The sequence below is a fragment of the Agelaius tricolor genome, unplaced genomic scaffold (genome assembly GCF_023055355.1).
Source record: "Agelaius tricolor isolate 1412-34295 unplaced genomic scaffold, bAgeTri1.0.p SCAF_86, whole genome shotgun sequence".
In the NCBI taxonomy this organism is placed as follows: domain Eukaryota; kingdom Metazoa; phylum Chordata; class Aves; order Passeriformes; family Icteridae; genus Agelaius; species Agelaius tricolor.
The window spans coordinates 169,448-229,534 of NW_027269346.1; the positions used below are offsets into that span (position 1 = coordinate 169,448).

Consider the following 60,087-nt stretch of genomic DNA (forward strand, 5'->3'; position numbering starts at 1 on the left):
CCCCGGGACCCCTCCCCAGAGCCACCCCCGCCGTGGAACCCCCCCAGGCCCCCCTGGCCATGCCTCAGTTTCCCCATGGCAGTGGCCCATGCCTGGGGAGGGGGCTCGCTCATATTTGGGGTGTGCCCTGAACCCCGCTGCCCCCCCAATCTCTCTCGTGTCTCCCTCCCTTTCCAGACACCCGAGGCCTCCTCGACACCCTCGGGAGGGGGGGAACACTTGTGTGACCCACATCTGGTCCTTTGGGGGGACACTTGTGTGACCCACATCTGGTCCTTTGGGGGGACACTTGTGTGACCCACATCTGGTCCTTTGGGGGGGCGATTTGGGGAGTATCGTGTTCCCCCTGTTCCGGTGCCTGCCCTGGAAGCTTCCAAGGGAAGGGGGGGAGGGGGGGCGGGGCGGGTGCACCCCGAGGTGACAACGGGTGACAAGGGGTGACGTGGGGGGGTGACGTGGGGGGGGTGACGCGGTGGCGCCTGCGCCAACACCTAAAAATAACCTGCCGAGTCAGAGCCACGCACCGGCACCCAAAATACCCGGGGGGGCACGCGGGGAGGGCACCCCCAACACCTCATCACCCAAAATACCCGGGCAGGGGGCACACAACGGGGCGGGGGGGGCAAAACGCGACAGGGCCCCCAGCAGGACCCCCAAACCCACGGCAGGGGTGGGAAGGGGAGGGAGTGGATTGTGGGGGGGGAGTCAGGGTGGGCTGGAGGTGGGGTCAGGATGTTTGGGGGGGTCCAGGGGGGTCTGAGCAGTCAGGGCACAGTGGGGGGGTCAGTGCAGTCCAGGATGGGGGTTCAGGATGCTGCTGGGGCAGGCTGGGGGATCCAGGGGGGTCCCAGAGCCCCCCAGGATCTCAGCTCTGCCACTGCCGGGGCAGAGGAAGATGATGGTGAAGGCCACGATGAGGGGACAAAGGACCTGACCCCGCCAGTGTGTCCTGGGGAGGGGACATAGGGCAGAGCCACTGCTGCCTGTGGTGACACCCTGAGTCCGGTGTTCCCCAGGCTGTACCTGGCCCTGGCACTGGGGCTGGGAGCACTCAGAGTGCGGTGACACGGGGAGGGGACCACTCTGGGGCACAGAGAGGGGAACAGGGGACACTGGGGACATGGGGCCAGGGCTGAGGGCCATAAGAGACAGGAGAAGGAGGGGTGAGTGGGCAGTGGGACACAGGGAACGTGGCCATGGGGACAGCAGGGACACGTGTGGGGCCACATCCAGGAGGGCACAGGGGCAGCGACTGGGAGGCCCTGGGGGTCCTGTGAGGGCCACGGGGCTGGAGACAGAGCCGGGGGGCCAGGGGGGCCACGGGACCCGTGTGGAGGTGGTGCCGCCAGTACCAGTGGGTGCTCCCAGTACCAGTGGGTGCTCCCGGTACCGGTGGGCCCTGGTGGGTGCCAGGGGTCCCGGCAGGGCTGGCAATGCCAGCGCTGCAGCCCCCGGAGCTCCACGCCCAGGCACCTCCTGCTGCTCGGCAGCACCCCCCGAGTCCCTTCCCCACTCTGGGGCCGCCATCCCAGAACCACAGAACCACAGAATCCCAGAATCCCTGGGGCTGGAAAAGCCCTCCCAGCCCATCCAGTCCCAGCTGTGCCCGATGCCCACCTTGTCCCCAGCCCAGAGCCCTGAGTGCCACATCCAGGAATTCCTGGGACACCTCCAGGGAGGGATGGGTACTCCAAAGCTCCCTGGGCAGCCCCTGCCAAGCCTGGCTGCTGCCATTGTGCCCCCCTCTGCTGTGGCCCCCCAGGCCCTGCGCTGTGTCCCCCCCTCCACAGCCCCCCAGCCTCAGTGACCGCAGCTCCACAGGGGAGCACATGGGGAGGGACAGGGGGAGGGACAGGGGTCCCTCTGTGGGGTGTCTGTCCCCTGGGCCACCACCCTGTGGCACCCATTTGGGGGTGCCCCTCCGTGGGGATGCCCAGTACAGCACCAGCAGAGCTGGCCTGACCCAGTACAGCCCAGTACGGCCCAGTATGGCACTGTTGAGCCCAGTATGGCACTGTTGAGCCCAGTACAGCCTGGTACAGTATGACCAGACTCAGTACAACCCAATAGGACACAGTACAATCCCGTGGCACAATACAGTGCACTACAGCCCAGTGTGGTCCAGTACAGCCCAGTGCAAAGCCATAGAGCCCAGGACAAACCAGTACAGGCCAGTACAAACCAGTACAGTACAGGCCTATATTATCCAGTACAGCCCAGTAAAACATGGGCTGGGGGTTCAGCCCACCCCATCCCCCTGCTCCTCCCCTGGCCCGTCCCTGAGCCCCCCTGGCCCCATCTCTGCCCCAGAGCTGGACAGACCCCCAGGGTGCCCCAGGGCACCCCCAGGGTGGGCACCCCACACACGCACCCCCCCCAGGGGCACAGCCTGGACGTGCCCCCCTCCCCCTGACTGAGCTCCCCCTTCCCTGAGGGTCCCCAGTGCCACAGTGAGGTCCCTGCTCCGGCCTTTATAGGCGCCCCCAGCCCGGGGGGGCCCTGTAATCCCCCCCTAAGCAGCTTCTGCTCATCCTTCCTGTTCCCCGGGGGTGCCACAGGCTGGGGGAGGGAAAGAGGGGGGAGGGAGGGCAGGAAATGCTGGGAGTGTTTGGGACCCCAAACTGACCCCCCATCAATGACCCCTGGCACTGCACCCCCAAAATGAACAGCCCCTCTCAGACACCCCACCTCAAACAGTGCCCCCCAAGCTTCTCCCCCACCCTTTGATACCCCCAGACTCCCCCCCTCACCTGGGGTCTCCCCAGCACAGGGATCCCCCAAGCCCAGAACTGGGGACAATCGCTTGAGGGGGGAGACACCTGGGGGGCACCCGGGGGTGTGGGGTGGGGGGCAGCGGGTGGGGGGGCTCATGAGGGAAACCCCGAGCTCTTCCCAAGGCATCCAGGGCTGGGCCATCCTGGGGGACTGGGATCAAGGCTGGAGACACCTGGGGACACCTGGCCATGCTGGGGGTGACCAGGACAGAGCTTGGGGACCCCTGGGGCACACTGAGGACCCTGATGGGATCAGGACTAAGGTTGGGGACCTCTGGCCATTGTGTTGGGATCGAGACTTGGGCTTGGGAACACCTGGGGACACCTGAACACCTCAGGAGGAACAGGACCAAGCTTGGACCCCTGGGGACCCTCCCCATACCCAGATGTTGGGGGGAGCCCTCCTGCCCCCCCCCAAATCCTCCAGAGCACCGGCAATCGGCTCGAGCCGGCTCAGGGGGCCGATTAGGGGCTGAGCCCGGTTTAGCCCACCCTAATCCCCAAGTTTGGCCGGGCTGAGCCCTGATCCCCCCTAAGCAGCTTTGGGGGCGCAGGGTATATCAGGGGGGTGGGCGCCCCCCCCGGCACCGCCGCCATGGACGAGGAAGAGTTCTACCTGTTCAAGAACCAGTCGTCGGTGGGGCCCTGGGATGGGCCCCAGTACCACATCGCGCCCATGTGGGCCTTCTACCTGCAGACCATCTTCATGGGGCTGGTGTTCGTGGCGGGCACCCCCCTGAACGCCATCGTCCTCATCGTCACCATCAAGTACAAGAAGCTGCGGCAGCCGCTCAACTACATCCTGGTGAACATCTCCGTCAGCGGCCTCATGTGCTGCGTCTTCTGCATCTTCACCGTCTTCGTGGCCAGCTCCCAGGGATACTTTGTCTTCGGGAAGCACATGTGTGCCTTTGAGGGCTTTGCAGGGGCCACCGGAGGTACGAGGGGAGCGTGGGGGCGCTCAGGCTGCTGCGGCCAGAGATGATGGAGTGACCACTGGGGGCTACTGCGGCCAGAGGTGGCCACAGTGATCTCCAACAGGGGCTGAGGGAGTTGGGGTGACCACCATGGTCTGGTGGGGCTCAAGGTATCGTTGACCACCACATTCTGCTAAGGCTTTAGGAGTTGGGGTGACCACCACGGGCTGCTGGGGTGCAGGCATTGGGGTGACCTTCTGGACCTTTAGGAGTTGACCACTGTAGTCTGGTGGGACCATAGGAGTCAGGGTGACCACTGGGTCTGGTGGAGCTGGAGGTGGGGGTGCCCATCATGTTCTTCTGGGGCTGGGGAAGTTGGGGTGATCACTGTGGTCTGGTGGGGCTGAAGGTGGCAAAATGGGTAAGGGCCATGGGTAGGGTTGAGCCCTGTGATCTCCTGTGGCTGGAGGAGCTGGGGTGACCACTGAGGCCTGAAGGGAGGGGTGATCACTACATTCTGCTGGGGTCACAGGACGTGGGGTGACCCAGGGGCCTGGGGGGCTTTGGGAATTGGGGTGACCCCTAGCCCTGGTGGCCACGGGTGGTTGTGTGAGGCCAGTGGTGGCCCTGTTTCCCCAGGGCTGGTGACAGGGTGGTCCTTGGCCTTCCTGGCCTTCGAGCGCTACATCGTCATCTGCAAACCCTTCGGCAACTTCCGCTTCAACTCGCGCCACGCGCTGCTGGTGGTGGCGGCCACCTGGATCATCGGCGTCGGCGTCGCCATCCCGCCCTTCTTCGGCTGGAGCAGGTGGGACACGGGGCCTGGGGGCGGAACAGGGAGGCAAGGGGGGCTCGTGGGGGAGCCGTGGGGGTGCCAGGTGAGTGCCTGAGGCACCTGAAGTGCCACGGGGCGCTGTGGGGGCACCGGGGGGATGCCCCACGGTGCAGAGCGGGGGCTGAGCACAGGTCTGCAGGTACATCCCCGAGGGGCTGCAGTGCTCCTGCGGCCCCGACTGGTACACGGTGGGCACCAAGTACAAGAGCGAGTACTACACCTGGTTCCTCTTCATCTTCTGCTTCATCGTCCCCCTCTCCCTCATCATCTTCTCCTACTCCCAGCTGCTCAGCGCCCTGCGGGCCGTGAGTCCCGGGGGCACGGGGGGCACTGGGGTCAGGCACAGCTGTGGCTGAGAGCAAGGGATGGAGGGTGGAGAGGGGTTGGGGGGCAGGAGGGAGGGAGGGAACAGGGATGGAGAGGTGGAGAATTGACTGTGAGCAGGGAGGGCAGGATGGGGAGCAGGAGGGAGGGAGAGGTGACTGGAGGGATGAAGGGATGCAGGAAGGGAGGGGAGGTTACTTGGACAGAAGGTTGGGCAAGAGCACAGGCAGGAGGGTGGGCAGGGGGGCAGACAGGCACACAGGCAGGGGTTGGGGGCTGCACAGGGGATGGGCAGGGGTCAGGAGCCCGGGCAGGGGCCCGGCAGCCTGGGCAGGCCCAAGGTGTCCCTGTCGCTGGGCAGGTGGCGGCGCAGCAGCAGGAGTCGGCCACGACACAGAAGGCGGAGCGGGAGGTGTCGCGCATGGTCGTGGTCATGGTGGGCTCCTTCTGCATGTGCTACGTGCCCTACGCGGCGCTGGCCATGTACATGGTGAACAACCGCGAGCACGGCATCGACCTGCGCCTCGTCACCATCCCTGCCTTCTTCTCCAAGAGCTCCTGCGTCTACAACCCCATCATCTACTGCTTCATGAACAAACAGGTGACACCAGCAACCCCGGCACAGAGACACGGGGAGGGGGACACCCAGGGACACCTGGTGATGGGGGCACCCAGGGCTGCCCAAGGATATCTGAGGACCTGGGACACTCAGGGAGACCCAAGCACGGGGAACACTCAGGGATACCTGTGTGAGGGAACACCTCAGGACACTCAGATAAGGGGATGACATTGGCAAGGGGGACACAGAAAAGATGGGGACACCCCAGGACATTGGGGCAGCGGGGACACGCAAGGGTGCCCAAGGACCAGGGGCAGGGGGGCCAGAGACACCTGGGCATGGTACATCCAGGAGCACTTGCATGGCTGGGGGTACAGTGACCCCAGGGACAGGAGATGGGGCCAGTGTGGCATCTGAGGGTGTGAGGACAGTGCCAGGGCCGGACACAGGATCGGTGGGACCCCCAGGCTGAGCTGTCCCCTCTCCTGTGACCCCGTGTCGCCCATGTCCCCGCAGTTCCGCGCCTGCATCATGGAGACGGTGTGCGGGCGGCCCATGTCCGACGACTCCGAGGTGTCCAGCTCAGCCCAGCGCACCGAGGTCTCCTCCGTGTCCTCCAGCCAGGTCGGCCCCAGCTGAGGGGCTCCGGCACCGCCCCAGCCCCCGGGACCCCCGGCTGCCTCCCAGCTCTCCCCCAGCTGCCCCCCATGGGGCTGGCTCTGCTCTGGGGGCCGGGGGCCCCGGCCAGCCTAGGATGTAGCGCGGGTGGGACAATAAACCATGGCCGCGGTCTGAGCGCAACGGGGACCCCTGAGCACCTGGGACCTGAGGGACAGGGCACCCATGGCACGGGCAGCCAGGGACCCGTGAGACAGGGCACCCACAGCATGGGTGTCCAGGGACCCACTGAGCACCTGGCACCTGAGGGACAGGGAACCCATGGCATGGGCACCCACGGCACGGGCACCCAGGGACCTGCTGAGCACCTGGGACCTGTGGGATGGGGCACCCAGGGGCACCGTGCCCCACTGCAGGGTGGCAATGGGAGAGCTGGGGCTGGCTGTGCTGCACAGTGGGATGGGATGGAGGCCTTGGTGGAGCTGTGCCCCATGGCTGGGTGGGATGGGGGTCCCAGGGGTGGCTGTGCCCCACTGCAGGGCGGGACAAGTCTTGGGAGTGGCTGTGCCCCACGGCAGGGACAGAGGGTGGGTCCCAGGGGAAACTGTGCCCCACGGTGGGGCAGGATGGGTCCCGGAGGTGGCTGTGCTCCATGGTGGTGCCATGGTGGGACCCTGCTCCCTTGTCCCCCTTCAGGCCTCACACACGGGAAGGGCAGGGAGGTGGGATGGTGCTACCCTCTCCATCTGTGGGGCTGGAGTGGGACCTAAGGGCCCCCATCTGCAGGGCTGAGCTCCCCATCCATGGGGCTGGGGCTGGGCCCCCCCTCTGTGGGGTGGGGGTGGGAATGAGCCCCCCCATCCATGGGGCTGGGTTCCCTCTGTGGGGCTGAGCCCCCCAAGCCCCAGGGGCAGAACTCCCACAGGCCTCGTGTGTCCCCACATCCCCAGCCAGTTCCCCCCCTCCCCAAACCCATCTGGCTCAGTCCAAGGGGGCTCTCCCAGATCCTGGTTTAGGGGGAAACAGGGAACTGGGGTCCGTCCCCCTCGGCCCATCGGGGGGTGAACAGTTTTATTGAGTTCCAACCGATCCGGATCCCTTCAATCAGCCCGAGGAGAAAACCGAGGAATAAACCCGGAGGAGGTGAAAAATCCATGTTTGGAGTTGTCACAGGGGCCCAAATCCTCGCGGATGGGAGCTGGGAGATGTTAGGAGAGGGGCTGCTGCAGGGCTGGGTGGCTGCACCAGAGGCTTTCCCAGGGTTCCAAACATCACTTCTGCTGTCCCAAATCATCCCTGGTGTCCCAAACCAACCCCGACATTCCTTGATTGCCCCAGCATTCCCAGATTCCCAAGCCCTGCATGGGGCCATATTCCCGACCCACTTACCACTGGATTTAGGGAGGGGAGGAAAAGGAGAGGTAGAAAGAGGAGGAGGAGATGGAAGGATCCGGTCAGCCCTTGGAAACCTTTGGGAAAGGATTTAAGGGAAAACCTGGGAATTTGGAGATGGCCCGGCCCAATTCCACGCAGCTCTGGTGGCTGCAGGGGGACAAACAACACAGAAGAGAGAAAACCTTGGGAATTGTCCCAGAGCGGGGTGGGATGAGGCCCTCCCCCAGGGTTTGGGGGATTCAAGGCACTTGGAGCGGGGCTGGGGGGAGGGGTCTCGCCCAGATCCCAGGGGGCAGCGACAGGGGAGGAGGGTCCAACCTCCCTGGGGTCACCTCCAGGTCACCCCCTGGGCCCTGCTGCTGCTCTGATGGTTTTTGGGGCTTCAATGTTCACTTTTCATTCCAATTTCACATCACTGTTTCCACTTAATCCAATTTCACTTATTTGGTTCCAATTCCATTTCAAGTTCAATTTTCAACTTTGATTTCAATGTTTAATTCCAATTCCATTTTTAATTAAAATTTCAGCCCAATTCAAATTCCAATTTTAATTCCAATTTCAACTTTAATTCCAATTCCAATTCTAATTTTTATTCCAACTGCAATTCCAACCCCAATCCCTCTGTGAATTTCCCACTCCCCCCCAGGCCCCCGGGCCCCGCAGCCCCGGGCAGCCCCGTCGCTGCCCCCGCGCCAGGGAAGCTGTCCCCACACGTGGTAAAACCAAAACATACAAAAATAACCCAAAAGTCGTTAAAATCCGGGGAAAACCCACAACAAGACGAGCCCCAGGTGCCGGGGGAGTGTGGCTTTCCCGAGCCCCGTCCCCGGGAGCCGGGATGGGGTTTCCTCCGCAGAGGAGCGGCCTCGGCCAGGGACGGAGCCCACGAGCGCTGCCGGCTCGAGCCTAGAACTCGTCGTGCCGCACCAGCGCCTCCCCGAAGTCCGTGGCCTGGCTGCCCACGAACAGGTCTGACTTGTCCACGATCTCCTCCCGCGTCAGCTTCCCATCCTGCAGGGAACGCCACATCCCGCTGTCTCCCCATCCCGCAGGGAACGCCACATCCCGCTATCTCCCCATCCCGCAGGGAACGCCACATCCCGCTGTCTCCCCATCCCGCAGGGAATGCCACATCCCGCTATCTCCCCATCCCGCAGGGAATGCCACATCCCGCTATCTCCCCATCTCACAGGGAACGCCACATCCCGCTATCTCCCCATCTCACAGGGAACGCCACATCCCGCTATCTCCCCATCCCGCCGTCTCTCAATCCCACAGGGAACGCCACATCCCGCTGTCTCCCCATCCAGCTATCTCACTATCCCGCTATCTCCCCATCCCGCAGGGAATGCCACATCCCGCTATCTCCCCATCCCGCAGGGAACGCCACATCCCGCTATCTCCCCATCCCACAGGGAACACCACATCCCACTATCTCCCCATCCCACTGTCTCCCCATCCCGCCGTCTCCCCATCCCGCCGTCTCCCCATCCCGCCGTCTCCCCATCCCGCCGTCTCCCCACTCCTCCTCCCGCTCCCCAAATCCCCCCCGGAGCTGCTGGCCCACCTTGTCCTGGTCGGACTCATAGACGAGGTGCCGGGCCTCAGCCTCGGCGTGGTCGTAGTCTGAGGGCAGGATCCAATCCTTGGTCTCCTCCTTGTCCATCTTCCCATCCCGGTTCTTGTCCCGGAACTCCACAAACTGTTCCCGCTCCGTCTTCACCCACTCAGGCTCATCAGCATCACCGTCCTGGCTGTACATGTCACCTGGGGGGACAGCAGCATTAGCATCAGCCCCACGGTCCTGTCGCCACCCCAAGGATTGACCCAAAGCCTTGAGTTCCCTAAAGCTATCCCCAAAACCCAAAAGCACCATCTGGGTCATGATTTCACCCAAAAATCCTCGGTGGAGGCCTAGGGGCAGGTGGAAGTTGAGAGAGAGAAGAACATTCTGTGAGGGGGAGGACTGGGAAGGACACGGCAGCAGTGGCTCCCACGGGACGGGGACACTGAGGGGACATGGACAGGACATGGAGCAGCAGCACCAGCGTCTCACCAATGTACTCCTCCAGGTCAATGAAACCATCGCCATTCTTGTCAATGTCCTCCATGGTTTCCTGCAAGAAGATGCCAGCGTGAGCCGGGCCCAAGGTGCCCCTCAGTGACCACCCGCCACCAGAGCTTCCCAAAGGGCCTCTGCGCCGGCCCCACCTGCACAACGATGTCCTTCATGTAGTCGTACTCCTCGGGGTGCAGGAAGGCCGTGAACTCCTCCTTGGTGGCAGCCAGGTCCCCATCCTTGTCGGCCATCTTGAAGCGCCGCTCGTCCCGCACCATCATCTGTTTGTAGTTGAAGCCATCGTCAGGATCTGGATCGTCTGGGGAGCACAGGGAGCACCCGGGTCAGCTCGGGCATGGCGAGCACCCGTAACCACCAACACAGCCTCAACCAACTCAACAGTCTCAGCTCAACCTCCTCTACTGAACCTCAGCTTCCTCTCAACTTCAACCTCAGACAACTTTGATCTCCCCAACCCAACCTCAACCTTCACCCCAACCCAACCTCAACCTCCCTCACTCAACCTTCTCATCCTCAACTTCCTCAATGCAACCTCAACATCCTCCACCCAACCTCAAACTCAACTCAACTTCCTCCCTCTCAGCACAACCTCACGATGCTTTGCCAGCAAAAGCTCAATTGCAGCCACCCCTTCTCTGCCACGCCCACTCCCAGGAGGAGCTACGGAAGCCCTGGGACCATGACATTCCCAGGGAGGGGCCCCAAAAGACAAGCCTTGGGGGCTTTGGCCGGCACGGCCAGAGGCTCAACGGGAACTATTTTGGGAGGGGAATGTGTAAGGGGATCTGACTCACTGCTGGCAGTGGCAGGGCCAGCAGGCACCGGCCGGGTGGGACTGCGGGGCACGCGTGGCCGCCTGGCACAGCCCTGCCAGCAGCAGGACAGGGGTTACAGACACAGCAGTGTCCAGCAGCCCTGGAGAACGTGGATCCTGGGGGACACTGCCACGCTCTGCTTGAGTTAAACCTGAGCCAGGCCCCATCTAACAAGAAGGTCCCAAAGCTCCTGTGTCCCTGCTCTATTACCTGAGGCAAAAGGCAGGCATTGGGGAGCCCGGGATTAAGGGGCTCTGGAGCATCCATAAAATACACAAAGATTCTGACTTTAAGGCAGCTCTAGGGCTGAATGAACCCCAAATTGCCCATTCTGTTCCCAAGGTTTTGCCTTGAGAAGCAGCATAGCCTCGAACAAGGAAACCTTCAGGACCAGCGCCATTAACAGATGATTCCTTAATTGCTGTTGGGCTAATTAAGGGGTTTGATGGGGGATTGGGGGGGGGGGGGGGGGGGAGATGGGTTAAAAAGGGTTAAACCCTCCCAAAGCCCCCAAAGTTACTTCCTGCCTTGGTCCCTGGGCTGGGAGAGGTCTGGGGGAGCAGGGGGTTTTGCTCAGAGTATGGCAGCAAAGCCACAAACTCAACCCTCCATCTTGTGTCCTGGTCTTGGATCCCACCATGGGATTGAGGAATTAACAAAAATAGGAGTGGTGATGATGATGATGATAATATTCTGATTTTGAAGGGAGTTTCAAAGGAATTTCCAGTCTCAGATGAAGCTCTTGGACGTTTATCAGTTGATATTCCCTGCTTCCCAGGACTCCCCCCAGCAGAACCCCACACTGCTCCGTGACACTTCTGGGGGCCACCCAGTGACTCATCCTGGTGTGTAATTAATTAATTAATTAATAAAACCACTCCCGGCACCTCATTTTGCTGACAAAACACATTCTGGACCCTCCAAGGCAGCCAAGGGCAATGCCTGGCCCCATGCATCCCTTGGCCACGGGTCAACACTCAGGAGGCACTTCCAGAGGCATTCCAGCCCCACTCTGGCCAGGGAGGGGAGCGAGGAGAAGACAGAGGAACATTTGAGCAGCAAGGAGCTGTGGAAAAGTAATTCCTGCCGAGAGGAGCCGGAGCCAGAGCGTGAGGCAGGATCCTCCCGGCGCTCTGTAAGGACACAAGTATGTGGGAGCAGCAGGAGCGGAGGCTGCACCAGGGCCTGCCAGGGGCACGCAGCCTCCAGGGCTGCTCCAGCTCTGGAACCGGCCGTGCCGGGGGCTGGGCACTCCCCACACCCTGCCAGACTGCGGGGGAACTGCTCCTCCAGCTCATCAAGGGGGCTCTGTTCATGCAGGGCTCTCTCACTAAGGCTTTTCCTCGTGAATGCTCACACTTTTCCCTATCCAACACCTGCAGGTCCAAAATGCCACCCCAGACCCCTCAAACTGGGCTCAACCCTTCCCAGGAGCTCTCTGCCCCTTCCAGGCTGGATTCACACAGGCAGATCAGCCCAGAAACCCGTGGCAAAGGGAGCTTTGGGAGGTGCTGCCCCAGCCCAGGGGTGTCACAGGGCCCTCCCTGGCCACCAGCGCAGCAAATCCAGATCCTCCCTGATCCCAAGGGAGATGGATGAGCCTCCTGTGCAGCAGCTCCCCCTCTGCACATCCCGCGGAGCAGTTTGACTATTTTTGGCAATATTTAGGAAATTAGAGTGGATTCGACACTCCAGAGCTGCAGCTCCTCCGCTGGGCCAGTCTACAGTGCTGGAGGCCAGAGCTGGCACAGGGCTTGACGGTTTATGGTTTTAACCCCAAAAGAGCTGCTGCTTCCCTCAGTCCCAGGGATGTCTGAGGCCATGCCTCACTACTGGCCCAGCACCTGTCCCAAAATCCCTGAGCTCTGGGGTCTAAAACTGCTCCCAGGACAAGGGAAAGCAACTGAAATCTCTGCTAGTGGTTTGTTGGGTTTAGGGATGCAGTGGACACACCAAGGTGGCTCCACAGCTGCGGACCAGTGCATTCCACCTGCTGGTCCCAAATTCCCCCACAAAGCAGGAATTCCAAAGGGCTGGAAACCGCCATTCCCACATGCCATTCATCCCAAAATCACCTGGATTCAACCCAGAGATGCATTTGTCACCAGGAACATTAATAATGCCCAAGTGTGGCTGCAGAGGGGAAACTGAGGGTGTGGGGTGTGTAAACTTTCCGTTGGGGAGATTTCTATGTATTTTGGGTTCTTTTCCTTGGATTTCTCTTTGCTAATGCCACCAGGAGGTCAATTTGTAGAGTTTTAGAGGTTTCAAAGTGTAACATATTGGGGACATCTGCTCCAGCTGGCCCCATGTACACCAAGGCCACATCCTACATCATATTCCTGTGCTTACCCCAGGGGAAAAATCCATCTCAGGTCAGCCAAACGCCAGCCCAGCACCACCCCACACTTTCAACCACAACTTCCTCTGGGCCTCCCCAATCCAGGTCCCAAACTCCCCCTCCACAACCCCATCTGGATCCACGTCCATCCTGTCAACCATCACTCCATGAGCCCATCCCAGTCCCTGACCACCACTGACCACTGTGCCCTGAGCCCACCCTGATCCCTGACCACCCCACTGACCCTCAGTGACCCAAAGCAGAGCAGGACGTCCCAGCTGCTGGCTCCAGGAAAGGCCCAAGCCAAGAGCCAGGACCTACCCAGGATATATCCATAGGTGGCATTTTTATACTCCTCCCAGGAAACAAGCCCGTCCTCATTGAGGTCATGGCCCTTCCACTGGCGCTCCACATCCTCGTAAATCCAGCGCTTTTGGGCAAACTTGATCCAGGCCTTCAGCTCCTCCACTGTCACAAACCCATCTCCATCCTCATCTATTTTCCCTACAATCTTCCTGTGGGAAACACAGAGAAATGCATCAAAAGTTAAAAAACTGAGAGGTTAGCAGGGAGGGAATAGGAAGGGGCAGAGGGGGCAAGTTGAGGTCATTACAGAACTTGGGAATTCAACCATTTGGAGAGTTTATCCTTAAAAAGCAACATATGGTTCAGCTGCCAAAACTTTGGCTCAGACATGAAAATCCCTGGCTTGGCCACTTTTGGACTACTCAGGTTCTGGTTTCTTCAGAAATTCTGAGTTTTAGGGGAAAAGCTTCATTTTAAGCCCCTGGGAAAGACCCATCCATGAGTCCTTTGACCAAGATGGTGCAGGTGATGAGTACAGACCCATATTTGTATTAAAAATGGGAATATCGGCTCTGCCTCTCCTGGTGATGCCAGGAGAAAGTTTGAGGTGGTTATGAAATTTGCAAATTCAACCATTTGAAAAGTTTATCTTTACAACCAACATTTTGGGTTAGCTGCCGAAAAGCAAGGTCAGCTGCCAAAACTCTGTTTTGGACACAGAAAACACTGGCTCAGACATGGAAATCACCAGCTTGGCCACTCTCGAACCACTCAGGTTGTGGTTCCTTCAGGAATTATGAGTTTTAGGGGAAAACCTTCCCTGTTAAACCTTAGGAAAGCTCCATCTGCACGTCCTCCCGACTCGCCGGCGCCGGGCGAGGAGCAGGGACGCACATTTCTGCTACAGCCAGGAGGTTTGGGGAAGTTTGGGGAGGTTTGGGGAAGTTTGGCTCTGCGGGAGGAGCGGGAGCCGCCCAAGCCCAGCGGAGCAGAGCAGCCCCGGTGCCGGGCCGGGCAGACACCGGAGCCGCAGCCCCGGAGCCGCGTGCCTCCGTTATTTTTAGCAGCAGCTGTAGGAAAGGCCGGCAGGAATGCGGGACCCAGGGGCAGATGGAGCCGGGGGGTGGGGGCTGCTTGATCCGCAGCAGCGCTCGCTCCCCGGAGCACTCCCAGCTCTGTGCTGGGGAGGTTTTGGGCTCCTCGGATGAAAATCACGGATAACAGTCCCAAAATCCTTTGTCTGGTGAAGCAGGATCCTGTTTTTTTTTCCTCTAACATGAAGGTTTAACGGAAAACAGGTCAGGAATCCTGAGCTCCAGCCCAGGTATTTAAGGAATTTTAGACAGGTGGAAAACATGGAATTTTAAATTTTAGATTGCCGCTAGGACTATTAATTCCAAATATATTGACGCAAAGGGAAAACCGGGCACCGGAGCCACCCATGCTCACACCCAGGTTTCCGTGTTTCAGAATTGCCTCGGTCTAGGAAAACCAGGAATTCCTCTGTGGCACAAAGGATGTTCCTGGCAATGAGAAGCTGGAGAGAGACTGGAAGAACAAAGGGAAAATGTGGAATTTAGTTCTGACAGCGAGAGGCCAGAGTGGGGGCAGTGGGCAGGGCTTGGAGACCTGAGTGATTTTAAAGAGAAATACATAAAATAAATATAAAACAATAGCTCATCAATAGCATCCAAATTTATGCACACGTATGTAAAATATTATAGAAATATTTCAGAATTTTATATATCAATGTGCAAAGTGTCCCTTCTGATATTTCTGATCAAACACAGAAATATGCAAAATGTCACATAAATATTCAAAATCTTCTGTATAAACATATAACAAATCAATATTATAAAATTCTGCATAGAACTATGTATATGTTTAATATCCATGTGGATAGTTACTATCCATGTAACTATCCACATGGATATTAAACATTTGTCCATGTAAATATATAAACCACAAATAAAGCTCTCAAATCCTTCCTATTTCAGGGGGAAAATTCTGTGTTTCTGTCTCCCAAGAAGGTACACCACTAGCAAGGGGATTTATTAGGGAAAATCCCTGGAATGGAGGACCAGAGCCGGCAGGGATTGATGGCCAGGCAGTTTTTCCAGGGCAGTTTCTACAGGGTTAATTAGGGAACAGCTTCCCAGGGAAGTCAAACCCTCTCGAGTGCTCAGGAAGCTCCCAAACCTCCTCCCCACCCCGGTCCGGGGGCTGGCACCAGCTGCTCACGGCTGCTTTCCCAGGGCAGCAGCCACCAAACCCTTCCACTCTGCCAAGGGCCCATCCTGCCCCCAGCAAGGGCAGGCAGCAGATGTTGGCGAGAGCAGCAGCTGCTCCCCGTTCCCACTGCCCGGTCCCGTTCCCACTGCCCGCTCCAAGGGACAGGCACTGCCAGGGACGGGCACTGCTCTGGACACACTGAGGCAGGCACCGGGCAGCAGCTGCTCCCCGTTCCCACTGCCCGGTCCCGTTCCCACTGCCCGCTCCAAGGGACAGGGACACACCGACCGACCGACCGGGGCAGGCACCGGGCAGTGCTCCCAAGCCGCGGCCCCAGGGCAGGAGGGGAGGGAGCCGAGGCGGAGCTGCCGCAGGAAAAGCGGCCCCTGCTGCAGCACAGCCCCGCTGGGGCACAGAGCTCACAAAACCCCCCGAGATAAGGGGTTTACGGGAGGCCCTGGGCTCGGGATGGCCGGAGCTGCCCCACAGACAGCCCTGGGCTGTTTGTATGCAGGGCAGTAAATCCCCCGTGGAAAGGCGTTCCGGGTAACGCGGCAGAACAATGGGATTGAGCCGTGACGGGCTCTGGGATTGCAGCCCTGGCATCGAGAGAGGCCGGGGGGGGGGCCCAGCTTCCCTCCCATCTGATGCTGCTCCAGGGGCATCGAGGCACTCACTCTGATTGTGCCAGGTGGCAAAAAAGGAGGCAAAAAGTCTCCTGGATCCTGTATTTTGGAACTTATGCAGCGACCAGGGCCTGGCTCCAAAGGATCAAGGGGTTTCCCAGTCCCTGGAGGGAGGAAATTCCCTCTGGCCACGAAGTGCTGGAGGAGAGGCCAGCACCTCCTTCCCACTGGGGGCCTGGATGACCCATAGGGATGGATGGAACCTGGCACCCCCTGCCCTGCACATCCCGCTGTGGGAATTGGCTCACTCTGGAGGTGTCCCCAGCACCCACATGTGGTTGAGCTTTCCTGTCCCATCGGGGAGCACCATTCCCAAAAAACAGCCCAAAATTCACTATGGGCTGTGGTAGGTGCTGCTCCAGCAGCAGAGCAAGGTTGGGATGCTTGGCTGAAAAAATCAAGTCTGACTAAAAAAGGGGGAGAGAATCAGGTGGAATCTTGGGAAGGGATTCCTGGCTGGGAGGGTGGGCAGGCCCTGGCACAGGGTGCCCAGAGCAGCTGGGGCTGCCCCTGCATCCCTGGCAGTGCCCCAGGCCAGGCTGGACACTGGGGCTGGAGCAGCCTGGGACAGTGGGAGGTGTCCCTGCTATGGTGGGGGTGGCACTGGAGGGGATTTGGGGTCCCTTCCCACCCAGCCATTCCATGAAAGCCCAGCCAAAGGCACCCAGTTCCAAGGTGACTGGAGCCCAGCACCCTGAGGATGTCCTGAGCTCCCTAGGGAGCCTCTGTCCTCCAGGCCCCCCCACCCCGCTGGAGCCTGCAGGTCCCAGGTTTGAGCCACCCTGAGCCCCAGAACAACTGCGGCAGCAGCTGCTGGGGGGCACCCGGCCCTGCACGGCTCCCAGAACCATCCTGGGCCAGATCCCAGGGGAGGCAGGGCCGGATCCCAGGGCAGGCACGGCCATCCTGGATCTGAGGGGAGATGTTGGAGATGTTGGACGGGGAATCTCCATACAGGCTCTGTTTTTCCAACTCCCAACCAACCTCCAACTGAGAAACACCAGTGATCCCAGGGGCTCCAGAGGCACCCAGAGAACAGGGAGCGAGCACAGCACAGTGCAGAACCCCCCTGTCTGCTCTGGAGTGTTGGGGAATGCCGGGCACAGGAAATGGCTCCGGGTGACTTTTTGGGGGATTCCCGCAGGGGGAGCGTGCCCGTGTGTGCCCTCCTGCTCTGGGCAGGGCGGGGATGCTGTCCTTACCCCAGGCGCTCCTTGCTCTCCTCCGGGGTGAGCTGGTCGAAGCTCTTGGCCTCGTCGGCACCCAGGAAGGCGTCGTGGTCGTAGTCGAAGCTCTGGGCGTCGTCGTGCTCGCGGGCGCTGAGCGGGGCCTCGCGCACCACGCGCTCCTTGCGCTCCGTGGGCTTGGCCGAGCCGCACAGCGCCCACACGCCCACGCACAGCAGCAGCCGCGGGAACCGCATCGTGCCGGGCCTGCCTGCGGGGACAGGGACAGCGCCGTGGGACAGGGACACCGGGACAGGGACACTGGGATGGGGACACTGCCCTGGGACAGGGACACTGCCATGGGACAGGGACACCGGGACAGGGACACTGGGATGGGGACACTGCCCTGGGACAGGGGCTGGGGACAGGGACACTGCCGTGGGACAGGGACACCATGATGGGACAGGGACACCTGGACAGGGACACCTGGACAGGGACACTGCCGTGGGACAGGGACACTGGGACAGGGACACCGCCGTGGGACAGGGGCTGGGGTCAGGGACACTGCCATGGGATAGGGACAGGGGACAGGGACACTGCCGTGGGACAGGGACACTACCAAGGGACAGGGACCCTGGGACAGGGACACTGCTGTGGGACAGGGACACCATGATGGGACAGAGACCAGGGGACAGGGACACTGCCATGGGACAGAGACACCAGGACAGGGACACTGCCGTGGGACAGGGACACTGGGACAGGGACATTGCCATGGGATGGCTTGTTTGGGAAGAATAGGGTTTAGGGCCAGTTATCTTGGAAAAATTGGGGATTAGGGCAAGTTATCTGGGAGAAATGGGGATTAGAGCATGTTATTGGGGAAAAAACCAGATTAATAATAATACAGATTATGGGAGCAAAAGTGATTAATTAATCCAAATGATCTGGATGAAATTATAAATATGGATTGTCTGGGCAAAGATGATGATTTAATGCAGACTGTCTGGGAAAAATGGGGAATTACTGCACGTTATTTGGGAAAATGGAGAACTAGTGCAGATTTGTGTGGGCACAAATGACTAATAAATGCAAATTATAGGGGAAAATGATGAATATTCTCAGGTCAAATTGATCAACTGATCCTAATTATCAGGGCACTGTAATGAACTGATATGGGTTATCTGGGCAAAAGTGATTCACTGACATGGATTATCAGGGCACAGGCATTCATTAACACAGATTATCGGGGCACAGGGATTAATTAACCCAGATTATCGGGCACGGGGAATTTCCAGCCCCGTGCACGTGGGTAATGTCCCGTTTCCCCAGAGCTGCTCCCGACCCCATCCCAGAGCCCCTCCGAGCGGCAGCTGGGCTGGGAAGGGATCCAGGGGTGGGGAAAGGGGTCCTGGAGGGAAGAAAGGAAGGAAGGAAGGAAGGAAGTGGATGCAGATGGAGGAATGAAGGACGTGCACACACCCCAGCTCTGCCCCCACATCCCCTCCCCAGCCCTGGTGCTCCCCAGACCCACTGCAGGTGAATCCTCCCCCACACCGGGACCGCCTGGACAAACCACCCAAAAGGGCCTGGGATCCATGGCAGCTCTGGAGGGATTCCAGAGGCTCATCCCTTTAGACCCCAGCAGAAACTCAGGTGTTCCCCATGCTCGTCACTGAGATCTCATCTAAGATCCCATATTAGATCCAGGTGTTCCCCATCCTGATCTCTAAATTTCAGTCCAGGTATTCATCATCCTGGTGTATTTAGCCTTAAATTTTAATCAAGATATTTCTGGGTTTTAACTCTTTCATTCTAAATTTAATCCAGATAGTCACCACCCAGAGCTCTTAAATGCAAATTTATTTCAATATATTCCTCATCCCTATTGCTTTAGCTTAAATTTAAACCCAAGATATTCCCCATCCTTACCCCTTTAAATTTACATCCAGGTCTTCCCCATCCAGAGCTCTTAAACATAAATGTAAACCCAGGTATTGCCATTCCTTATCTCTTAAAGTCTGTGGTTTAAAATCCCCTTTAGCCTGAACCTCAGCCCTTTAACCTGAACTCTCACCAAGGAGTTCTGCCCTAGGAGTGACCCCGGAATGACCAGGAGTGACCTGGGACTGGTCCCACGTCAAACCAAGACACTGGTGGCAGGACATGGGGGAAAGGACGTGGAAAAGCCCTTTCCTTCCTGTTTTTGAATGAGGATTTATCAGACCATTCAGAAAATCCACAAGCTTCAATTCCTTGGAAGTGGGGGAGGACAGGGCAGGGTGAGGGGAAAAAGTCACTATTTTAGTGTTTCTGGGGAGAAGAAACCTCCCAGGAGGGAAAGCCAGTGCCAGGTGTACGTGGAGCTCTGTATAACCCTGTCCCAGGAGCTGCCTCCTGCTCCTCTGGGTATCCCTGTCCCAGGAGCTGCCTCCTGCTCCTCTGGGTATCCCCATCCCCAGGAGCTGATTCCTGCTCCTCTGGGCACATCCCAGCAGCCAAGGCCAGCCCAGCCCCGTGCTGATCCCAGGATCAGCCCAGCCTGGAGCACAGAGTGACCTGGAGCGGGTCAAACAGCCCGATGTTATCTGCCAGTGTCCACACAGAGCCCAGAGGCACTTGGAAGTGATCAAAGAGGGACAACCCCAGCTCCGGGCAGTGCCAGGAAAGGTGCTCAGAGACACCAAAACCCACAAACCACAGTTATCCATAAAGAATTCTCCAGGAAAACCTGGCAGCACCAGCAGCTCCTGCTGACCAAGGGATGGGCCCTGGACTCCCTGTGGGGATCCCAAGCTGAGGGAAAACAGAGCCCCTCTCGTCCCAAGGGGCCTTTGGCAGAGGATCCCTCTCCTCCCGGATAAAGGGTCTCTGGGTGAGCCGCAGGGAAGTCGGGAGCAGGAACCAGTGGGGGGAATATGTGGGGGTCAGACCCTCAGCTGGGGAGGAACTCGGGATTCCAGCGGGGCTAGGTGGAGGACATTGAGATTCCAAGAATATTGATGGAGAAACTCGGGGTCCCAGGTGGGTTTGATGGGCTGTTGATGGAGGAACTTGGGATTCCAGGTGGGTTTGCTGAAATATTGATGGAAAAACCCAGAATTCCCATTGAGTTTGCTTGGATACTGACAGAGGAATTCAGGATCCTGCACTGGGCTTGTAACTGTGGTGACATTTAGAGGAAACTGATGGGAAGAAGCCCCTCACATTTCCCATGTGGGAGGCCAACAGGACGCCATAAAGCCCCCCACGGGCAACACAATTTGTTCAGGTTTGGGAATCAGCCTGCTTCTGCTTTTCACGGGATGGATCCCATTAGAGCAGCCAGGGAACAATTAACTGGGACCCCAGGGTGCCACCCCGGGGCACGGCAAGGGGAAAAGGATGCACGGATGTGGGGGAGACACGGAGCCAAAACCAATCCCGGGGCAGAAACGGGCTGGTCCTGCTCCAAACCAGCCCCAGCGTTTGGGGTCACCGAGAGCTGCGGGAGAGGAGCACGGGCAGGGGTGGCACCTCCTCGGCCCAGAGCCCCCGCGCGGGGCAGCACCGAGGGTCCCACGGCCCGTTATCCCGTTATCCCGGTGTCCCGAGGGTCCCACAGCCCGTTATCCCGGGGGTCCCACGGCCCTTTATCCCGGTGTCCCGGGGGTCCCACGGCCCTTTATTCCGGTGTCCCGGGGGTCCCACGGCCCTTTATTCCGGGGGTCCCACAGCCCGCTATCCCGGTGTCCCGGGGTCCCACGGCCCTTTATCCCGGCGGATAACGCCCCGGGGCAGGCGATGGATTCCCGCGGGCCGGTCCCGCCCTGGTCGTGAGATGCAGAGACTCCGTCCCCAGGACCGGCGGTCCCGACCGGCCCAGCCCACCCGCCCTGGGCCCGATCTCGGGCGGCCCTGGAACTCGGCACCACACAGCGGGACGGGCCGCAGGAATCGCGGACGCGGCGGCGCCGCCGCTCCCGCCCGTTCCCATGGAGACCGGGCCCGGCGCTGCCGCCGCCGCGTTACCGCCACACCGCAGCGGCCCTGCAGCGCCGCTCCCGCCGCTTCCCCGCGCCCCAGGCCCCGGCCCCGGCCTCGGCCTCGGTGCCCATCCCGGTCCCTTCCCGTCCCTCACCGTCCCCTCCGCCGCCGCCGCTGCCGCCACCGCTCCGCGCACCGGAAGTCGGCGCCGCGCCACGCCGCACGGCCCCCCGCGCGCCCTCCCCGCCCACCAATCACGGGAGGGCCACGCCTCTTCCCCCGCGCCGATGCGCGTTCCGATTGGTCTTTTCGGCCGCCACTCCGCCCCTCTGCCCGCCCCCGCCTCGCGCCCCGCCCCCCGCGCCCTCCTACGGCCCCGCTCCCTCCGGCCCCGCCCACCCCGCCGGGGCCGGGGGCGCTGATTGGCTGGAAAGCGCCACGTCCTCAGGCGCGCGCCGGCCGCCGGCCCCGCCCACTGGGGCGCCCCACGCCGCACTGCGCACGCGCACGCGGGAATGGCAGAGTCACGTGTGCGGGAAAGGCGGGAAAGGCGAGGCGGGGCTGGGGTAGTGGGGGTGAGCGTGTACCCTTGGTCACTCCCGGTCACCCCCTGGTCAGTGCCTGGCCACCCCCTGGTTACTGTCTGATCACCCCTGGTCAGTGCCTGGCACCCCCTGGTTACTGTCTGATCACCCCTGGTCAGTGCCTGGTCACCCCTTGTTCACGCCCTGGTTACTCCCTGGTCACTACTTGGTCACCCCTGGTCACCTCTCTGGTCAGTGCCTGATCACCTTCTGGTCACCCCCTGCTCACCCCTGGTCATTCCTGGCCTCTCCTGGTCACCCCTGATCAGTGCCTGGCCACTCCTGGTTACTGCCTGGTGTCCACCTTGTCAGTGCCTGGTCCCTCCTGATCACCCCCTGGTCACTGCCTGATCACCCCGGTCACCCCCTGGTCACCCCCAGCCTTTCCCAGCTGGTCAGTGGGCCCAGTGGAAAGGGATGGGCTGCCGTGGAGCTGCAAACTCAGTTACAGAGACCCCTGGGCAGGACCTGCTGGGGTCACTGAGCCAGATACTGGCCCTACACTGACCCCACAGTGCAGGGAAATCCCACTGTGCAAAGCACAGAGCAAGCACGGAGGGGACACAGAGCAGGCACAGAGGGGACAGAGCCGTCCTGCAGCAGTCCATCAGCTCCGCCCTGTGCAGACCTGTGTCATTTCAGGGCTGAGGCTGGCTGGGCCCTGTGACAAACCCACTGCAGGCATTCAGCCCCACTTCAAAGACATCAGCACCCACCCCCTCACCCGTGGAACTGTTTGTGAAGACATGAGTGCACACCTTTCCCATCACCAACAATCCCAGCCTGTGCATCCCTGGCAGCGCTGCCCAAACACTCCTGGAGCTCTGGGGCTGTGCCCGTTCCCTGGGGAGCCTGGGCAGTGCCCAGCACCCCCTGGAATAGAGCCTTTCCTGATGTCCATGCCATCCCTCCCCTGGCACAGCTCCAGCTGTTCCCTTCATCCTGAGGTGTTTATCCTGCTGGGCTGGGCAGTTTGTCCAGAAAGATCTGGAAAGAGACAGAGCTGAAACATCTCAAACTTCAAGGAAGATGTCAAGGGGCTGGAGCCCCAGGAGGGCTGAGGGAGCTGGGAAGGGGCTGGAGCCCCAGGAGTGCTGAGGGAGCTGGGCAGGGGCTGAGCCTGGAGCAAAGGAGGCTCAGGGGGCCCTTGTGGCTCTGCACAAGTCCCTGCCAGGAGGGTCGGGCTGTGCTCCAGGGAACAGGGACAGGAGCAGAGGGAACGGCCTCAGGCTGGGCCAGGGGAGGGTCTCAGGGTGGAATCAGCAGGAATTTCCCCATGGAAAGGGCTCAGGCCTTGGCAGGGGCTGCCCAGGGAGCTTTGGAGTGCCCGAGTGCCCATCCCTGTAGGTGTCCAAGGAATTCTTGGATGTGGCACTCAGGGCTCTGGGCTGGGGACAAGGTGGGGATGGGGCACAGCTGGGATTGGATGGGCTGGGAGGGCTTTTCCAACCTCAGTGATTCTGAGATTCTGGAAAAGCTCTACTGAGATCCAAAATGATTTGTTCTGTTTTCCTTGGATCAGCTCAGGAGAACCTTGTGGTACAAGGTAAGGAAGTTTGGCAATTAGGATGTTCTCTGGGGGCTGCAGCTTCTCAATACCTCCCAGAGGAATCCATTCCAAGGTTGTAAGGGCGCCAAAGGGACACCAACAGGACTGGAGCTTGCAGCTTGTGCCTCTGGGCCATCTTGAAAACAGGGATAACTCTTGCCAGCTTACAGTTGATTTTGGTTGGAAAAACGTCCATGACCATTGAGTTTCCCCAGCACTGCCAAGGCCACAACTGCCCCTGTCCCCAGGTGCCACATCCACACGGCTCTGAAATCCCAACAGGGATGGGCACTCCAGCCCTGTGCCAGGGCTGCACAGCCCTTTCCAGGAGGAATTTCCCCCAAATCCCCCCTGAGCTGCCCTGGCCCAGCCTGAGGCCGTTCCCTCTGCTCCTGTCCCTGTTCCCTGGAGCACAGCCCGACCCCCCCGGCTGTGCCCTCCTGGCAGGGACTTGTGCAGAGCCACAAGGGCCCCCTGAGCCTCCTTTGCTCCAGGCTCAGCCCCTTCCCATCCCCATTCCCTGGACACTCTGGCCCCTCTCTCCACGCTCCCAGCCACACTCCGGCCGTGCCCCAAGCCATGACCACATCATCCCAAAATATCCCCGGGCTCCGCGTCCGCAGTGACGGCCCGGCTATAAATACACTCGCTGCAGTGCCCAGGCTCCCTGCACACGGTGTGACCCCATCGGCAGGGAATGTCCCCAGGGCCCCGGTCCCGCTTTACGGGCTCCCAGCAGCGTCAGGCTCTATTCTCTCAGCGCTGCCCCTGCTCCGTGACACATCGGGGGCTGAGGTCAGCGCCGGAGCAGCCCCCGCACACTGACACACTGCGGGGAAAGCAGCAGTGCTACAGCCTCGGCTTCCAGCGCCGTGATTCATCCGCCCCGCAGAAATGCCTAAATTAGGGCAGCGGGAGCATCCCGGGGCTGCGGCTCTCCTCTCCCGGGGAGCCGGGCCGGGCAGAGGCTCCCTCCAGCAGATATTTACAGTCAGTGAGATAATTCCATAATTCCAGCCTCGCCGGGAGCGCTGCCAGCGCTGACACTCGGGCACGGCCCCGCAGTGAAGTCACGGGCTGAAAAAGCGCAGCCCAGAATTCCTTGGAAAACCGCCCACTGTGTTTTTCCCCTCGTTAAATCTCCCTTGGTGCTGGAAGCGCACAGTCTGGAGAGCAAAATGGTCCCAGATATGGGGAACAGGCACTGAAAGCATGAGATTTTTATCTTATTAAAAAAATACATCTCAGGGGTTGAGATGGTGAACAAAGGGCAGCTCAGGAAGGTTGAAATATTTAAATTTTTATTAACATGTAAGTTAAGGGGGTTTAGTTGGGTTTTTTAAAAAATGGTTTGAGAGTAATTTTGGTTTTGTTTTTCGGTTTGTTTTTTGTTTTTTTTTTTTTTTTTTTGAACAAAACTGCCTTAGGAGGTTGAAATGTGAGGGGGTTTTTTGAGTGAAATACGGTTTGGAGTTGGGCACCGGGAGGCTCTGGGGTGGGCACTTGTGCCCAGTCCCAGAGACACAGAGCAGCTCCCGGTGTCCTGGCCATGGCCCAGCAATGCCCACAAAAACCCAGAGGACTGAGGGGAGTCTGAGGCTCTTTCTGTGCCCTCCATCAGCTTTCCCCATGGCAGGGACCATTCTCCTCTTCCCCCACAGCCTCGTCTGACCATTCCTGGGGAGGCAAATCCCACTTGATCCACCCACCTTTTGAGTGCACAGCTGCCTTTTCTCATGTTAGCTGAGCCCGGAGCTCTCTGCTGCCCTGGGAGTGATTTATTGCATTTCCTTACGGAAGTGCTCATGGAAATCCCTTTTCCTCCCCTTCCAGAGGAGCTGAATGACCTCTGAGATCCAATTCCCTCTGGAATTCTTTTTTTTCACACCTCACACCATTCCCATTGTTTCTTCTTTCAGTTCTTCCAGGTTTTCAGTCTTTTAAAGCCATTGACACGTTGCAGCTGGATCTTCTTCTCTGCCTGTATTTAGCATAAGGCAAAGCCCACTCCCAATTCCTGTTTTCCTGTCTTGACCTTCCCAGTCCCTCAATCCCGCTGGTTTTGCCCAAACTGTGGACATTTAGGGGTTTCTCTGCTCAGACAGCACTGACAGACAACATTTCCCTCCCCCAATGGTCTTGTCCCACTCCCAGCTGTCGGTGAGAGCAGATCCCAAATTGGGTAAAAATTCTGATTTTAACACACTTCCCAGCTGGGTATTTATTAGTGGGACCTTCAGACACTTCCAAATCCCAGAATTTAGGAACGCATGTTATTTATTAGCCAGCTTTTTGGCTGCAGCCATGTTTGCCTCATTGTCACAGACGCCAGCCAGCAAAGCTCCAGGGAGGATTGCCTCGGGATTTGGGCAAGGGAGAGGGAATTTTATTGGTCTGCCTATTATTGATCCCCTCCGCCCACCACAGCCACCACGGGGCCCTGGACACAGACTCCACACCGGCTTCCCCTCTGTGAATTCCCTGAGAAACCCCTGGGGGACGAGCTGGGATGGTCTGGGAAGAGACAAAACACGAGGAATATGAGAACAGCCCCTGGAGGTCCCAGAGTCTCTGTGAGGATGGGAAGCCTGTGCTTGAAATGTGGGGAAAAGAGGATATATGGAAATGTTTTAGCAATCTGGGAGGGTGTGGATGAGGGTGTGCATTTTCCAGGTCCAGCACACAGACCTGCAGTGGGAGAATTTGTATGGAAGGGACAGAGAAGCAGGGATGGAGAAGCTGGGATGCAGAACCTCTATCAAGGAGGCCGCCTGGAAGGTGTATCCCGACGGGAAAGGCTGACTCGTGCTCTGCTTCAGTTTCCCTCAGCCCATGGGAAGGAAGGTGGTGTCAGGAAACCAAACCACAGAGTTGTTCCCAGCTTCTTCCAATGGCTCATTCCCCATCCATCCATCCATCCATCCATCCATCCATCCATCCATCCATCCATCCATCCCAATGCTCCGGTGACCCTCCATGTGACCCGCTGTGGGCACGGGGCATTCCTTTACAGCCTCATCCCACACTCCAGAGCTCAGCCCCACGGCTGGGTTCAGCCCAACCCCACAGAACCCAGCCCAGGCCTGGGCCCAATCCCAATCCCAATCCCACAGAACCCAGAGCTGGGCCTGGCCCCACATGGTGCTGCCTGGGCACTGTCCCCAGGCCCTGTCCCTTGGCATTGTCCCATGGCACTGTCCCTGGGTACCGTCCCCAAGAACTGTCCCCTGGTCCTGTCCGCAGGCACTGTCCCTGGGCACCATCCCCGGGCTCTGTCCCCAGGCTCCGTTCCCTGGTCCGGTCCCCAGGCTCTGTCCCTGGGCACAGTTCCCGGGCCCTGTCCCTGGGCTCTGTCCCCAGGCACTGTCCCTGGGCACCATCCCCGGGCTGTGTCCTCAGGCTCCGTTCCCGGACCCTGTCCTTGGACTCTGTCCCCGGGCTGGCACCGCCGTGACCCCTGGGGACGGGCAGCGGCTCTGAAGGGCCCCGGGCTCCACGGGCGGGGCCGGGCGTGCCCGGGGAAGCCCAAAGGCCGCTGCCAAACGGGACGAGGGCAGCCGGGCTCGGGTGGCTGTGGGTGCCCCGCGGAGCAGGGGACGGGCGCCGTGAGGAGGAGCAGGAATCCCGCGGCCGGGGGAGCTCGGGAGCGAGGCGGCGGTGGGAGGACGGTGGCCGAGGAATGCCCCGGCTAATCCTCCTGCCCGCCGCCGGCTATTTAGGGAAGAACGGAGGAGGCCGCGCTCAGCCCTGGCTCCGCTCCCGCTCCCGCCGGCTGGATCCAGGCCCGCGCCCCCTCCCGCGGCCGCTCCGGGCCGGGCTCGGCCGGGCTGCCCCGGGCCGGGCTGGGCTCGCGGAGCCCCGGCCGGAGCGGCACCGGGCCCGGGGAGCGGAGGCTGCTGCCGGGGCCGGCCGCGTGTGCCCGGGCCGGGCGCTGGGAGCCGTGATCTCAGGGAGCAGCAATGCGGGGGCGCTGCCAGCCCGGCTGCCGGCAGCGCCAGCCCCGAAATGTCCTTGTCCCGGCACGGCGCTGTCCCCTGCGGGTCACCCGGCATTGTCCTGCCAGCCCGGGACAGCGCCGCTGGCCCCCGGCACCGGGCTCCGGGCAACATCGGCGGTACCCGGGCGGCTCCGCGCACCTCGGGCGTGTTTTGAGGAAGAAAGGAGGTTTTTGTTCCTGGTGAGGCTATGGCCAGACCTCCCGCTCCCCTCTGTGCACCCCAAAATGACGTGGGTGTCTCTGAGCCCCACGCTCCCGCTGGATGCACAGCCCGAACTCCAAGCGGCTGGATTTGGGAGCTCCCGGGATCCCGGGGGCTGCGGGGAGGCGGCAGCTCCCAGCCCCGCGGCTTTCTCCGCCCTCCTCTCCCGCCGCAGGATGACAGATGGAGGTCAAAGATGACACCATCAGCGTTGAATTTTCCCAGCTCTCTTCACTTACTCGGCCTTTCATTGGGAGAGTTTCAGCCAAAAAGGAGAAACTGTACCGGGGAATTCCTGGTTCCAGAGCAGCCAAATTTAATTAAAACCACTTCAAACATTAAAGTGATTCACCAGCTAAATCAATGCAATGAGAAACCCCTCATCAATTCTGCCCTTCCCTCCTTGGGTTTGTTTCCCCGGGGAAAGGTCACGGGAGCAGTGATCAGGCCAGGCCTGTGCCCCAGCAAGGGTGGAAGTGCCCAGGGACAATCGTGTGTCCCCAGTGTCCTGAGGAGCTCCAGACCCTGTGTGTGGCTGTCGTGGTACGGTGCCTGTGCCACAGGACGTCCTGGATTGGGTCCCTGTGCCCGCTGCTGTTTGTGCCCACGTGCGGCCCTGCCTGTCCCGGCTGCTTCCCGCTGCCCAGCAGCTCTCAGCGCCCGTTCCCGCGCTGCCCTTGGTCACCCGAGCCTGAGAGCTCCCCGGGGCTGGCTCCCAGCGCCCGGCCCCTCGCGGCGCCCAGGGAACATCCCGTCACGGCTCCGTGAACTCAGCACCCCCCAAATAGCCCGGCCAGCCTGGCCCCCAGCAGGAGCGCTCCGGCCCCGGCGCTGGCCCGCGGATGATCTTACAGCCGGGGAAGCTCCAAACATGCTGCTCCTGCCCATAAAAAGCAAAGGGCTTTGGGCATGGAATCATCGGGAACACGGGGATTGCGCCAGCTGGGGAGACGCTCCCGGGAGGCAGCGTTGTTGGAACGGCGAAAGGGCAGAGGGAGCTGAGGCTGGGGCGGGGGAGCCCCCAAACACAGCTCAGTCCCTCCAAGGGTTTGTAAAACACACCCAGAGCTCTGCTGCCGCTGCTTGGCTCCTTGGCTGCCTCATCCCGATGGGAATATGCGACCCAAATCACGCACCAGAACCAGGTGCTAGGAACACAGAGGTGGTTATTCCGTTATATTGTGATCCTTGTTTTCCAATTGCCCCCACATCCCAGTCTGCCCCATACCATGGCTCTGGAGACCATTCCAGAGAGCTGGAAGCTGGCAGAAGCTGTCCCCTCCCAGCAGTGCCTGAGGCACAGGCCCTGGGCACCACCCCAGCCGTGAAGCCCATCTGGTGGCAAGAGACTGCACAGGGAGGTCCTACTCAGTGAGAAGCCGAGTTTTCCAGGCAGGAAGAGGAAAAACACCTCACTGGCGCAATGGTCCAATGGATAATATTGGAATTTAATTAAGTTAAGGAGATATCTGCAGAACTAGAAGATCCAAACTCCTCTCCCAGCACGCCATGTGCTGCCTCCTGCCCGGACACACATGGAGACAACAGCCCCTCCGGAGCTTCCTGGGCCACAGCTGCTCCCGCTCTTCCGCAATTCCCAGGAATTCTTCTTCCTTATCTTATCTTATCTGGGCACCCGAGGCTGCCCTCAGGCGCCGCTGTCGGCCGGGCCGGCGCGCAGGTCGGGGCGCAGGCGGATCTCCACGAGGCGCACGGCGCGGAGCAGCACGGCCAGCTGCGAGCACAGCCGCGCCACCACGTCCAGCACGGGCTCTGCCAGGTCCCGCACGCCGCCCAGCACCTTCAGCAGGAACAGCAGCAGCGGCTGCAGCAGGCTGTGGAACAACGCCGCCAGGAACGGCTTCAGCACGTGGTCACCGATGGCTGTCAGGACACCGACCACCAGCGCCTGGATTTGGGATGAAACCCTGTGTTTGAGGGATACTTGCCAGCAGGAGTCACCAAACACGGGCTGAGGCACAAAAATCCCACAACGGGAGGGAAACGTGCAGCAGTGGAGGTTCGTGCTCCCGGTACCGAGGGACTCTGCCATCCCCAGCAGCTGCTCCGGCCGCGGCTCCGCGGGAACAGGGCGCTCACCTGCACCACGGCCTCGCCGAGGAAGCGGATCAGCTCCACCAGGAACAGGCTGAACACGCTGACCAGGCACCGCGGGACGGCAAAGAGTTCCCGCAGCTTCCGCTGCACCGGCCACTCGGAGCTGCAGGGAGAGCAGGGAGTGTCAGAGCCGGAGATCCGGCCCGCTGAGGCGATGGATGCACCTCCATGCCGGAGCAGAGCTGGAAATCCGGCCTGCTGAGGCGATGGATGCACCTCCATCCTGGAGCAGAGCCAGAGATCCAGCCCGCCGAGGGGGTGGATGCACCTCCATCCCAGAGCAGAGCTGGAGAGCCGGCCTGCCGAGGGGGTGGAATCACCTCCAGCCCGGAGCAGAGCCAGAGATCCGGCCCGCCGAGGGGATGGATGCACCTCCATCCCGGAGCAGAGCTGGAGAGCCGGCCCGCCGAGGGGGTGGATGCACCTCCATGCCGGAGCAGAGCCGGCACCTCAGGCAGCTCCTCGGCAGCACATCCCAGCTCCCAGCCACCAAATCAGGGAGGAGAAAGCGCTGGAGCCGTGCTGCCACAGGCTCCCGCTGCATGGCCCAAACCCGCCTGAAGTAGCCCCAAAAGCCAGTCCCTGGGGATGGCACCCAGAGCAGCGGCTGGCCCGGGGAGCAGCAGCCCAGGTCCAGGGAATCCCGTCCAACACCACCGGAGCAGCTCCGGCGTGGGCAGTTCTGAGGCTCCCTCTCATGGCCACGGCCACGAGGTGATCCGGAGATTTATTCCGGTTTCTCTTTCCGCAAAAATACCAAGTGGAGAGGAGGGTGAATTGTGCCGGGTTGGGAGGAAACACCAACCCAGCGGAATGCAACGGCAGCAGCACCGGTTTGGGGTGGAAGGAGCGACTGCAGGATGACCCAAACCCCGAGGTTTTCCCCCATTTTGTCCCCGTTTCCCAGAATCCCAGGCGAGATGCTCCATGCTGCTGCTCACCCACCCCGGATCCCACTGTGGAGAAACCCCCAGTGAGGCCTGAGCAGATCCCCCTGGGGACACATCCCTTCAGCACCCCATAACCGGTGCCTTGGGTGCCTTTCCCCATCCGGGATCAGGCCCTGGCCTGCGGCCAGACTCGCACAGGCTGCAGCTGTCCCTCGGGATCAGCTGGGATCCCGGGAAAAGCACGGACAGGGCAGGAACAGGCAGCGTGGTGGGATAAGCTGCAGAGCAGTCAGTGATCCAGCCGGGAATCCACCCGGGAATCCACCTGCTCCGCTCCTACCCCCTACTCACAGGGGTCTGAACCTCTTCCCTGGGAATCCAGCCGGGATCTGAGCTTCTCTTCTCCCGGGAATGCACGGGACTCTACTCCCCCACCACCACCCTGAATCCAGTGGGATCCGCTCCTTTCTCCGAGCACTCCCCGGGATCTGCGCTCCCTTCCAGAAAGCCCCGCTCCCGTTCCCAGTGGTCGCACGGGGATCGGGGCGAAAAATAACATTAAACCCCTGAGATCTGCGAGTTAAACGGGGCGAGACTGGCCCAAGCCCGCCGGGGCCCCCGAGTCCCCTCCGTCCCCCCGGGGACATCCCGATACATCCGCACCCCGCCCCCGCGTGGCAGCATGTCGGGCTCCCGTCCACCGGCGGGGCCCAGGGCAGGGGGAGTCCCGGTACCTCCTTCGGTTCTTCCTCCCGGGGCGGGGTGGCGGCACCGGGGGGGCGCGGGGGGCACCGGGGGGGCCCGGCGTGCGGCGGGGCGCGCCCGGCGCCATGCGAGCAGCCCCGCCCCCGGCCCCGGCCCCGGCCCCGGCCCCGCCCCGACCGGGGACAGGCCCCGCCCCCTACTCATTGCCATGCGAGCAGCCCCGCCCCCGCCCCGGGCCAGGCCCCGCCCATTCCAGATAAGTTGTTGCCGCCCTTGGTCACGCCCATCGAAACCGCGCCCCCTCATTGACAGACAGCTGGCTCGGAGCGGGGCTCAGGGGCGGGAGCGTGGGCGCGCCCACAGATGAATGACAGAGACTGTGACCAATCAAAGCCCGCAAAGGCGCCCCGGTGTTCCCGCCCACGGCGGAGATCCCCGTGCGTCACGTGGAGAGGGAAATAGGTACTGCGTATGCAAATATATGCAAATCGTATGTTAATGAGGGCCTGCCAGCAGTGCGGGCTGACAGCCGGGCAGACGGGGCGGGATCCGGGAGGGGACACGACGGTGGGGACACGGGGGCTCATAGGGGAAGAAGGAGGGGGGACACGGGGGACGAGACGTGGGGGCCACACGGGGGGGGGCTCGGAGGGACACCAGAGGAGTGACACGAGGGGGGGTCCCGTGGGGACACCGGGAGCCCCGCTCCACGCCCCGTGTCCCGGGGCGGTCCCGGCCGGTCTCGCCCCACGCCCACGCCCGGCCCCGCGTGCGGAAGCGCCGGGCGGCGGCGCCGGGAGCGGCCCCGAGCGCAGGTGAGACCCGGGACCGCTCCCGACGGGCGCGGGGGATTCCCGTGGGGTGGGACCCCGTGGGGAGGGGGCCGTGGGAAGGGGGCCGGGGCAGTGGCGGGGCGATGCTGAGATGCCGGGGAAAGCCGCGGGGACACGCCGGGACAGTGCCCGGTCCGCGAGGGGGGCGGCAGCCCCGGACGCGCCGTGCCCAGCGCGGTGCCGCGGCCGGGCCCGTCCGTGCGACACGCGTGGGCGCTGCCCCGCCAGGGGGGACCGGCGGGGACCCGCGGGGAGCGGGGGGCTCCCCTCGCGGGGCTCCTGTGACTGCGCAAGGACCGCGGTCGGGACTTCCCGTGTCCCCCATGTGCTCTCCGTGTCCCCCCATCCCTCGTGTGCCACCCCCTGACTCTGTGTCCCCCGTCCCCGCTCATCCTCTGACCATGCCCTCTCCATCCTGTGTCCCCTCTCTCCTCATGTCACCCGTGTCCCTCCTCCCTTCTCCATGTCCCCCGTCTCCCGTACGTTTCCCGTGTCCCTCCACGTCCCAGTGTCACTACATGTGTCCCCCATCCCTCATGTGTCCCCTGTCCCCTTTGTACTCCCCTTGTCCACTCTGTGTCCCCGTGACTCCCTCCCCTTGTCCCTCGTGTCCCCTGTCCCGTGTCCCCTCCGTCCTCCTCACATCCCACGTTCCCTGTGTCCCACTCTCCCCTCTGTGTGTCCCCTGTCCCTCCTGTCCCTCGTGTCCCCTCCCCTTCTCAGCTCCTCTTTTCTTTCCCCGAAGCCACCGCAGCTTCTGCTTTCGGCTGCGGGTGTCGCCCCCGACACCCCCGGGCGAGGCAGAGCTCGGGGGGGCTCCCGCACCCTCCCGGCCCTGAAAGCGGAACCGGAGCTGCCCCGCGGGACCGTGCGGGGCCGGTTCCTCTTTCGGGAGCGAGGGCGGCGCCCGGCGGTGCCCCTGGGCCATGGAGCCCCCGCGGCGGGTGCGCCTCAAGCCCTGGCTGGTGGCCCAGGTGAGCAGCCGGCGCTTCCCGGGGCTGCGCTGGCTCGACGCCGAGCGCCGCCGCTTCGTCATCCCCTGGGGACACGCCACCAGGAACCCCCCGGGCCCCCAGGACCACGACACCATCTTCAAGGTGACACCGGGGACACGGGGCGGGAGTGACAATGGGCTGGTGGGACGGGGACAATGGGGACCTGGGGACATGGGGTGGGGGCGATGTGTGATGGGGTGACAATGGGGAGATGGGGTGGGTGACAGTGGGATATGGGGGACAAGGGGCAGGAGTGACAGGGTGATGGGTGACAAGGGACACAGGATGGGGGTGGCAAGGATGGTGGGGCACATGGGATGGGGGTGACAAGGATGATGGGGCGCACGGGGTGGGGGTGGCAAGGATGGTAGGGGCACACGGGATGGGGGTGACAAGGATGGTGGGGGCACACGGGATGGGGGTGACAAGGATGATGGGGCGCACGGGGTGGGGGTGACAAGGATGATGGGGCGCACGGGGTGGGGGTGACAAGGATGGTAGGGGCACACGGGATGGGGGTGACAAGGATGATGGGGCGCACGGGGTGGGGGCTGGCGGGACCCGCAGGCCGGGGGTGCCGCGCTGACCCCCGCGCAGGCGTGGGCGCAGGAGACGGGCCGGTTCCGGGCCGGGGACCCGCCGGACCCCCCCCGCTGGAAGGCCACGCTGCGCTGCGCCCTCAACAAGAGCCGCGAGTTCCGGCTGCTGCTGGACGGGCCCCGCGGCTCCCCGGCCCAGCCCTTCCGCATCTACGAGCTCTGCGATGAACCCCCCGGGGGCGCAGGTACGGGGGGCTCTGGGGAGGCCTTTGAGCAGCCCCCGAAGTCCCAGCGCCCCACAGAGACCTGCCCCCCCCCCCCCCAAAGGGACCCACCCCCTGTGAAGCCTCAGTGCCCCATGAGTCCCCAGGACCCCTCAATATCCCCCCATGAGTCCCCAGGACCCCTCAATATCCCCCCCCCAGCACCCCCAGTTCTCTCTGCATTTCCCAGCCCCTCTTTCCCTTGCAGATGGGGGGGATGAGGATGACTATGGCTGCAGCGGGGAGGAAGACGTCAGCCAGGTATCTGGGGGGCTCGGGGTGGGGAGATCCCCACACCAGGGATGCCCCAGAGGGCCAGGGTGGTCCCTGTAACACCCACTCTGCCCTGCAGCTCCACAAGATGACATCCCTGAGCATCGATGGTGAGTGGGGGGCTCAGGGTGGCTCGGGGTGTCAGGGGGGCTGGGTGCAGCCTCTGACCCCCCTCTCTGCTCCAGACACGCAGCACAGGGGTGATCTGCTGCCCCCTTACCCCTGGCCCAAGGAGGAGGCTCCCCCCTTTGCCACCCAGTGCCCCCCGGGGGGGCCCTTTGGGGCTCCCCCCCCGGCGCTGATCCAGGGGGAGGCAGGGGGCACCCACGGGGCCCCTGAGCTGCTCCCCGGTGCCCTCGCTGAGATGGGGCCCCCCCTGGGCCCCCCAGGACCCTCGTCCAGCTGCCCGGTGGCACCGACAGAGCACCTGATCCCCGACCTGCTCGTCAGCCCCCACATGCTGCCATGTGAGCAGGGCTGGGGCCGGGGGAACTGGCTGGGCTGGCCATGGGTGTGGGGGCTGGAAGGACTGGGGTGGCCATGGGGTGGTGGGACAGAGTGGCCATGGGTGTGGGGTGGCCATGGGATGGACGGGAGCGGCCACAGGGTCACTGGGTGAGGGTGGCCAGGGGGTGGCCATGGGGTGGCTGGATTGGGGTGACTGTGGGCACAGAGTGGCTGTGGGATGGATGAAGGGTGGCCATGGGGTGCCCATGGGGTGGCTGGATTGGGGTGACTGTGGGCACAGGGTGGCTGTGGGATGGATGAAGGGTGGCCATGGGGTGGCTGGATTGGGGTGACTGTGGGCACAGAGTGGCTGTGGGAGGGATGAGGGTGGCCAGGGGGTGCATGGGGTGGCCCTGGGGTGCTCCCGGCCCCGCTGACCCCGTGTCCCCCTGGCAGTGACTGACCTGGAGCTGAAGTTCCAGTACCGGGGCCGCCAGGTGTGCGCCCTGACCGTCAGCAACCCGCACGGCTGCCGGCTGTTCCACAGCAGCCTGGAGCCCACGCGGGAGCAGGAGGAGCTCTTCGGGCCGCTGACGCTGGAGCAGGTGCCCTTCCCTGCTCCTGACACCATTCCCAACGAGAAGCAGCGCTTCTACACCCACCAGCTGCTGGACGTGCTGGACCGAGGGCTCATCCTGGAGCTCCAGGGCCAGGACCTCTTCGCCCTCCGGCTCTGCCAGTGCAAGGTCTTCTGGACTGGGCCCTGTGCCACGCCCCAGCCCGGCCCCAACCCCATCCAGAGGGAGACAAGGACCAAGCTCTTCAGCCTCGAGGGCTTCCTCAACGGTCAGAGGGGAAGGGGAGGTGGCCCTGTGTCCCTTGAGAGCAATGGATTGGGATGGAGAGGCCAGCTGGGGTGGAGGCACACCAGGCACGTGGTGGCATCAGGGGACAAATGTGCAATGGGGACACCGGCTGGAATGGTGGGGACACCAGGTGGCACATGGGAACAGAGCTGGGATGGGGGTCACCAGCTGGCTCTCGGGGTTGCCCTCAGTGGGGTGCTGGTGGTCCAGGCAGGCATGAGGTCCCATCCTGTTCCTCACCTCGGTGTTGGCCCCGCAGGCCTCATCCAGTTCCAGAAGGGGCAGACCCCCACCCCGCCTCCCTTCGAGATCTTCCTCTGCTTCGGCGAGGAGTGGCCGGACCAGAAGCCCAAGGAGAAGAAGCTGATCACGGTGCAGGTGAGGGGCCGGCCCGCGGCTGTCCCGGGTGATGCCCCGCGGGGTCCCGGCCCCGGTGACGCCCCGTGGCTCCCGCAGGTGGTGCCGGTGGCGGCGCGGCTGTTGCTGGAGATGTTCTCCGGGGAGCTGTCCTGGTCGGCCGACAGCATCCCGCTGCAGATCTCACACCCTGACCTCAAGGACAGGATGGTGGAGCAGTTCAAGGAGCTGCACCAGCTCTGGCAGAGCCACCAGCGGCTGCCGCCGGCGCAGCCCCCGCCCGGCCCCTCTGCGGGGCCCTGGGCGCTGCCACCTGGGCCCCTGCCCCACTGACAGGGACACGGGCACAGCTGGCACTGCCAGCCGGGGTGAGTCCCTCCGTGGCCAGCTCGGCTGGTGGGGCCACCCAGCACCGTCCTCACCCCTGTCCCTACGCCAGTCCCCATGCCTGTCCCCCCAGAGCTGGCAGGGACCAGCACCAGGGTGCTCTGCAGGGGAAGGGGACTGTGACCCCCCACCCTGGGGCAGCTCTGCGCCCCTCCCTGCACTGCCAAGGATAATCCCCCTGGGACTTTTGGGGGAAACAACAAGAAAACAGGGCTGGGGCCACCTTGGACCTGGAGCTGCCAGGGATGGGGGGGCACAAAGCAGTCCCAGCCCTGGGAGGAGAACCAGAGGGACCTTAGGAGGTTTTAATTTATTTTTTCAGTTTTTTGTTGTTTTTTATTGTTCTCGAGATGGCTACACACCCCCGGAGGGAACCGCATGCGCCCGCCCGCCCTGCCCGCACTCGAGCCACTGCCTCCTACCCCAAAATCAAACCAAAGAAAACCCTGAAAAAGGGGAAAAAAAAAAAAGAAAAAACCAAACAAGAAAACAAACAAAAAAAGCAGAACAAAATAAAATATAAATCTCTATTTGCAGAGTCCGTCCCGCCTGTGTCGTCTCTGGGAGTCGGCGCCAGGCAGGCCACGGTGGGCTCAGGGGGGCAGCGCCCCAGGACCCCCAGACTGACCCCCCCATCTTCCTAAACAATTTGTACTGTTTGTTTTTTGTTTGTTTCTTTTCCTTCTTTTTTGTCTCCATTTCACAGAAAGTTTTTCTACTTCTTTTGCTGCCGGGTGGAGCCGCTTGGCTCGGTGTGGCTCCGGTGCCTGGTGGGTAGCAGTCGGGTCGGAGGTGCTGCCCCGGGGCTGCTGCTCGGGCGGTGGCCCAGCCCCGGGCAGGCGGGGCCGCCGGGACCGCCGAGCCCTCCTCCCTCCCGTGGCTCCGGACTCCGGGACGCGCTGGAGCGGGCGAGAGCCCTCGGCTGATTGTGGGACACATTCTTGGGTTGCTGTTTCCTGTCTTCTCCTTAAAGACATTCCTGGCAGGAGGAAGGGAGCTTCAGCCCTTTGTTCCCGCTGTCTTGTGGGGCGGGGGACCCCGGAGCCAGGCCCTTACCTGGGAGACAGGTGCCACGTGGAGCCGGAGCTATCGGAACAGGCGGGTGAAGTCCCTCAGAGCCCAGCAGACTTGTTTACATTCCTCAGCACTGCAAGACAAGGCGGGACATTGGGGGTGACCCCAAGGGGACATGTGGGACCCAGGGAAGGTGTCCTGCCAAGGGATGGGAGCTGGGAGTGTGACAGCTCGGCTCCAAGGTGTTGGGAGAGATGAAGGGACAATCATCAGGGCAGAACGAGGTTGGCAGCCTCCAGTACTGTCCCTGGAGGAGACCTGTGTGCCACCACAGTGGTGGCTGGGTGGAAGGAACCAGCTGCTCCTGGCACTCAGCCTCTGGGATTTGTCCAGGGACGAGATGGAGCGAGGCAGAGGGAGGTGATGTTCCCAAAGCAGCTGGTGGCCCTGGGAAGGGACAGGCCTGGGCAGGGCCTGGCAGCTGGAACCAGTGACTCACGGGGATGAGGAGGTGGCTCAGAAGGGCCCGTGGCTCTGCAGGGATTGGGCTGGGCAGAAAAACCCGTTGGGTGATGGCAAAGGCGCCACACGGCCCCGGGGCCCCGTGCAGGCAGGTGGCACATCCCAGCAGCATCAACAGCACAGGCAGGGCTGGGGCTGCTGGAGGCCAGCCTGAAGGAGGGAGCTGGAGACCCCGGAGGCACTCACCTGGTGACCTGCTTGTGGAAGTCGGTGAGCTGTTTGTGTGTCACCTGGATGGCTCCGCCCGTGGTTTCCTTTGGCAACCCCTTCAGCGAGTTCTCCAGCCAGCGGCAGAACGTCTGTGCCAGGGAAAGGGAGCAACTCGGAATGTGGAGCCCAACCTGGCTCCCGGGCCCTGCCTCGGCAGAGCTTGGGGTCCCAGCCCTGCCCCTGGGGCCCATCCTGTCCCCGTGGGGTCGCTCCCCTCACCGGGCGGTCGATCTGCATGATCTCCCAGAGCACCTCAGCGACGTCGGGCAGGGTGTAGGGCGGGAGGCAGAAGCAGCACGTCTGCAGGAGCTGGTTCACGAGCTGCTGCCCCAGCTGGGTCATCACCTGGTTGATGAGCTCCTTCCGCACCTCAAAGTCCTCCTCATGCTGTGGGAGGAAGGACAAGGGGGTGGGCAAGGCCTGGGGACAGGGACACACTGGTCCTGGGGACAGGGATAAGCTCCTTGCTCTGCAGGCAACCCCCAGAGCTTCTCTGCCAGCAGTGGTGGAGAAAGCAGGGTGGCGGGTGGGGACAACAGCACAGGGCAGATGAGGATGGTGGGGCTGACGGGGTTTGGAGCAGCCTGGGACAGTGGGAGGTGTCCCTGCCATGGCAGGGCTGGCACTGGAGGGGCTTTGAGGTCCCTTCCCACCCAGCCCATTCCAGGATTCCATGGTGACATCCCCGTGTGTCACTCACATCATTGGCCACCCCGGTGTGGATCAGATCCCGCAGGAATTTCATGACGCTGCAGTTGGCGTCCCGGTGGTCCAGGGTGGTGGCAGCGATGGCCCACTGCAGGATGGGGATCATCACCTGGCTGCGCAGGAGGGTGATGGGGCTGCGCTGGATGAACCTGCCCGGGGACACAGACGGACGTCAGGACAGGGCCTGCCTCTCCCCGCTCCACTGCTCCCCTGGGTGCTCCCAGGGGGACCCTCCATGAAGGGAGAGGGGCCGGGTGGCCTGTGAAGGAGGTGGCACCTGGCTGCCAGGCGGAAGAGGTCATCCACGGTGTCTGGGTGGTTTTGGAGGCCGTTGGGTTGCTCGAGGAGCTGGAAGGTGGGGATGCAGAGAGCCTGGGGAGAACAGGAATCCATCAGCAACTACCTGGGATTACTCCTCAAGCTACCCTTCCCCACATGGAACAGGCTAAGGCTGCCCCATCCCTGGAAGTGCCCAAGGACAGGCTGCAGGGGCCCTGGGACAACCTGGAACAGTGGAAGGTGCCCCTGCCCGTGGATGGGCTTCAAGATCGCTTCTCACCCAAACCAGTTTGAGATTCTATATAGATGGGATATTAGGGAAAATTCCTCCTAGAAAGGCTGTCCAGCCCTGGCACAGCTGCCCAGGACAGGGGTGGAGTCCCCCACCCCGGAGGGATTGAACAGCTGTGTGGATGTGGCACTTGGGGACAGGGTCAATGGTGTCCTCAGCATGCTGGGGACGGTTGGACTCGATGGGCTCAGAGGGATTTTCCGCCCTGAGCGCCGCTGTGATTTGGGCAGGCAGACCCCACCTGCAGCATGTCGAGCAGGCCCTGCCGGCAGCCCTCCTCCATGCCGTACTCATCCACCAGGATGCTGCCCAGGTAGAGGAAACAGGAGTGCTGGTGTTCCCGGTACACATTCACCATCTGGGGAGACAGGAACGCTGCACAGGCACCGCCACATCTGCCCTGACCCCACATCCCTCTGGGCCCAGCCTGGCCCCTGTGGGCAGGGACACCCCAATGGACCTGCTCAGGTCCTGGGAGCATCTCTGTGCTGAGGCCACCTGAGCCAGCAGCGCTTCTCCATGGAAGCTTCCCCTTGGAGCCTGGTGGGAGCCAAGTGGAGCAGGGAACACCCAGCTCTGGGATTCAGGGATCCTTCCCTCAGGCTGGGTTACCTCCCCAAGGAGCTGCACCATGCAGGGTTTCACACACTCCTCCCAAATCACACACACACGGGGATCCACACCTCCTGGCACCCCCCACCTCTTCCAAAGCCTCTCTCCTCCCCAAGGGCTTATGCTGGAATTCCCAAGACTGCCAGGACTCACTGCAGCACTTCCCAGAGCCCACAGCCACCCCTGCGACACTCGCGGCAGCCACAGTGACCCGAGCGAGCCCCCCGGCCCCCCAGCCCCACCTGTGTGACGAGGGGCTGCAGCAGCGCGGCCGAGCCCTTGCCCACGCAGCGCACGGCGAAGCGCAGGCAGCGGCAGCAGCGCTCCACGATCCGGTTGTCGGCGCTGTGCTTGTTCAGGGTCTCCGACAGCACCGGCCAGATCTGGGCACGGACACGTGGCAGGGGTCACACCCGACCCAGGACGCTGCCCGCTCCCTCCCGGTCCCCAGAGCGCCCAGACCCCAGTGAGGGATGGCAGATGGGGGAGAAAAGCTTTCTGCAGAGCCTGGGGTGGTTTATCCCCTCCAGTGCAGCGTGGCAAATGGGACACGGGCAGGGAAATCAAACACCTGGGGCATTCCCAGAGCCAGGGCCCCTTCCAGGGGCTTGAAGCCTCAGATTTCCCCCTCCCCACCCCAATCCCAGCTTCCACGAGGGACAGGAGGGTGCCCCAGAGCTCCCCTCCTGTGCAGCCCTGGGCAGACACATGGATCCACTGGCAGTCAGGAACTGGGACTCTGTACAACACCCCAGGTACCCCCATAAACCTAAACACCCTGGAAACCCCCACCCCAAAACCCCCCACCAGAACCCTCTCCCCACATCCCAGCCCTCTCCCACGCACCTCCTGAATGACTTTTTGGCACGGGTGGACCTGGCCGTTCTCAACAATGGGGTTGGTGTGTCTGTGGGAACAGCCAAGGGTTAAGGAGGATTTGAGATTAAAGCCAAGGAAAAGGATTGGAGCTGTGGGAAGTAGACCAGGAACTGGCTTGGGGAGCACCTCAGGAGCTGGAACGTGGGGAAGCAGAGACTTCCAGCCCATTCCCCAAGGGCTGGGGAGAAGGGAGCAGTGCAGAGTCAGGCTCTGGGGGAGCAGCAGTGCCCCAGCTCCTTCCTCACCTGAAGATGACGGCGAGTCGATCCAGGGGCACTGTAGGGTCTGAGGAGAGGCCATTGCTTGGCTCCTGGGAGAGCAGCTGGAAAACAAGGGAAAAGGATAGGAATTCAGGAGCACAGGTAGCCCTGGGAAGACACTGCCTGACACTGACCCCACCAGCAGCACCTCCTCAGGTGGGATTAGGGAAGGGCTCAGTCTTGGCCATGTCCTGTGTGGGTGCTGGGCCCTGCCCCCATGGAACAAGTGACAGGATGAGAGGGAATGCCCTCAAACTGTGCCAGGGGAGGGTCAGGTTGGATACTGGGGAAATTATTCCTGGCCCTGGCACAGCTGCCCAGGGCAGGAGTGGAGTCCCCATCCCCAAAGGGATTTAGAAGCTCTGTGGATGTGGCACCTGGGGACATCAGTGGTGGCTTTGGCAATGCTGGGGAACAGTTGGACTCAAGGGGCTCCAGGGGCTTCTCCAACCCAAACAGTTCTGTTACTCTAGGATACACCTCTGGCTCTGAGGACACAGCTGCTGTAGCAGGGCTGGGGCCTGGCCACTGTCCCCACTGTCCCCTCCATCCAGACACACCTTCTTGAGCGCCAGCACCTGCACGGCGCAGAGCTCACTCAGGCACTCCGAGATCTTCTCCAGGGGCAGCCGGGCCAGCACCAGCGCCGTGCCTGCAAGGACACACACGGCTCAGGAGCAGGGAGGGCACAGAGGCGATGGCCATCCCAGATGGAATGGCTGCAGGACAGGGGTGGGGCCTGGGAGAGCTTCCCTGCAGCTGAACCTGGCTCTGGCTGAACCCAACGCCGAAACGCTTCAGTCCCAGCAGGGAGCAATGCTGGTGTGAGGGACAGGGACAGGCCACAAGCACATCTGGGCTCCCCATGTGTCCCCAGTGTCCCTGTCCCAGTCCAGCAGCATTATGAGATCCTGGGAATCTCCAGGGAAGGTGCTTCGGGGCTCCCAGCCACGGAACACGAGGAGCACTGAGCTGCTCCCACTTCCAACAGGCAGCACGGAGCTGCTCCCACTCCCAGCTCTGGCACAGCCAGGATCTGGCTGTCATGCCAGCCACCCTGGGGGGAAACCTCCCTGGCTCGGGAGTTCCTGGCTTGTTCTAAGGGAGTGGGAGAAAACCCTCTGGCAGGGAGAGGAGCAGCTTGGCAGGTGCTGGGGCATCCAGTGGACAAGGGGAGTTTAGTCTCCCATGGCAGTACACAACTGCAGGGAGGGTAAAGGCTCTGGGGGTAAAGGCTCCAGCAGCACTGGAATTCACTGAAAATCTTTAAGGCACATCCCCAAAACCAGCCGTGGTTGAGGAGGCTCATGGTGCCCAACAGTCCAGTGAGACACCAACACTCTTGAGTTAAAAATCCGTTCTTGAGCCCAAACTCTCTAAAAGAATGACCAATACTCCCAAATCCCCACCCTCTGTGTCCAGCAGGTGATTTCCAGAGTTTGGATGGAGCAGTGACCCACTGCCAGCCTGGCTCCCACCATTTCCCACACGTTCTTCCCACATATCCAGCCCAGGACAGTTCCTGAGCTCTGTTTCAGGGATGAGGACAGTTACCAATCCAGGATTTATTTCTGCCTCCAGCCCCAAGGGAACTCCTGAGGACGCTCTGCATGTGGAATGGGACTTGGGGCCCATCAGGACAAACCCCACGAGGATGGGGCTCAGCACCCCGGGGAGCAACTCCCATGGATCCCCCAGCAGTTTCCATGGATCCCCCAGCAGTTCCCATGGATCCCCTGGCAGATGCAGGATAACCCCCAGAGCCCAGGCATACCCACCCTTGAGCAGCCCCACGGCGGCCTCGGGCGACAGCGCAAAGGAGTCGAGGGCGCGGGCGATCTCCAGCAGCCCCGTGAAGTGCTGGGCCATGTGGTCCCGGCACACGGAGCAGATGTTGTGGATGGCCTTGGCCGCGGCCGACGCCAGGCGCCGGTCACAGAGCCCCTTCATCAGGTAGCCCAGCACGGGATCTGCGGAGACAGGGGCTCAGCGGGGGCGGCGGGGGCGCGGCAGGGCCGCAGGGGCGCGGGACTCACCCAGGAACTGCGGGTTCCTGTCCACCACCTCGCTCATCTCGCCCACCAGCTCGATGCTGGTGTAGCGCACGGCCGTGTGCACCGACTCGGGCAGCCGCACCACGCCCTCCAGCACCTCCACCAGCGTCGGGTTGTTCTCCCTGCGGGACAGCCTCGGCTCAGAGCCTGAGGGGCTGGCAGGGGCTGCCGGACCCTCCGCCACACAGGGACTCTGAGCAGACCCTGAGCGTGCAATGTGACATGGAGCACACTGGGACAAACCCTGCGAGCGTGGGGCTCAGCCCCACGGACACCAGTGCCACAGCAGGGAACTGACAGGGAACACTGAATGCCTCCAGGGAGAGCCCCACCACTGCTGGGGGACATGAGAACCAAGGGGGTTCATTATCTGGGAACTGAGCCCCACCACTGCTGGGGGACACAAGAACCAGGGGGTTCATTATCTGGGAACTGAGCCCCACCACTGCTGGGGGACACAAGAACCAGGGGGTTCATTATCTGGGAACTGCCTCCTCTGCTGTAGGAGGGTGTGATGGGGTGATCCTGGGCTGGTAGGGGCAGAGCCCCCAGTGTTTCCAGCAGCACTCCCGGGAACAGGGCATTGGAGAAGCGAGCAGGAGCAGCCTCAACACAGGTAACAGGAGCTGGTGATGTGAAGGGACTGAGGTGACTCCTCCAGGAGCCTGGGGAGCAGGGGGATAGATTCCTAGCCTCACAAGGAAGGGAGGGATGGCATTACCAGCCTCCTTGGGAAAAGGAGTGACAGCAATCACAGCCTCCCAGGGAAGAGAGGGATGGGGATCCCAGTGTCCCAGGGGTGGGAGGGACAGCATTCCAAGCCCAGGGAAGGTCAGCTGGGTTGTCCCACTGCTGGCAGTGCACAGGACTCGCTGTGGGCTCACCACCCTGGTTGTCACCTGTCCACGCTTCCACTGCCACTAACATAGCAGGAAACACTTTCAGGGACTTAACCTCCCCTAAGGATACCTAGGAAAACTCCACCTGGATGTGGAAGGATCCCCAATGAATGGTTTGGGTGTGAACAGACCTCAAAGCCCCCCCAGTGCCACTCATGCCATGGCAGGGACACCTTCCACAGTCCCAGGTTGTTCCAAGCCCAGTCCAACCTGGCCTTGGACAGTGCCAGGGACAGGAATGTCCTTGGGATATCTGTGGTGTCTGTGTCACAGGGAGACAGCCCTAGCCCCCAGCCCCCTGGACACAGGCAGGACTCACTGGTCGACGCTCTTGGCAATGGAGGCCATGATGAAGAGCACGGCTTCTGTCACCTCCCAGGGCGGGTTCCCGTCCTTGAGTGTCGCATAGAGCTGCAGGAGGGATGGTCACCGAGGGGCCAGGAGCCCCCATCCCCAACCCCTGTCCCAAGGCCCTGCCCCTGACCCATCCCAGCCCCAAACTCCCCCCCTCACCCATCCCACCCCCAAACTCCCACCCCCAAATTCCCACCCCTCACCCATCCCACCCCCAAATTCCCACCTCAGCTGTGGGCCCACAGAAATCCCACATTCCACACTGTGGGACCACAGTGGCTTTCCCCAAAATGTCAGAAACCTCCTGCTGCTCCCACACCTCCTGCTCTCCCAGAACAGCTCCCACCACGCACTTCCTTGTGCACGAGATGTGTGTGACCTCCTCCAGTCCCAAAGACCACCAGGGCTTGGTGACCTCCCTTGGCATTTGCCTGCACCTCACTGCACTCCCACAAACCCACCTGAGCAAAACACTCCACTGAGCCCACCAGGAAGATCAGGTCCTTCACCAGGTCTGAGACACGCATCCGGAACTCCCCGAAGTCATCGGTCTCCTCCGGGACTCCCTCCTGAGGGAGAGGAGGGAGAGCACAAGGGCAGCTCAGGGGAGTTCAGGCTCCCCCTCAGCCACAGCCAGGGGAACACCAGTGATTCTGTTTCAAGGAGATCCAGCATTCCCGCCCTCCTGTCGCAGACCAGGCTGCTGGAGGCTCTGGAGAGCTGTGCCCAAGGAAAACATGACCAGCCTGAGCACACACCGTGTATTCCTGCTCCAACAAGTGGAGGAAGGGATGGGAAGCAAGGGGATGAGGAGGGGAGGACAAACGATCCCAGAGTGCATGGAAGAAGATACCAGCTGGGGCTAGTGAGCCATGCCATCCTGATCCCAATAAAACTGCCTCAAGCAGGGACAACACAGCTTCCAAGGGGACACACACATCCCACTGCCCAGCTGTTCGATAGGGACACACACATCCCACTGCCCAGCTGTTCCACAGGCACACACTTACACATATCCCAGCTGTTCCATAGGGACACACACACACACATCCCAGCTGTTCCATAGGGACACACACACACACACATCCCAGCTGTTCCATAGGGACACACACACACACACATCCCAGCTGTTCCATAGGGACACACACACACACACATCCCAGCTGTTCCATAGGCACACATACACACATCCCAGCTGTTCCATAGGGACACACACACACACATCCCAGCTGTTCCATAGGGACACACACACACACAGACATCCCAGCTGTTCCACAGGGACACACACACACACAGACATCCCAGCTGTTCCACAGGGACACACACACACACAGACATCCCAGCTGTTCCACAGGGACACACACACACACAGACATCCCAGCTGTTCCACAGGGACACACACACACACACATCCCAGCTGTTCCACAGGGACACACACACACACACATCCCAGCTGTTCCATAGGGACACACACACACACACACATCCCAGCTGTTCCATAGGGACACACACACACACACATCCCAGCTGTTCCACAGGGACACACACACACACACATCCCAGCTGTTCCATAGGGACACACACACACACATCCCAGCTGTTCCACAGGCACACACACACACACATCCCAGCTGTTCCATAGGGACACACACACACACACATCCCAGCTGTTCCATAGGGACACACACACACACACATCCCAGCTGTTCCATAGGGACACACACACACACACATCCCAGCTGTTCCATAGGGACACACACACACACACATCCCAGCTGTTCCAAGGGGACACACACACACACATCCCAGCTGTTCCATAGGGACACACACACACACACATCCCAGCTGTTCCATAGGGACACACACACACACATCCCAGCTGTTCCATAGGGACACACACACACACACACCCCAGCTGTTCCATAGGGACACACACACACACATATTCCAGCTGTTCCATAGGCACACACACACACACACACATCCCAGCTGTTCCACAGGGACACACACACACACACATCCCAGCTGTTCCAAGGGGACACACACACACACATCCCAGCTGTTCCAAGGGGACACACACACACACATATTCCAGCTGTTCCACAGGGACACACACACACACATCCCAGCTGTTCCAAGGGGACACACACACACACATCCCAGCTGTTCCATAGGGACACACACACACACATCCCAGCTGTTCCATAGGGACACACACACACACATATTCCAGCTGTTCCATAGGCACACACACACACACACACATCCCAGCTGTTCCACAGGGACACACACACACACATCCCAGCTGTTCCATAGGGACACACACACACACATATCCCAGCTGTTCCATAGGCACACACACACACACACACCCCAGCTGTTCCATAGGGACACACACACACACATCCCAGCTGTTCCAAGGGGACACACACACACACATCCCAGCTGTTCCATAGGGACACACACACACACACATCCCAGCTGTTCCATAGGGACACACACACACACATCCCAGCTGTTCCATAGGGACACACACACACATCCCAGCTGTTCCAAGGGGACACACACACACACATCCCAGCTGTTCCACAGGGACACACACACACACACACACACACACATATCCCAGCTGTTCCACAGGGACACACACACACACACACACACATATCCCAGCTGTTCCACAGGGACACACACACCCCCCTGCCCATTGCACAGGCCCTTACATGGTCGGAGTCGAGCTGGCAGTGCCGGGCCAGCGCGTGCAGCAGGCGCTGGATGTAGGCTTTGAAGATGCTGTGGATCACAGCGTCGTCCGTCTTGTACAGGTGCTCCCCCAGTCTATACCAGAAGTTAAAGGAAATTTCTACCACCTGTTTGGAAAGGAAAAATACAGCATTTTGTTACAGAATAGCAGAACATAGCAGAATGTTTTTTCACCACTCTGTCAGGGGTCTGGATGGAGAAACAGAAACCCTGGCCCTGGGTGGCAGCAGTGGCAGCACCACAGATGTGTGTCAGAGCTGCTGTGCCACATAGTGGTGACACAGGGACTGGTTGCCCCAGATCCACTGATTTCTCTGCCTGTCAGTTAATAAAGGGCTTGGGATCCCCCAGTGACACTGAAGAGCTGCCCCAGCCCTTGGCAGCTAAAGCCCCTCTGGCCTCGAACCACCCCAGAGCGGGGTTGGGGCTCTGGGAGCAGCTTGGGCTGCAAGTGGATGCAGCCCCTTTGTGGTGGGATCTTTTATTTATTGTGCAGTTATTGCACAAAAACCACGAGTGTAGATTTAGTCAGGACCAGCTGCAAAGCTCCATGTCCCCCTCAGCACTGATGGCACAGGATGAGGTTGTGGCCAAGGAAAACTGAGCTTAACAGGCCTGGGAAGGGAGGAAAAGGGTCCCAGGGACCCCAGGGAGTGTATGGGGCCTGCTGGAACAACAGCCACCCTGCACCTCCCATGGCAAACCAGCCAGGCAGCAGCTTCCATCCACTGAACACAGGCAGGGATCAGCTACTGGCACTTAAAGGTTTGAGAAGAATAAAAGGATAAAGAATTAAATAAAGGATAAAAAGAGACCAAAATAATGACAAGTTTTGCTCCTAAGGCAGGTGGGTGGGCGCTTTGATGTGAACCAACATTTCAGTCACTCACAGGGCAAAATTCCCAGAACCACAAATCCCCACTGAGCTTGACTTTAATGTGTGGGAAAGCACTAACAGGGGTTTCAGAGCTGTGCTGGCAATCCCAGGACACCCAGAAGGAAACACGAAGCCCACGAGTGCAGAGCAGGGACTCCAGAGCCCGCAGCTCACAGGGCCATGACTGGGCAGCAGCAGCAGGATTTCCCCTGTGCCTGGCTGCAGCTCACCTCGTACTGCGGGTGCCCCGCGCAGATGAGCAGCAGCTCCAGCGTGCGCAGGTCGCCCAGGCCCTGGCCCGGCGTGCACACGATCTTGTCCAGGAAGGTCTCGCACAGCTCGGTGAACACACGGCAGTAGTTGAGCACCCTGCAGAGGGACAAAGGGACAAGGGTTGGATCAGCCTCAGGGGCTCTACTCCAGTGCAGAGGGACAAGGAGGGACAAGGGTTGGATCAGCCTCACGGGGTAAAGCCCCAGTGCAGAGGGACAAGGGTTGGATCAGCCTCAGGGGCTCTACCCCAGTGCAGAGGGACAAGGGTTGGATCAGCCTCATGGGTTTTACCCCAGTGTGGGGCACGGCTGGGCCAAAATGTGCCCAGGGCCTTGGCCAGAGTGAGAAACCCCAACTTCTGCTTTGCCAGCAGCTGGGAGACGCTCCAGCAGGGGAAGTGGGTGCAAACACTGCACTCCAATAAGTAAATCTGCTGAAATAGTGACCTCAAACTTCTCCAAAAGCCCAGTGAGGACATGGTTCCAGTCCAGCCCAGCCTCTGGCCCCTCCAGGTCTCTCTTGCAGTGAGGGGCCCAGACCTGCCCCCAGGACTTGGGTGTGACCCTACAAGTGCCCAGCACAGGGATGGGCACTGCCCAGCCCCAGTGCCCCCAGCACTGCTGATGCCCTGGCACTGGTATCTCCGTTTGGAGGCTGACATGGCACCAGCAGGTCAGTGCTGTCCTGCCATCCCTCCCAGCCACAGCAAGGTCCTTGTCCCTCACTTGTCCAGGTCCTCCCGTGCCACAGCCATGTGATAGGCACTCTCGAGGGTGAGCACGCCCTGGAAGAGCTGCAGGGCCAGGGGCAGGTTGGTCTCCACATTCTCGATGGCGTAGAGGGCCGAGCACACGCAGTCCGACGCAGCCTCGTGCAGGTTGGACGAGGTCTTGTCCTGTTGCTGCAAGGCACAAAAGCCCAGCAATTATCAAAGAGTCACGGAACATCCTGAGCTGGAAGGGAGCACAGGGATCACAGCTCCAGCTCCTGGTGCTGCACAGACACCCCAGCAATCCCAGGGAGGGGATTGCATCCCTGGGAGGGGAGCTCTGGCAGCCCCGGGGCTGTGCCCAGCACCCTCTGGGGCAGAACCTTTCCTGCTTTCCAGCCTGACCCTCCCTGGCACAGCTCCAGCTGCTCCCTGGGTCCTGTAACTGGTCACCAGAGCAGAGATGGGAGCTGCCCCAATCATATCATGCAATCAGGCAGTAATGAAACCACCAGGTTTTTGCTCTTGTTCCCACAATGGCTGGATTTGATCTTGGAGATCTATTCCAACCCAAAGAATTCTGTGGAAACACTTTGTACAGGTCCTGCACAGCCACAGCCCCTACTGGCCTCGTAACCTGCTTCCCTGGACATTCCAGGTCAGACTGACCCTTCCCCAAGGGACCCTGGCAACTTCCCTGGCAAGCACAGGGGGGGAAACACCAGCTGGAACCCAGGGCAGCTTGGAAGGAAGGAAACCACCATGCTGCTCATCACCTGGCTGGACACAGAGTCATCACTCTCACTGGGAGGAGAGGTGGGAGGTGGGGAGTCCTTGGTGGGGATGGGGACAAGGTTTCCACAAGCAAGTGTGGAATATTGACCAGGTCTGTGGGTCAGTGAATCCCATGGGTGGTGACTGAGTGAGGGGGATTTACAGGGGAGGAGACAGGACATACAGAGCACCAGGAGAGACAAGCAGGGAGGAAACAAAGGAGCAGGGACTCTGAGTCCTACTGGATGAGATTTCAATGGATTTGGGAAACAATTCCTGGTGCCACTGAAGGGAGAAGGGGAGGCCCCATTAAAGTGCCATTAACCACTAAACAGGCTGGTGAGCCCCACAGCCTGTCCTGGGAGCAGCTCCTGCTACAGCTCCACTCGGAGCAGGATCCCACATGGATATTCAGGATCCTGCACGGATGTCCTTCCCTGGGAGCCCTCATCTGCATGTGTCATTGATTGACTCATGCAAATGAGGGATCCCATGGGAGAGAGGGAGGAGGGACAGACAATGTCTGTAGCAGAAACCTCCAGCCACCAGGAATTCCTCACTCTGGCTCCACTCCCTGCCTGCCCTGGCTCAGTGGCACAGGACTCTCCACACCTCCAGCCCTGCCACACTCAGCTGGACAAACACCCTAACTCCTCCAGGAGGGGATCTCCCAGGGCTAAAGGGTCAGAAAAGGAATACTGCTTAACTGACAATCTGGGAAGAAACCAAAATAACCTCAACCCCCCTGATTTGACCAACAAAGGCTTCCAATGCCCAGCCATGGGGATGGCAAACTTCACCTGGGAGCCTGGGTGTGACAAACCTCACCTGGCACCCCCTGGGTGGGACAAACCTCACCTGGCACCCCCTGGGTGGGACAAACCTCACCTGGCACCTCGTGGGCAGTGGCACTTCCCTGCCTGCACTTCCCAGCAAGGGACTGCCCATTCTGTGGAGCTGATCTGGCCCAGAGGGAAGCAGAGAGTCCCTGTGTGACACAGGAGGGATGAACGCCCTGCCCCACGCCTCAGTCCTGCTGGGATTCCCCAGTGCCCCCACCCTGGAACGCCCCTACCTCCTGGGAAACACTCACCAGCACCTCGAAGAGCAGGGACAGCAGCTTGCTGTTGGCCATGAAGGTGCTGTCCAGGACACCCAGGTTGAACCAGCTGCCCAGGCAGCGGAAGATTTTGATGAGCATTTTCTCCTCATTGCCTGCCTTCTCCACACATGTCACCTGCAGGGACACAGCAGAGCCAGTGAGGGTCTGACTCCTGCGGGTGATCCATGAGAAATAACCAGTAACATCCTCTGGAGTCCCCATGAGAACATTCCAGAGGCAGGCTGCTCCCAGCACCCCTGTCACCAACAGCCCTGGACTCAGTGAGAGGGAAGGACAGAGCCCACAGGAGCAGGAAGAGCAGCTGGAGCACCTCCCTCATCCCCACTCCTGCAGGATCCCATGTTGGGCCAGTGGAGCACAGCCATCAGGGATGTTCACACCTGACAATCCCAGTTTAACCCTTCTCCCAAAAAAACACCTCTGCAGAGAGAAGCTGGTGCTGAGAGACCTGTCCCAAAGGACATTCCAAACATGCCACCCCAGTGTCCAAGCCAGGATGTGCTGAGATGTGGGATGGCAGCAGCTCATTCCCAGTGCTGGCCGGTGCTCCAGCTGCAGCCCAGTGCCCAGCAGAGCCCTGCCCAAAGCCCCAGCCTCAACTGGCACAGGGAAAGGGGGAAGAGGTGGACAGGCAGGACATGGAGAAAGATCCCAGACCCCCTGGACTGGCCCAGGAATCCTTGCACAAGAGCTTCCAGAGATCTCCTCACTTGACACTTCAGTCCTAAAGGCAGAATGTTGGACCTCATCACAGTCCCTGGAATGCTGCTTTAACCCCCCATTTTCTAACTGAAGATGGGAATCTGGTATTTAAATCCCACACAGAAAATAAAAATTTGGCTCTTCAGGTATGTGGTGGAAATGCCCATGCTGGCACCAACAGGGAAAGCTCAGGAAAGCTTCAGGCAGGTGCAGGGGCATCAGGAATGTGCAGGGACAGGGCCAGCCCTTGGTGATCCTGTGTCAGCTCTGAGCAGCTGCGAGCACCAGAGCAAGGTGACACTGCCTGTGTCCCCAGCATGTCAACCAGGATCTCCCAGGGATCCTGGGAAAATCTGGGGCTGGACATGGCTGAAGGGGACAGCCCAGGGTGGGGGCCCCATGACGTACCAGCTGGGAAATCCCAGGAAAAGATGGGGCTGGAGAGGACAGCACAATGTGGGGACTCCTGATACTCCAGCCAGGATCTCCCAGGTGTCCCTGGAAAAGCTGGGGCTGGCTGGGCAGGGTGGCCTTGGAAGGGGACTCGAGGAAGGTAAAGCAATTTCAGAGTGAGCAAGAACTTGCTCAGACAACTTCTCCCAGAAGGAGCTGGGCTGCCCCAAAGGCTGCAGGGAACTCTGCTGGGATAAACATGGAATGGGGGAAGAGGCTTCTCCAGCAACACTTGAGCTGCTGGGCAGAAGGCACAGCTCAGCTCCATCTCCTGATAAGGGGAAGCAGCCTTGAGCTGTGCCAGGGGAGGCTCAGGTTGGATACTGGAAAAATTCTTTCCTGGAAAGGGCTGTCCATCCCTGGCACAGCTGCCCAGGGATGTTTGGAGTCCCCCATCCCTGCTGGGATTTCAAAGCTGTGTGGAGGTGGCACTTGGGGACAGGGTCAGTGGTGGCCCTGGCAGTTCTGGGAATGGTCTGACACACAGGCTCTGAGGGCTTTTCCAGCCCAAGCAAGGCCGCAGTGCCCTGAGGCGGGCTGGGTGCCGTGGGGCAGAGGCAGCTGAGGCTGCTCACCAGCAGGGACACCACGGTGCTGGAGTAGTAGGCCAGGTCCTCGATGATCTCGGTGCGGCGGTTGGCGCCGATGCGCAGCGAGCGGCTGTGCACCTCCTCGGGCAGCACCGTCAGGATCTCCAGCAGGAAGGGCAGCGACGTCACGTCATTGCTGTACCTGCCACGGGGCACAGGGGACACCTCAGCACTGGGGAACAGCACAGGCAGGCCTGCAGGGCGCCCTGCACCGCGGCATGGCTCTAAGGTCCCTTCCCGCCTCACGCATCCCACAGATTCAGCACCAGTCCTGCCTCAAGGACAGGCAGTGTCCAGCCACAGCCCTGCCAAGAGGAGCCTCCAGCATGGCTCAGCCCAGATTTACAACACAGCAGTGCCAGAAGCTTTCCCAGCCCATGAGCTCTGGAGTCCAGGTGCCACTGCCCAGACCAATCCCAGCCCTCCTGTTGCCAATGGACTCCGGGTGGTGGCAGCCCCAGGGGCTGCTGCTGTCACTGTGCAGCAGCGTGTGGCATCCCGTGGGGACATCTGGGGACACCCAGCAGTGACTGGCTCCAGCCCCACTGCTCCATCCCACAGCACAGTCACAGCTGAGGGAAGAGGGATTGTCCCTAACAAAACAGGGATGAGGAAAAGCGCTGAGTGTTGGGCTGTGAGCAGGGAAGCGTGCATGGCAGACAGCCCCTCCTGCCACCACCCAGGGCAGCTGAAATCAGCCATCACGGGAGAAAAACTTCCCTTTCCTGCACCACACCTGCCTGACACAGCCCACAGAGCAGTCCCCAGGCAAGAGACAGGAACAGTCACTCACTTCTCCACCAGTGTCTGCACACAGCCCTTCCACGAAGCCATCTGCAGGGCAAGGTCAGCTATTGCCAGAGCGAGCTGGAAGGGAATGAAAACACACGGATCAGTGTGGGGAGTGCTGGGATGTGTCCAGAGACAGGGCTGGCAGGCAGCTCTGGAATCCACGCCAACATCCCTGCCAGCAGGTAACTCAGGAGTCATTCCCAACAGGGCCCACGGGGTGGGAACTCCGGGATCCATGTCCCCCATCCCTGCCTGTGCACAGTCCCTGCGGTGAACACCGGCTGCCCCGAGGGCTGACGTTCCCTGCCACGGCATTCAGGGGCTGCAGGAGCACCCTGCCTCAGCCTGCGGGTGTCAGGCCCCCCAGTGCCACAGGAACATATGGATAGTGGGAATGAAGGGTGCAGGGAAATCCCCCTGAGCACTGCTAGGTTTGGTCTCCATGGCAGAGCACAGGAAAATCCCTGCTCCTCCTCTCCAAACAGCAAAGTATGGATGAAGTAATGGATGCAACTAAAGGAACCAAGTGATGAAGGAGGGAAAACAATCTTGCGCCAGGCCAGGAGCAGGGATCAGCCTTCCCTGTTTTCCAGCCCAGGGAGAGTGACTGCCAGGAGCAGGACACGGAGGGAGCAGCTCCATCCCCCCCGCCATCACCCACCTGTGTGACAATGACCGGGGACAGGTCCTTCAAGTTCTGGATGTGGGACAGCAAAGAGTCCCGGAGTGAGGCGTGGGAATCCGTGGGGAGTTCATAGAATGAAGTTTGGATCTTCATCTTCATGGTCTGTGCTGCGAAGTAGCAGGACTCCACATCCTGGTGGATCTGCAGCAGCTGGTCTGAGATCTCCCAGGCATGGACCTGTGGGAAAACCACGCAGTGCTCAGTGGGCAGGGCTGGGGGGTCAGGGTGCTGCAGACAGTCCAAATCCCCACTGGACACACAGCCCTGTCCTGCCAGGGCGAGTCCAGAGAGGCCCCGGAGCTGCTGCAGGGCTGGAGCCCCTCAGTTCCCAGGGATCCAGGCTGGGAGAGCTGGGAATGCCCAGCCTGGAGAGGAGAAAGATCCAGGGAGAGCTCAGAGCCCCTGGCAGGGCCTGAAGGGGCTCCAGGAGAGCTGCAGAGGGACTGGGGCCAAGGCCTGCAGGGACAGCACCCAGGGAATGGCTCCCAGTGCCAGAGGGCAGCCAGGGATGGGATCTTGGCAATGAGGAATTCCTGGCTGGGCTGAGGACACCAGGCCCATCTGAGGGCCCACACCAGGACTCCAGAGCTGAACACGGATGTGCCTGAGAGCTGGAGGAGAGCCAGGCAGGAGCCCATGGCCTGCCGAGCCTCGGGGCAGCTCCAGCTGGTGCCAGGCTGGTCTGAACCCAAAGGCTCAGTCCTGATGTGGGACTGGGGCACTGGTAAGCCAGGGAAACACCAGGCAGACCCCAGAGCCCCCTGGCTGGGCTGGGGACTGGGAACAGACCCACTGCATCCCACAGTCACTGAGGGTGCAAAAGACCTTCAAGACCATTGAGTCCAAGTTCTGCCCCATCCCACAGCACTGAGTACCATCCAGGGATGGGGACTCCAAACCTCCCTGGCCAGCATGGTTAAAAAATCCCAAATCCAGCTGTGGAAAACCTGGGAACAAAACTTGAGCCAATTCCATGTTATTCACAGCCCTTGTCTCTGACAGCCTTTGGGCCACAGGACTTCCCTGAGCTCAATCCAGAGTGAAATAAAACATCTGCATCCCCAAAGCCCAGCTCTGGCCCTCATTCCAGCCTCACTAATGAAGGCAATTCCATCACAACCCTTGGCCAGTCCCTCCAACAGCCAAACAGCCCTTTGTAATAAACCACCACTGCCAGCCCACCCTCGCTTCCAGCTGCGTTCTGGCCTGGAAGACAAAACAATCCCCTTTCCAAACCTCTCCCCCAGGCAGGACAGCCGTGCCCAGAAGCTCCACCCCCACCAATGCTCCAGACCCAAAGCCCGGGCCAGGGCTCCCAGGGCTCTCCAGCATCGCACAGGGGAACCAGAGGGCAACACCAGGCAGGATCAGCATGATCCAGGCTGATTCCCAGGAAAACCAGTCTCCTGCACATGGAACATGAAAACATTATAGCTGGCAATAGCACAGGGCCTAGCTACTGACCCCACTCCCAGAATTTCTCCTAGGAGTTCTTTCCACGGCCACTGGAGCCTGGAAAGCAGCTGGAGCCAACTGCAGAACCCAAAGGGCCCAGACAAGCTGGGGAGGCTGGGACCCTCAGCACCCCACGTGCTCCCCTCTCCTCTCCCTCCCTCCTTTCCACAGGATCCTCTGAGCTGGGAGCCCCCAGAGCCCATCGAGTCCAACAGCTCCCCAGCCCTGCCGAGGCCACCACTGCCCTGTGTCCCCATGTCCCCAGGTGCCACATCCCCATGGCTGCTCAACCCCTCCAGGTTCAGCCCCATGGCCGGTGGATCCATCCCTGCCTCACCCAGGCAGAAGCTCCCCTCAGCTTCCCATGGGACACTGCCCATTTTCCCCATGGAGTGCTGGTCCATCAGCACCCCTGAGCACAGCATGGTCGAGGAGGGCCCTTGCAGAGCCTTCAGACAACTCCTCTGCTGTTTCCAGGCTCTGCTCCTCCTTCCCCAGCTGCCTCCATGACAGGGGCTGTAACTCCAGCTGCCCCTGGTGTAAAACTCACCTGGAATGACTCTAACAGGAGTGAGAAAAGCCTGGAGCCACTGCTGTCATAATCGTCCCCCCGGATTTATTTATCCTCACAGGGGATTCCCACACTGGGAATAAACAAGAAGCTAAACTACACACCTCCAACAGCCAGAATCCCACCAAACCCTCTCACTAAACTCCTTCTTCCCTCAGTTAACAGGCTGGTAATTCCCACTTTGGATGGACACGGTGGCAGACACAGGAGATGCTCCCAAACCCACCAAGCCCAGGGCACATGGATAATCTGTCTGGGAGCCCAGCTCAGCAAAGAGCACAATTATTAATGGGCTGTGAGCACCAATGACTACAAGAAGCTGTTTCTATGCCTGAAACTCCTCATGGCACATTCAGGACTTCTACAAAGCCAGAGGATTTCCCTCCCAGAAAGCACTTCCTGAGCCCCCACTGAAACCCAAACCAACCTCCACATGATCCACACCAGAGCCCCAACACTCAGCTCACAGCCATGGACCCACATGGAACATTCCAACCTCCACTCAATCCACACCAGAGCCCCAACACTCAGCTCACAGCCATGGACCCACATGGAACATTCCAACCTCCACTCAATCCACACCAGAGCCCCAACACTCAGCTCACAGCCATGGACCCGCATGGAACATTCTCCCAGGGCTCTGCTCCAGACACCAGTGATGCAGAGAAACTCCAGCCATGAAGCTGGGACAAGGCCAATCCCACACTGGGTACAGCCCCTGTGCCTGAGGAAACCCCAGCTAGTCTGCAATCAGCCTTCACACAACTCCCAGCACACAGCTGGCTGAAGGAGCCTCAAATTCTGGGATTTAGGTCAACTTGCACCGAGCTCCCCAGTGCTGTGCACGCTCAGAGCTGCTCCGCCACGTCCGGCCCCGTTTCCCAGGAACAGCCAGCAGGAAAGGGAGAACGAGGCTGCTGGGGAGCTGAGGGACAAACCTGAGCCCCCAGGGCCCACCAGACCCAAACCTGAGCCCCACGTCCTGCCAGAGATCCCAGGGATGGGAACTGTGGGGATCTCACTCAGGTTCAAGGGTCCCCAGCGCCAAACCTGAACCCCCACAGAGTGACCCAGGCACCCAAACTCAGCTTTAGGCTTTGCCTTCTCATCCCCACAATGCAATCTATCCCACAGATACAATTTCAGAAAGCTTCACCCCACACAGAGTAACACCACACTGCTTCAGGAGGCTTCAGGCATCTGCCCATCCAGAGCAACACCACACCACTTCAGGAGGCTGCAAGTGTCTGCCCTTGCTGTTCTTAGCCCACCCTTTTATGCCCTCGTGTTCATGCAGTGCACCTGTGTGCCCTCTGCTCCCTGGGTGGTTGCTCAGCACACCTGGGCACCCCATGGCTGTCAGTGCTGCTCACCTGGGCACCCCATGGCTGTCAGTGCTGTCAGTGCTGCTCACCTGGGCACCCCATGGCTGTCAGTGCTGCTCACCTGGGCACCCCATGGCTGTCAGTGCTGTCAGTGCTGCTCACCTGGGCACCCCATGGCTGTCAGTGCTGCTCACCTGGGCACCCCATGGCTGTCAGTGCTGCTCACCTGCTTCTCCCAGCTGTGCCACTGGGGATGGGCTGGGGCAGCCCCACTCCCCATCACCTCAAACTTTGTGCCTACAAGTGCCCAAGGCCAGGCTGGACACTGGGGCTGGAGCAGCCTGGGACAGTGGGAGGTGTCCCTGCCATGGCAGGAGTGCCACTGGAGGGGCTCTGAGCTCCCTTCCCACCCCAAACCATTCCAAGATTCTGTGACTGCAACCCCAGAAAGGCAGAAACCAGCAGGAACCCCACATCCTGAGAGCTCGTCCCAGCAGAGGCAAAGGTGACAGAACTGAGCAGGGCTGGGTGCTCTGGAAGGGGCACAGCCTGCCCAGGCGTGTCAGCAAACAGCCCCTGGCAGGTGCCACTGCAGGGACAGGGCTTGGCACAGAGGAGGATCCAAGCAAACATCCCTTGGGGGGTTAATCCCAGTGCCTCCATCCAGACCAGGGCACGGGGACACCTGAGGGACAAACAGCAAGTGCCCAGCCAGGGCCACCAGTGCCACCAAGCTGGGAAAGGTCCCAGTGGAGCATCTCAGCCCGGCCAGGCTATGCCAGGGAGCCCCTGCTGTGCAGGGTGACCTCGGTGCCCCTGCCAGGGCTGGGGTAACTCAGCAGCTCCGAGGAGAGGAAGGTGCTGGACAGAACCAGGCTGGGCCTGGGACACTGGGAATAACTGGGATTCCTTCTGGGAGCAGCACACAAAGCTCAGAGAGGAGCAGGGGGAATAACCCAACAAAGGGGGAGAAGCAGGAGTGCTGCTGTGTTAATAACAACATTGTTACTGCTGATTTTTTTATTATTATTACTACTGCTATTATTACTACTACCATTCTATCAGAAACAGCCAGAGAAACTGGAGCAGAGAGCCCGGGATTCCCAGCTACTTGGGAATACAAATTAGTCCCCAAAAGCTCAAACTCTCCTGGGGATGGGGCGGCCTGACCTGGGGACACCTCTTTACCCAGCAGCAATCCTGGGGGTCTCACCCAGGCAGCCCCCGGCCCTACGGGGTCACCCCAGATTTGGGGGGCCCTGGGACAGGGGTTCCACCCCAGATTTGGGGGGCCCTGGGACAGGGGTTCTGGGGTCCCACCCAGGTTCAGGGGAGGCTGGGACAGGACCAATCCCTGAAATGGAACCTCCCTCCTCCAGCTGCCCCTGCCCAGGGAGAAATGGGGGCAGCAGCAGCAGAGCCCCCAGACCCAGCAATGGACATTCCCTTGGGAACTCCCATGGGAACTGCAATGTGCTGCAGCACTGCACGGAATTCAGGGGGAAAATGGGGAAAACGGGAGTTTGTGGGAACAAGGAGTGTCAGGGTTGGTCAGAGGGCGGGAAGGGGCCGGAGCTGGGACACCCAGAGCAGGGAGGGGCAGGACACAGCCCCGCCCCGGCCCCAGGGCAGGGAATCTTGTCCCGCTGCTGGGGAGGGCTTGGGGAGAGGGGGGAGCACAGAGGGGACACTGCCCAGCTCCGGGGAGGGGAAACACCCACCCCCTGAGGGAGGGGGACAAAGCGGCTCCAGCAGGACCAGATGAGGCCACAAAACACCAACAAACACCCCAAACCCGGGGGGAATTGTGTCCTGAGGGCTCTGGGGACTGAAGGAGCCCTTGGCTCCATCCCCTCACGGATACTGGCAACTCTCTCACCCCAGCCGGCAGGAGAAGCCCAAATTTCCCTCCGGGAGCCAATTCCTACTTCCTAACTCCCTCACGATGGTGCCAATCATCTCAGCCCCTTTTCCTAGTGTTAATCACGGAATCAGTGAATGCTTTGGGTGGGAAGGGACCCCAGAGCCCCTCCAGTGCCACCCCTGCCATGGCAGGGACACCTCCCACTGTCCCAGGCTGCTCCAGCCCCAGTGTCCAGCCTGGCCTTGGACATTCCAGGGATGCAGGGGCAGCCCCAGCTGCTCTGGCAATTCCAGCACAGCCAGGAATTCCTCATTCTCAAGATCCCATCCATGCCTGCCCTCTGGCAGTGGAAGCCATTCCCTGTGTCCTGTCCCTCCAGGCCTTGTTCAAAGTCTCTCTCCAGAGCGCTCCCAGGGATGGGGCAGCCACAGAGCAGCGGCAGCGGCGGTGTAGAGGCACCCGAGGCCGCCGAGGGGCTGCCGTTCCCTGCCCCGCCCCACCCCGGATGCGGCCCGAGGCCTCCCCGCGAGCCCGGGCCCGGTACCCGCCGCCCGCGGCTCTCACCGAGCGCTGCAGTTCGCCCAGCCAGCAGCTCGCCCGCTCCTTGCCGCTGGGGTCGGGGTCGTGGTAGAGCGCCTGCACGGCCTGCTGGACGAGCTGCAGGCTGGGCCGGCCCGGCCCGTGCTCCATGGCCGGTCCCTCAGCGCCGCCCGCTCGCCGCCATCGCCGCTCCGCCGCACCGGGCCGGCCCCCGGAAACGCGCCCGTGCGCCTTCCGTTCCGCGTCCTCCCGTTCCGCCGGCCTCCCTCGCCGCTGCCCGCTCCGCCCCGTTCCGCCTCTCCCATCTCATCGCATCCCATCCCATCCCGACCCGTCCCGTTCATCCTATCCCATTCCATTCCATCGCATCCCGTCCCTCCTCTCCCATCCCGCCACGGTTTGTCCCACCGCCCCCCCCCCCCCCCCCCCACCTCCACGCCCTGCCCGGAACGGGTTTCCGGCGGTGCGGCGGCCAAATGTGTCCGGGCGCAC

General features: G+C 61.0%; 4 protein-coding genes across 6 annotated transcripts; 2 read left to right on the top strand and 2 right to left on the bottom strand.

Annotated features, from left to right (window-relative positions):
* The first annotated feature begins 3,369 nt into the window (after positions 1-3,369).
* Positions 3,370-6,048, top strand: OPN1SW (opsin 1, short wave sensitive). The gene is made up of 5 exons (XM_071418419.1): positions 3,370-3,712; positions 4,331-4,499; positions 4,666-4,831; positions 5,212-5,451; positions 5,926-6,048. Exons 1-5 carry the CDS (start codon positions 3,370-3,372, stop codon positions 6,046-6,048), a joined length of 1,041 nt encoding a protein of 346 aa, XP_071274520.1.
* Positions 6,049-7,058: 1,010 nt separating this feature from the next.
* On the bottom strand, positions 7,059-21,285 carry CALU (calumenin). 2 transcript variants are annotated; one of them, XM_071418439.1, is made up of 7 exons: positions 21,166-21,285; positions 17,085-17,319; positions 12,980-13,173; positions 9,634-9,800; positions 9,479-9,539; positions 8,990-9,189; positions 7,059-8,433 (listed from the first exon to the last, which is right to left on the bottom strand). In XM_071418439.1, the coding sequence occupies exons 2-7, from the start codon at positions 17,303-17,305 to the stop codon at positions 8,329-8,331; spliced, it is 948 nt and encodes a 315-aa protein (XP_071274540.1). In that variant the 5' UTR covers positions 17,306-17,319; positions 21,166-21,285; the 3' UTR covers positions 7,059-8,328. The 2 variants fall into 2 exon arrangements, with proteins under 2 accessions (XP_071274540.1, XP_071274542.1); XM_071418441.1 differs by having other exon boundaries at positions 17,085-17,315; positions 21,166-21,260.
* A 10,051-nt stretch (positions 21,286-31,336) lies between these two features.
* Positions 31,337-36,427, top strand: IRF5 (interferon regulatory factor 5). 2 transcript variants are annotated; one of them, XM_071418438.1, is made up of 9 exons: positions 31,337-31,546; positions 32,789-32,986; positions 33,482-33,668; positions 33,895-33,947; positions 34,039-34,069; positions 34,145-34,426; positions 34,863-35,252; positions 35,532-35,650; positions 35,729-36,427. In XM_071418438.1, exons 1-9 carry the CDS (start codon positions 31,424-31,426, stop codon positions 35,960-35,962), a joined length of 1,617 nt encoding a protein of 538 aa, XP_071274539.1. In that variant the 5' UTR covers positions 31,337-31,423; the 3' UTR covers positions 35,963-36,427. The 2 variants fall into 2 exon arrangements, with proteins under 2 accessions (XP_071274539.1, XP_071274538.1); XM_071418437.1 differs by lacking the exon at positions 31,337-31,546 and having other exon boundaries at positions 31,990-32,986.
* A 102-nt stretch (positions 36,428-36,529) lies between these two features.
* TNPO3 (transportin 3) lies at positions 36,530-59,860 on the bottom strand. Its single transcript, XM_071418436.1, has 23 exons — positions 59,620-59,860; positions 53,817-54,017; positions 53,157-53,230; positions 52,349-52,505; positions 50,589-50,732; positions 48,738-48,913; positions 47,970-48,108; positions 46,823-46,969; positions 44,561-44,668; positions 44,065-44,156; positions 42,829-42,968; positions 42,571-42,762; positions 41,353-41,444; positions 40,778-40,854; positions 40,500-40,560; positions 39,896-40,036; positions 39,283-39,399; positions 38,748-38,842; positions 38,463-38,619; positions 37,982-38,149; positions 37,739-37,851; positions 37,073-37,163; positions 36,530-36,995 (listed from the first exon to the last, which is right to left on the bottom strand). Exons 1-22 carry the CDS (start codon positions 59,743-59,745, stop codon positions 37,103-37,105), a joined length of 2,778 nt encoding a protein of 925 aa, XP_071274537.1. The 5' UTR covers positions 59,746-59,860; the 3' UTR covers positions 36,530-36,995; positions 37,073-37,102.
* Positions 59,861-60,087: the final 227 nt, after the last annotated feature.

Bases quoted from the DNA above. Each gene is read 5' to 3' on its own strand.
- OPN1SW (XM_071418419.1), top strand. From the start codon at position 3,370: ATGGACGAGGAAGAGTTCTACCTGTTCAAGAACCAGTCGTCGGTGGGG. The intron at 4,832-5,211 runs GTGAGTCCCGGG...GTCGCTGGGCAG, and splicing joins TGCTCAGCGCCCTGCGGGCC to GTGGCGGCGCAGCAGCAGGA. The intron at 5,452-5,925 runs GTGACACCAGCA...ATGTCCCCGCAG, and splicing joins ACTGCTTCATGAACAAACAG to TTCCGCGCCTGCATCATGGA.
- CALU (XM_071418439.1), bottom strand. From the start codon at position 17,305: ATGCGGTTCCCGCGGCTGCTGCTGTGCGTGGGCGTGTGGGCGCTGTGC. The intron at 9,801-12,979 runs GTAGGTCCTGGC...TGTGCTCCCCAG, and splicing joins CACCTATGGATATATCCTGG to ACGATCCAGATCCTGACGAT. The intron at 9,190-9,478 runs GTGAGACGCTGG...CTGTCCCCCCAG, and splicing joins TGACCTGGAGGAGTACATTG to GTGACATGTACAGCCAGGAC.
- IRF5 (XM_071418438.1), top strand. From the start codon at position 31,424: ATGACAGAGACTGTGACCAATCAAAGCCCGCAAAGGCGCCCCGGTGTT. The intron at 33,669-33,894 runs GTACGGGGGGCT...TTTCCCTTGCAG, and splicing joins TGAACCCCCCGGGGGCGCAG to ATGGGGGGGATGAGGATGAC. The intron at 34,427-34,862 runs GTGAGCAGGGCT...TCCCCCTGGCAG, and splicing joins CAGCCCCCACATGCTGCCAT to TGACTGACCTGGAGCTGAAG.
- TNPO3 (XM_071418436.1), bottom strand. From the start codon at position 59,745: ATGGAGCACGGGCCGGGCCGGCCCAGCCTGCAGCTCGTCCAGCAGGCC. The intron at 53,231-53,816 runs GTGGGTGATGGC...ATTCCCTTCCAG, and splicing joins CCCCGGTCATTGTCACACAG to CTCGCTCTGGCAATAGCTGA. The intron at 46,970-47,969 runs GTGAGCTGCAGC...CTTTCCAAACAG, and splicing joins CGGGGCACCCGCAGTACGAG to GTGGTAGAAATTTCCTTTAA.